At 38.5% G+C, this 72,089-nt stretch overlaps 3 protein-coding genes and 1 long non-coding RNA gene across 4 annotated transcripts; 2 read left to right on the top strand and 2 right to left on the bottom strand.

The window, feature by feature from the left end:
* The first annotated feature begins 1,988 nt into the window (after positions 1–1,988).
* LOC133715796 (protein JINGUBANG) lies at positions 1,989–3,716 on the top strand. The gene has a single exon (XM_062142447.1). The coding sequence runs from the start codon at positions 2,042–2,044 to the stop codon at positions 3,296–3,298; it is 1,257 nt and encodes a 418-aa protein (XP_061998431.1). The 5' UTR covers positions 1,989–2,041; the 3' UTR covers positions 3,299–3,716.
* A 38,399-nt stretch (positions 3,717–42,115) lies between these two features.
* Positions 42,116–43,674, top strand: LOC133716116 (protein FAR1-RELATED SEQUENCE 5-like). The gene is made up of 4 exons (XM_062142851.1): positions 42,116–43,012; positions 43,223–43,303; positions 43,437–43,526; positions 43,606–43,674. Exons 1-4 carry the CDS (start codon positions 42,116–42,118, stop codon positions 43,672–43,674), a joined length of 1,137 nt encoding a protein of 378 aa, XP_061998835.1.
* A 1,924-nt stretch (positions 43,675–45,598) lies between these two features.
* LOC133714154 (uncharacterized) lies at positions 45,599–46,394 on the bottom strand. Its single transcript, XR_009848480.1, has 3 exons — positions 46,248–46,394; positions 46,049–46,151; positions 45,599–45,917 (listed from the first exon to the last, which is right to left on the bottom strand). It is a non-coding gene; the product is annotated as an uncharacterized LOC133714154 (long non-coding RNA).
* Positions 46,395–62,819: 16,425 nt separating this feature from the next.
* On the bottom strand, positions 62,820–68,684 carry LOC133714225 (cysteine-rich receptor-like protein kinase 44). The gene is made up of 7 exons (XM_062140311.1): positions 67,749–68,684; positions 64,614–64,745; positions 64,398–64,522; positions 64,102–64,312; positions 63,741–63,978; positions 63,362–63,512; positions 62,820–63,239 (listed from the first exon to the last, which is right to left on the bottom strand). The coding sequence occupies exons 1-7, from the start codon at positions 68,578–68,580 to the stop codon at positions 62,919–62,921; spliced, it is 2,010 nt and encodes a 669-aa protein (XP_061996295.1). The 5' UTR covers positions 68,581–68,684; the 3' UTR covers positions 62,820–62,918.
* Positions 68,685–72,089: the final 3,405 nt, after the last annotated feature.

The following is a 72,089-nucleotide window of genomic DNA, read 5'->3' as shown; positions in this document are numbered from 1 at the left end:
CTTTTAAGTATTGTACCTAGTTTAAGTTTTTTTTTTTTTTTAAGAGAGAATAGTCAGTTTAGCAAGATTACACATAACGACTTATCTTAATGAGGTTGTCAGAAATAGTCATTACCTAAGTAAACCCACATTTTCAAACCTTTACGCCTGACCAAAAACACTCGCTCTATCAACTCCCAAGAAAAACTACAAATAGGCATGATTATTGAGGGAGAATCTACAACATCTCAAGAGCTCGCAAACCCCTCATCCATTTTGACTGGAAAAAAAGAAAATGGAATAAGCCTAATTCTATTACAACTTAAGATCATGCCCAAAATTAGAAGTTTGAATACCATCCACTAGAGGAGAACCCTAGGGGTTTGCCGCCAACTTGTTATTGCATCATGAAACTAGCGCCATCATCGACAGCACCTACCACCTGCCTCCAATCAAGTAAGCCAGACCAATGATCTACATCAACTGCCGATGCACCAACTGTCACTCTTCAAATCACCAATTCGCCAAGATTGACGAATGAGTCAAATGATTGATTGAAACCCATGAAGATTGGAGGAAGGAAGCCATTGTCACTGCTAGCAACTTTCAGCCTCAGATCTAACAACGCCGTCCTAGTCGGAGCCTCATCGCCATATGCTTGGTGTTAGGGGCTGCACTTGTAATGCTACAAGCAACCTTGCCCAAGGTCATTAGTCAAGCCTTTGGTTGGTTTGCTTGTGTGCTAGGGTTGAATTGGTAATTTACAAATTATGTAATTTATTTTATTTTAGCATTAGTCTCCTCGGCCTTTTTTATGTTTCTCCTGTCATGTTTATGTAAGGCCGATATGCTCTTTGGGGAGGAGTTCCTAGTCGGCATAGTTTGGACTAGTGAACTAGTATAGGTAAGCACATGTACTTTTGCCTCCCTTGCCGTCTTACCATCAATAAAAGAGGAATTATTCAATCATCTGTGTCTCGTGAGATTGCTCTTTGATCTTTCCTTTCGATTATTCATTGTTCTTCGCGGTTGCCCAACGTTTGTATAATTGTGTTCTTGCTTGTTGCTAGCACTATTTTAATATCGTGTGGCTTTCGTTGTTCCTTGCAAGGTACTCACTTGGCTGACTTGCTTGCTAGCAAGTGCCGCACGGTCCGCTTTGCGCATTGCAAAGTTCGGCCCGTGACACTTGGGCAAGAGAAAGCTGCCGCAAAGATCCACTACAACCTCCCTCATCGTGATCAGAGTAAAAGGAAGCTCCCAGACCTTGAACGACACTTGACAACCTCTCTTTCGAGAGTAAATTATCCTGCACTTGCAAGAGCATATTCTTTAGAATTTAATTTTTTTTTTTGTGTTTACCGAGTACTAAATTGTATTTCAGTATTGTACCTAGTTACGAGGCTTTTTTTTATTATTGTAGTTAGTAGCTGAGTAACTTCATCAGTCATGCTCATCTAAGACAAGTGGATCTTAATCACTTATGTGAAATTAAAAAATTAAAATTACAATAATTTAAAATTATACATTTATTTTCAGTCATTATATTCACTTTCCCTTCACATTCTCTCTAAAGTTATTTTTTAAGGAATAACACTCTCTCGTTACTTAAATACTTAAATAGTAGTTATTTATAATTTCTCCGTTTACTCTTGGTGTTCAATCTCCTTTGAGAAAGGAATATAATTCTTAAGAAAAAAATCTGCAGTCAATAGAAAAAGTACACGTAACCCTTGTTCGCGACGTCCAACTGGTCAGCGAACAACCCTCGTAAAATATGCAGAAAAAGCCCTACAGCTCGGTCTCCATCAATAGAATATGAAATGGAGCTTTAGACATTGTGTGGTATAGTGGTCCCTCTAAGCCAACCTACTTTTAGATTCACGACTAATCAAACCTTCCATACATTTTCGTCTTTGCCACACGTCAAAGTAGCCGTTGCACCTCCCCCTCTCCCCCCATTTAAATATGTCCCCTCCTCCATTACTCCCCTACCTCCTCCCAACTCCGCTCCTCTCTCTCTCTCTCTCTCTCTCTTTCTGTTCATTTCTGAGCGTACACTATGTTTCATCCCATGACTCTTTCAGAAAACAAACGCCTCTCAGTAACTCCCTTACTCTCTGCCACAGCAGCAAGCACCAGCAGCATCAGCAGCACAAGCAGCGAGGCCTCCGAAGAAAGCCCGCCGACCTCAGCACGTTTCGAGCTCCAGGATATCAAGTACCATCATTTTCCATGCACGCACTTGTCCGGGTCCTTCTCCTACCGATCACTGGCTGTGCTTGCCGGCCATAAAGGCTCGATTTCGTGCCTGTCCTTATGTGGAGAGTTCATTCTCAGTGCTTCACAAGGCAAAGACATCATCGTGTGGCAGCAGCCTGATTTGAGGCCTTTCACCAAGTTCGGACAAGGCGATGGCTCGGTGAAGGCGGTTGTGACCGTTGGGAACAAGGTTTTTACGGCGCATCAAGACAGCAGGATCAGAGTTTGGAAGGTTTCGCGGAGTTCAGAGAATGTGTTTAAGCTTGTGGACACACTGCCTACAACGAAAGATTATTTGGGGAAGTTCATGAAGCAAAGCAATTATGTGCAAACGAGGAGGCACCACAAGAAGTTGTGGATTGAACATGCTGATAGTATCTCTTGTCTGGCTTTCTATAATGGGTTGATTTACTCTGGATCGTGGGATAAGACCCTTAAGGTGTGGAGGGTTTCGGATTTGAAGTGCGTAGAGTCGATTAAGGCTCATGATGATGCCATTAATGGGTTGGTGGCAAGTAAAGGGATCGTGTATTCTGCTTCTGCCGATGGAAAGATCAAGGCTTGGGGAAAAGAGGGGAAGAGCTCCCATTGCTTGAAGGGTATTTTAGAGGGTCATAAGGATGTTTCTTTCAATTCGGTGATTGTTTCCGAGGATGGGAGATGGGTTTATGGAGGCGGTTCGGATGGGTTTGTGATGGGATGGGAAGTGTGTACTAGTGGTGGTGATCAAGTTGCGAGTTGGAAGTTGGTTTGCGAAACAAAAGCGCATCAAATGGCAGTGTTGTCAATGTGTTTGATGGGGGAGATGTTGTGTAGTGGATCAGCAGATAAGAGTATTGGTATATGGAAGAGAGAGGCTTTTGGGAAGCTTTCCAAAATTGGGGTTATTAGTGGCCATGAAGGGCCAGTCAAGTGCGTGCAAGCATCGCCGAATAGTGTTGGTGGTGGTTTTATGTTGTATAGTGGAGGCCTTGACAAGAGCTTAAGAGTTTGGTGGGTTTCCAAGCCCTCCACAACACAGAAGAGTACAGATGAAAAGTCCATCATCTTGAGCTAGAAATTCTACAAAGTCTCTGTGTTTTGATTTTTGGGCACCTTCTTTTTGGTTTTAGGTGTCTGACATTATAGTTGGGTCTTAGTTCATAGTCGCATACAGATCAAAGAGTTCATTAAGATTCGAAGGCATTGGAAAGGGCAATTTTGAAGCCTGGAATGTCAAATTTTTTAGAGTTGGTTTTGGGTTTGAGTTTTTGTATACTTCACTTCAGAGAATTGTGTGTAAATTATTTCCTAGGAATACAAAAGGGTCATAGGAAAAGTGGTGTGATTCTGTTTTGTTCTCACTATAGATAGTCGATTACATTCCCTATCAATTGTATTGAAGATTTTGGTGGATCATCAATGGAGTTATCAATTGTATTTAGTATTTTAGTGGATTCATCAATGGAGTCAATAATATTCTTTGTAGTGGTTACATGATTGATTATGTTGCAGCTTTAAATTGTTAATGAAGATCTGTCATTTTAATCACAATCTTGACAGGTTTAAAGTTAATTAGATCGATGAACCTGAAGACAAATACACTCTGAAAATGGCAGATATTTGAAAGAATACTAAAAAATTAACTAAATATCTACCAAATAATAGAATAAGAACATGAACAACCAGTTTGCTTAGTATAAGAACTAAAGAATATGTTCTTTTAAATATATATGCTTTTTGGTTGTTTCCAACCTCAGACAAATATTTTTCTCCTAATCAGTGGAGAAGAGCACCTGTCCTATCTACAGGGAAAACCAACAGTTTAAGTCAAGGCTTCTAACTTTCATCTCTCATTTGCAAGAAAAAGTGGTCACTTGAAGCAACGGCTAGCACAAGAGGTGCTGACACTTATTCATATGATGAATATTTCATCTGTTTAAGTATTTGCAGTAACAATCCAGACAATTTTACTAGCAAGTAATGTTCTCTCTTACCAGATAGTCTGACATTTTATATATATCTCGACACTTTTAGTGGATCACATCAAACATAAGCAATTGTGTCACTGTTTAATGAGTAATGTCTTTGAGGATTTGTCAAGATCCTCGTTTCTAGATGTGCATTATATACATAGATTCTTTTTGTCTTCCAGTTGATTATTTCTATGTTAATCACATTTTCTGCTCTTATTAATCAATGATTCTAAGAACTGTTGCAATTATTGTCCCAAATTAACATGACTGAATGTTGTTAGAGGTGGACAAAAAGGAATTTGTGTTGTGTCACTCAGTGGAGCAGAATGCATAAACCAGAGATGGAGTAGCCTAAACAAGAAATAGTAACAAGTAAACTTAATCTTTAAGGGATGAACGGAATGCCTCTATATTAACCCTAAATAGTTTCAACTCATATAACTCTTCGAAATGAAGATACTAAAGTATCTCAGTCCATCTTACAGCAGAAGTAAGCAGTAAAGTACAAAATTTCCTGTTTCAACCATGCACCGACTATTTTTCTTTCTTTGTTGCTACACCATGACCAATTCTTTAAATTAGTTCGTGTGAAAGGAGCTAAAAGCTTACCAAATGGAGCAATAAAATAAATAAACCACTGCTTTAGAGTTCTGGTGGAACTATGTACTACATTTCAATTCTCGATTATACTATATGCTTTTATTTTTTTCACTCAATTATTCTCTTAGACTAATTGAAATAGCAGAAACTAAACTTCAAAGCCATACCAAGGGATCAGAGATCACTATACTCAAATTCAAGTAACTGGTTTGAATGCTTTCGAGCTGTGCTTTCGCGCGGAATGTTTGAATCGCTATAATCCCTTTTGCTTTCAATGGTCTTGTTTAAAATGCGTAAGATCTGGGTGAAGTAAAGAATCATACTATACTACATATAAAGAATATAAATATTTAATTGTATCAAACTGAATTGATATGAAAGTGTGGGAAAAAGTGAGAGGAGAAAGTAATGCTAGAATAAACGACATGCACAATCTATTTGACTGCTTTCTCTAACAACTTACAAGGATACCATTCAAATCAGAATGCCCTATTGCATTTAGTTTAGTGTGAGGATGGAATTAAGTTGGTTAAACTTGAGCAGCATGTATCCCTACATCCGAGGTTATATGTCATTCCTACCTTTTGATCTCTTTTGTAACGAAAAGCAATTTCCTAAGATCTGTATGTTCCCTTCTCTCATTTGTACCATTGAACACCATTGGCATCACCGCATTTTCTCCACCAAAGTGGCTGATTTGTTGCCTGACAATCTTTACAAACACTAACCAGAAGTTTGAAGACCCTTTAGGAAATACCTTGGAATTGATTGAGCCACAACTTGGCTAACCTTTCAAAGGAACATTGCGCGCTGGCTCATTCATTCTTGCAAACATCTCCTTTTTTATTACTTCCATGTTCCTTGTTACGAAGTGAAAGATTTGAGTTGTGCTACCATTCTTCGGTTGCAGTTGGGGTCTTAGTTCATAACTTCGAACTTGCATGCAGATCAAAGAGTTCATTTAAATTTAAGGAAGCACAATATTGAAGCCTCAAATATGTTTTGCTTTTGATTTTGTTGCAATGTAGCTCTTTCGTACTTGAATTTGAAGAATTGGGAGATATAGGGATGCAAGAGGGGCATGGGAAAGTGGTGGGGCTTTGTAGTAGTTACATGATTATGTTGCAGCTTTGAGTTGTTAATAAAGAATGCCATCTCTTATCAGTCTTGGCTTTGCTTAAGACAAGGACACTCGGCATTACATCACCAGCCATTGAAGAATATACTAAAATGTTCATCCAAACACCCACCAAGGAAAAAGAATAAGAACATGAACAATTTTCTTTGTACAAATGCTAAAAAAAATCTTTTCTCTTCCCAGTAATCTTTCAAACCTCAAATGGATATTCTTCTCTTAATTTCGAGCAAGATCGAGCTCGATCATGTCCTATAAAGCAGTAGATGAATTCCAAGTTTTCCAACTGCTCATCTCTCATTTGGAAATGGAGCAGCCAACCTATCATACTATTTTATCACCCAGGTGATTATCTCTACGTTAATTACATTTGCTGCTCACAACGTAATCAATGATTCTAAAAACTAATTGCCATTAAAACTTAAACGTGGTGTTTGAGACAGTAACAGAAGGATAGATGCTGATCATATTTCCTGAGCTAAATTTTACACATACAAAATAGGAAGATGAACTGGACTATTGCTTTCTACAGAAACTAACCATTTGAACCCTCCAGCACCAAACAGCCCATAGAAAATAGAAACTTCAACAAGGACTCTTTCTTAAAATCTATTTTCATGTCAAAATAAAGCTACCAGCCTAACATCTAAAGCAACAACATAAAGAAAGCACTACTTTATAGCTTAGACTTGGGTCAGACAATCTTTATAATTATGGTGGGAACTAGGAGAATTCTATTTCATATTAGCAATTAAGGAGATTCTTCGCCCTTTACTTTTCCTTTACACATTAAAATGCCTTCTCATCTCTGGACCAACCTATCACTTTTTGCGACAGCAAGGAACAGTTCTTCAGAGGTATATCACTTCAAAATTCTAAAATACAATGGAATTCAAGCAGCCAGCAAGACGACAAAACTTCAAAGCAATGCAGGCTATATAAACATTCAGCCGACCGACAACACTATTTTAAGCAAGGCCTGCTGAGGCCTCATGTTGATTACCTTTCTGTTATGAAGCTACCTTGAATGTTTAGAAGATAACCAATCACGGTAAATTGCATGTTTTCAAATCTCGATTTCATCTTCAAGTTTAGGACACTTCAGGAAAACAAGATTTCACCACTAATGATAAAATTTCCAAAATCAGACGGGCACGTCAATATTTTGCTAGTTTGTCGGGATTTGGACTTCATTTCCTCCTAATCTTTTTTTTTTTTAGGGAAGCGAAATAAGGGCAAACTCCTCGCCCTTATTCGAAATTTTATTAATAGAAAAAGAATGTACAGAAGGAAGGAGGGGACTAGGCCAAAACCCCTTCCAAGAGAACAATACAAGGAAAGCTAACAAAGAACAGAACTGAAAGGAAATACATCCAGAATCCATGAGGTTTTACATATAGAATTATATATGGGACCTAGCGCTCTGTTAGGGTTGGGAGAGCGCCGTTCTTGGCCTCTCTGCACCTTACTCTATCAACGATGGAGCAAAATTCCGGCATCGTTCTCGGCGCTGAGACCTTGGCGCACGGATCATTCCATGTCGTCTGATAGATCGTGGCTCGCAATCTTGCCGGCGACGACCTCTTTTTCTCAGATGCTCTCTGATCTTGGCTGTTCTTTTCTGAGGAGGGAAGTCGAGGCGGGGTATACCTGGACTGGGATGGCACCGAGAGTTCGTCGTCTTTGTCCAATCCGGGCTCAACTGAAATCGGAGGACAGTGGGTCAGATCTGGCAGCGCTGACGCCGTGGCAGCAGATGGTGGGTCACTTGTGGCCTGGGGTACTCTCTTCCCTTCGAATCCATTCTGATCGTGCCTCTGTTCAATGGGGAGAAGCAATGGCGACATTGCTTTTGCGGATCAGGATGGCCATGAGAGTCGGGTGCTTTCGGCCGCCTCGGGCACGGTTCCAGTCGACGGTGAGGGGCCGGATTCCGATCCAGTTTTCCAGCGTGTTGGAGCGGCGATCGGGGTGGAGCAGCGCTTGGACTTTGGGCTGGACCTGCGCTACTTCTGGTGGAGGCTGGTGGAGTCACGTTGGTGGGAGCGGGGTGTGCCTGCTCCGACGACGGACGGTGGAGCAGCGGTCAGAGCCGCGTTCAAGGTGGGTGCCCAGAGAGGCTTTGGGTGCCCAAAGTAGATCCTGGTGGGCTTGGGCTTTTCTGCTGGGTTGCCCAACTAGGGCTTTGGGCTGGCTCTGCCTTATTGGGGCTTGGCAGGTGGTGAATGAGCCCGAAGCTGTTAGGGTTCGCATTTGGGATCCGGGAGATTTCTGGTCGGCCCTAAATTTATCTGCATGCTGGAATTACTTCTTCGGTTACTTAGGTAGAAGATTGCTCTCTATTAAGCGCATTATTTTGCGTGGAGTAGGCAAGGTCGGTCACACTACCGGCGGTTCTCTTGATAGAAGGTTACCCTTTATTCGACGTATATCTTTGCGTGGAAGTATGGTTGACCATACTATTGATCCCGTTTTATATAGCCCGGACTCTGTCCGGTGCTTCATCAAATGCTTAATTGCATCCCTTCGTACCCTTGTTAGGTTTTATTTCCGATGCTTTGTTGCATCTAGTATTTCTTTTGTTATTTTATATTTTGATGTAGTTTCTACATCTATCAGTTGTAATTTTTATTCTGTTTATTATTAATAAAATTGAGTTGACAGTTTCTCAAAAAAAAAAAATAATAAAAAAAAAAAAAAAAAACAAAGAACAGAACTGACAATCTTTGAGCAAAAAGAAGGAACTAAAATCAAGAGGCACAAACTAATCTAATTGTTTCTTATCTGACCTCTTTTCCCTCAAAAAAAAAAAAATCTAATTGTTTCTTAGTTTTTTTTGGAATTCTCTTAACAAAGTTTTCTGATAGTGTCTATCGACCCAATAAAAAAACAAAAAGCTCTTGAGATTAGCCCAACTGGTGGGGGGTTGAGAATTAGATTAGGATTAGGCTAGATAAGGTTTCATTCTCCTCCAATATAACTAATAATTTAAAAATGAAAGACATATATCCAATAAGAGATAACTGGGCAACAACCGTTCTCAACTTTTTTCTAAAATTGTGTCCTGACCTTCTTCATTCTTTGGCTCTGTCAATTGTATTATTACATGTGTTAGTTGCAGGTAAACTATTCAAAAATGTATCTAAGATAATATTAAATTTTCACTATGAACATTAGTCGTTGTACGCGGAAAATAATTCTTGAAATATACAACAAATTTGTTGAAAAAATTCATTACTTAGATTATTTTTATTTTTAATTCATTAATTCTTGAAATATACAACAAAGTTGTACATCAAAACCTAGCAGCAAGAATCTGATAAATCGTTGATTCGGCCGAGAACTCTGTCTGATAACTCCGACTATCTCACCAAACCCTTTCCTTCAGGCTCTACTACCAAGCTAATCAAGTGGCACTACTACAAAAAAAAAACGCTTCACACGACGGTTAAAATCCGTTGTCCCACATTGAGCATTTCCGTGGTCTATCAAGGCACTATCTGATGAACTACGTCAGATGACAAATATTATCCGTTGTATATCGATCATACGGTCGACAGATATTATGGTCTGTATCTGGTATCTGTCAACAACAATATGCTGTTGTGGGTTTTTTATTCAAACAACAGGCAACATGAGCTCTCTGTTGTCTCTTTGTAATTAACAAGCCGGTTCTTATTTTCTAGCTATTGTGCGTATTTTATACATATGACAATCATTTTGGCATAAAGTGTGGTGTGGAGACTTTGAAAATTAAATGTATGTGTGATGTGACATGACACACCGAATACTTGTCGTTGTACTGTAGCATTTTGGACAATGTTTTGTACTTATTATTGTTGTCTAATTGTTCTAATATTGTTCACTTAAGGGACAGTTTAAAAGGACTGTGAAGGACAAATACATTTCGACCACATATATTAAATTTAGAAGTTGAAATTATAACAACTTAAAACTGTACATTTATTTTTAGCCGTTAGATTCACTTGTCCCTCACAATCCCTTAAAAAAAAGTCCCTTAAGTGAGCAAGTCTCTGTTGCAATATATATAGCAATGACATCTCAAATTAACTCAAATCTCATCATATATAAAACAAATTTAAGGGAAAAATTCAGGAATAGTACATGAAGTTAGGCTCACTATGAATTTCAATACATGGAGTTCCAAAACATAAACTTTAGTACATCAAATTGCAAGCCTGACCTAATATATGTACACGACATCAATAATAGCGTTAACCCTTATGTCATTATTCATTTGTCAAAGGGTAATTTAGTACTTTTAGTTTCCTCAATCTCTCTCTCTCTCACACACACACACACACACTCTCTCTCTCTATGTACATAGACCTATCCCCTTTCTCTCCTCCATGGCCACGACCACCACATCTCCTCCACCTTCCGAATCCATACCCACCAAACTCAACCCCAATTCTAATCCCAACCCCATCCCCACCACCAATCACTGTTGGTCCACGACCCAAAATCTGCACCCATTTTTGCCGTCCTTCCTCGGGTCCTTCGACTGCAACGAGTATTTGGAATGGGTTGTTCCTTACTACACCGGCGGCGACCTCAACGTCATCTGCTATAGCCCAATCGATTGGGTTTTTTCCCTGATCCAATTCAAAACTAATAGAGAATTGCAACGTCTCGCTACCACTCGCCCTAATTCAAACCCTCCACTCTTCCTCCACTTCTCTGGCAATCGAGGTCAGCTCAATCTCTCGCGCCTGTACAGAAAGCTTGATGTTGTTGTGGAAAAAAGGGGAGGAAGAAGAAGGTGGGGGAGAGTCGAAGGTGTGGTAGAAGAGGTTGAGGTAGAGAGAGCAGCCGCCGAGGAAGGAGCGAGACTAGGTCAAGAAGAAGAAGGCAAAGTCGGTGTGGTAGAGACAGGTGGTGAGGTTGGGGGTGGAGGCGTCGTCGACAGCGGTGGTGGTGGTTATGAGCAGAAGGGCTTGGGATTTAATAGGTAAAATCAATGAAGTTAAGTGAGAGAGGGGAACAGAAAGAGAGAGATCGTTTTACCCCTCAAAATATGACACCTGTCACACAAACTAACCGCCTCATTGATGTCATGTACATATATTAGGTCGGGCTTGCAATTTGATGTACCAAAGTTTATATTTTGGAACTTCATGTACAAAAATTCATAGTGGGCCAAACTTCAGGTTCACTTACCAAAATTTTCCCTAAATTTAATGAACTAATGGCCTATAAAATCTAGACAAAACTGATTTTAAGTCCAAAATTCATCATTAATTTGTATTAGATGCAATCCAGACGAATCTTTTTTTGTTAGTTACGGTCCTATGACTCACCTGCCACATAGGATTTCTTTCCTTTTCAGTTTTATTCAATGAATATATTTTTTTGCATTCCTATTATACAATTTTGTAATAAATTACAATATATTGTCATCATAACTAACATAATTATAGATAGGTCAAACAAGATTTCATTGAATACAAAGTTTAATTTATTTTCTAAACAAGGTTTCCTTAAATTTTATTTTTAATCAAAGTTAATCATTAATGGCTTAATGCATTAACTTTTATGAACTCCTTATATATTGGTTAGCACCTAACAATCATAACGTTTCCTTCTCTTTCCTACCGAAACCGAATCATCTCTTTCTTCCTCTATTTTCTTCCATGGCCATCTTTTTTCCAATACATACGTCTCATTTCTTTGTTTCTTTCTTTTCTCTCATACCTGTCTCTTTTGTGAGCTTCTCCCTTCTTAGCTCATTTTTATGTTTTATTGACGTGACCTCTTCAATTCTTAGCTACCTTTAATATAGGATTGGTAAGAAGTTTTTGCTTGACTTCAATATAGAATCGATTATGGTGTTAGTCAATTTTTGTTTTAAAATTTGATTAGACATTTTCATTTCACATTTATATGCCTTATTTGTAGGTAAGATTTCACAAGTTTCTAAAAATTGAAGTTTATATATATCTCTATATCTAAGGTTCTCTCATTATCTTTTCACTTTCTCCTTCATATTATTTGCCTTTTAGTTAGGTATGGGTTTAATGTTAAAACCACCTTCTGATTAGGAACAATATTAAAACTATCCTACTTTTTTTTTCACTACCTTATGCATAGATATGTTTGCACTTTTGATACCTAGTACAAATGTAATATTCTAGAAATGAAGATGCCTTTTGCATATCTTAAAAGAAGCTCAGTATGTGTGAAAAAAAAAAACCTTTTACTACAGAACGTGCCCCACATGGGAAGTCAAAAAGGAGATCCCGTGTGAGTGCACTCTCTCCTAGCCAACTGTCGTCGGTGCTCCCATTGCTGTGTTCCAGCCCTGGAAAGGATGTTGGTCAAGGCTACAAGAGTGGTTTTATGGTAGAGGCGTGGTCCAGGGAAGAGGGTCGGGGGTTTGATCCTAGGTTGGGGTGATCGATCTCGATCTGATTTTCTTGGATCGTGGGCGAGCACTAGTGAGGATCAGCGTTGGGGTATTGTTGGCCGGCGGGTGGATCTGGTGCCTCTAACGATACTAAATTCTAGTCAATGGTTGGGTTTGTGATCTCATGGCAAAGATGACGAAAGGGGTCGACTTCAGCTTGGGATCCGAATACTAACATCAGCTAGGATTCAGCGGCGTGTGGTTGCTGTGAGGTGGCGCAGTGGTGTGGTGATGCATGGTAACAAGGTTGTCATTGGCGGCCGAGTTGATTGCCTGCAGCGCTAAGATTCCTTGCTTGGGAGGGTGGTGGTTGGCTCGGCCCTTTGGTGTTGGGCCTTCGCTTGTGGTCTTTGGTTAATAGTTGTTTAGGTTATAGTTATTTTTGTACCATTGTTGTTTTGTTGCTAATAAGTTTCTGCCATATTTTGGTAGGATAAGTTGGGCTTTGTCTTGGTCTGTGCGCCTTGTGTGCCTTGTTTGCCCTAGGTTCCTTGCATTTGCAAATAGTCGCAACTTTCTAGTGGCAATAATGTGTTTAATCTAAGTAGGTGGCGAGTTTTTTGCTTGGTCAAATGGTCGCAACCTTCTAGTGGCAGCAAGAAACTATATATATATATATATATATGTGTGTGTGTGTGTGTGTGTGTGGCAACATAGTGGAAAAGCTGTGGTATTTACAATGACTCTTCTTCGTAATAGAGTTATCTTTCTGGTATGTCACCACAATTGTTAAGCGAATGGAGCAGTCACTATAGCACTTTTCGCTAGTTGGTGCTTGTTAGAATACATTGTTTTAGCTGAGACTCTTGTTATTACTTCAGAAAGTTCTATTGTTGCATATTGTAATCCAGAATTTAGGCACCATGTCTCCCCCTCCCTCCCTAAGTATTCTGCGGTTTTATTAATCAAGACTTGAGGGCAGCCGCATGGACCCTTAAAAAAAATAAAAATAAACTAAGTAGTAGTGGTTTGTTTTTCACTACCTATTAATTAGGAATAATGTTAAAACTCGATTATAGACTAGTCTGCTACTACACTTCTAAGTATTGTTGTTTCAACTTTCATTAGTTGCTACTTAGTTTGTCTGATTTTTTTTTTCACACTCTGATAAAGTTACATTCTGGAGAAGTTTTAAATACACACCCCCTACTAAATACATCATTCATTTAATGTCTCAATCTAATATTTTGCTAAATACACAGCCCAAAGTACCTAAAATAACCTTAATCTCTTTATTCAAAAAAAAAAAATATCCTTAATCTCAAAAATCATGAAATATCCTATTACTCGACTAGATTAATGCTACTATTTTAATATTATTAGTGTATATTTTTTTTGAAATGATATTATTAGTGTATATTAGTATATTGACGTTTTGTGAATGACCATATTGATTCCTTGACTTAGTTATTGATTGGGAAATCCATACAGATTTATTATTGTTCCCTTGCGTAGAGATAGGTTTTGTATTATTTGAGTTCTCATCCACCAAACATCGTGTTGATCAAGTATAAAATTTTGAGTTGAGCATTCAACCAAAACTATATCAGGAGTTTCCATAGTTGTGGAACTATGAATTTGTCACTAGAGGAGATAAAAGAATTACAATTACAAAGTTTTCTATATATATGTGATGTTTTATATTACATATTAATTGACTAATCATAACTTTTAGAACAAAAAAAGGAAATTAACTAAAACATTTAATGACATTGATTCCGAAATTATAAATTATATAATTTCTCACCCAATTTAATTAATATTTATTTTAAAAAAAAATTAATTAGATGGTTTCTAACTTTATTCTTGTATTAAATGGGGAGGCCATGTATAGAAATTTATTGTGTTTATCTAATTATTTGTAAATAATTATAAAATAATATAAGGAAAATTAGACTATTTTTTATTTCTTTTAATACATAAATGTATGTTTTATCCATCATGCTCAATTTCGACACAGAAAGTAGAGCTATTCTAATTGGAAAAAGGAAAATGCTTGAGACACCAAATATTTATACCAAAATTGAGTACCAAATGATGTGGCATACAACACTTCATCAATATCATTCCATAAATTTCAATGACATGGATTTATTTATTTTCAATTTAAAAACAGAATGTTTTTGAGAAAATATTTTGTATATTATCAAAACCCTAATGTTTTACAAAAATCAAAGCAATTTACAAATATAATTACACTGCTTCTCATGAAGAGCAGCCAATGTTATTTGTTAATTGGCTTCATCTTGCTTAAATGGGGAAAAGGATGAAGAATAAAACAGATAGAGAGACAAGAATCCAATTCTTTATTTGAAGTCTATTATCCATCAGCATTCTCAATTTATGGACAAGCTAGTTGATCTCATCCCTGCTCAGTTCTATTTATCCAATAACTACCGGAATAAGCCATGGTTTCAAGGCCTCATTAACCTGCAAAAACTTTAGGTAAGAAAGAAATAAAGAAAGACATTAAGAAAAGAACAATTCTTAATTGGGTTCACCCCCTGTGTGAACCTGCAGGTTCACCTCTCTCCCAACCTACCAATCAGAAATAGCCACATATCTTTTGAGTGAAAAAAAATAAAACTCTAACTTAACTATTAATAAAAGAAATAATAAAAAATAAAAAATGAGTTCTAACTCAATTAGGAACGACGTTAGTTAACGCCGTTCCCAAATCCATATGGTTTTTTTGGCGAGGACGAAGAACAGAGAAAGTCTTGAAACTGAGACGTCGCTAGGTCAATCCATACTGATTGAGCTCCACCTATGGATACCATCTCTGACGAACAGACGCTTGGACAGGAGGTAATATTAATATCAGCATATGGTTTTGATCAATTTATATGGTTCGATGAATTCATGATTGAGTTTTGATATTTGCTTATATCAACATATGGTTTCGATTAATTCATCTTTTTTTTTTTTTTTGATATGTTTGGTCAATTGAATATGGTTTTGTTGATTATACATATATAGCTATATGATCGAAACCATTGAGTATAGAACGTAGTGGCAGAACAGTGCTATAGCTTAGCTCTTTGATTACGCTTATATAGTTAGAAGCTTGCCCGAACTGCTGTCTTCTTCTCTAAAGAGATAGTTAATTCAAGTCTCTGTTGCAGTAACTTTTTGTTCCTGGTCAATTGGAATATAGCTTGATCAATTCTTCTTCTTCGGTAATAGTTGATATCGTGGTCAAAATTTAAGGTTGTTGTAGGAAACAAATAAAATTTAGAATTAATATGCATTAATATTGCAGGTTACAAAGAATACAGAATGTATAAGTAATGAGTTATTAAGTGGTAGTGAAGTTGCTTTTCCAGATGAGAATGAATTCAGTTTGCAATGTAATGATGAGTTCAGTTTGCTGGGTGAGAGTGAAATCGATTTGCAAGGTGAGGAAGAAGATGATTTAGTAAGTGAAGATGAAGTTGATGTGCAACCTGAGGAGACTTTTCAATCAAGAAGTAATGATTCTTTTTTAAACTCAAATGAAGACAAAGAGAAGAAAGAAGAACTATATATCGGAATGGAGTTTAGTTCCGATGAGAGTGCATATAGAGCTTGTGCTAAATATGGAGGAAAATCTGGTTTCAATGTGAGGAAACAACGCAGGACAAGAAACAAGAAGGGTTTGGTTGTTAGGTTAGTTTATTGTTGCTCAAAAGAAGGTTACCGAAAGACCAAAACAAAGGGGGAAACATCTTATTCAGTACCAGTTACAAGGGTCGGTTGTAAAGCCCATATGAGTTGCTATCGTCAAAACAACGGAAAATTAAAGATTGTGTCGTTTGAGAGGAATCATAATCATAAGTTGATTAAAACACCTATGAAGCATATGTTAAAGATCAATAGAAGTTTCTCTAAAGCTCAAAAAGAGCATGCTGATGATGCTGAGATGTCAGGAATTTCAGCAAAAGCAACAGTTGAATTGATGAGTAGAGAAGTTGGAGGACGAGAGAATCTTGGTTTTATGGAAAAGGACTATCGAAATTACATACATCGAAAGCGAAGGGTGAAGATGGAAAAGGGAGATGCTGGATCTATATTGCAATACTTCCAAAAAATGAAAGAGGATAATTCATCTTCTTTTTATTCAATGCAGCTTGATGAGGATGATATGATCACAAATATTTTTTGGGCAGATGAGCGTTCAATAAGTGATTATGGTCTTTTTGGGGATGTCGTTTGTTTTGACACAACTTATCAAACTAATGAATATGGTAGACCATTTGCTCCATTTGTTGGGGTCAATCATCATAAGCAAACAGTGGTGTTTGGTGCAGCTCTATTATATGACGAAACCATTGAGTCCTTTAAGTGGCTTTTTGAGACTTTTCTTGGAGCGATGTCTGGAAAGCAACCAAAGACCATACTTACAGACCAATCTGCAGCAATTGCTAGTGCAATAGCAGAAGTATTTCCTGTCACTTTGTAAACACGAAAATCTGAAAGCAAACAAGATACAGACACGTGTACAAAAATAATAATTTTATTAATTTAAGTGCGGGTTACAATCTTTGGTAATCCTCTGATTCAATCTCCGACGATGAATTTCGCTCAAGGGCTTGACGCTTGATCTTGAGTGGTATGATGATCACGAGAGTTGACACGTGACGAACGCTTTGACTTGAGGTTGGTGAGGAACCGGCTATTTGGCAGCTTGAGGGTTCTTCACACGTGCTTGGGAGGCTTCAGAGATTCTGAGAGTATTTTCTTCTCTATTTTGGCTGAAGTCCTTCTCTTGATTTGAGAAGGGGTATTTATAGTATCGGCGTCTCGATGACATAGCATTAATCACATTCCGTAATTGTGTAATTAAATCAATCAGTTTTAATTGATTGATTTAATTATCTTTTATTTAAGGAATATGTCAATCAATTTCGATTTGATTTAATGCCCGATTTCAATCAGAATTTAAATAATCTAATCTGATTGATATTTGAATTTAATACTTGATTTCAATCAGAATTAAATAATTTAATCTGATCGATATTTGTATTTAATACTTGATTTTCGTCAAGATCAATCAGTTTAATACGATTAATCCGCTTTAAATGCTTTACTCGAGCAACAATCAATCAACGATAATTTGAAGATGCTTCCACGTCATTCAATCAATGGATCACTTGTGTTTAGACATGTGTCATCCTCGAAGCTCACATAATTTTGATGACATATGAGCCACGTGTGTCTTTTGTAGGACCCATGTGCCAACTAAGCTTGTTTAGTCAAAATTTCAAACATTGACCGATTTATTTAATGAATTTTATTTTCATTAAATTTCTTGTGTCTACAAATGCCCCCCACTTCAAGATGCGCCGTAAACATGTGGTTGTCACGTGCTTGAGGTGTGACTTGAAGTTGCTTTTTTTTTTATGGCACATTTCGCGTGCTTTGTAATCAGCTTACTTGGATGAATTAGCTAGCCAGCTTGATTTTTGCTTTGTGCCTTTGACATCGATAATTTTAGTCATTGCCTTGATGCTTTTTTTTTTCTTCTTGATTTGACTTGAGACCTTTAATAACCATGCATGGCCACTTTCCATGAGTCCCAAATAAATGGGTAATCTGCGAATGGATTTCTTCTTTTCATTCATATAGCTTCCATATGTGGCTTTGAAATTTCCCGTTTTACAGCCCTACTCATTTTTTTGAATTGGTAGGTAGTGAATTAGAGATGAAAGCCTCTGTTTTTGTTCTCAATTGATGCATGGCTGACATTCCCATAATTGATATAAGTAATTACGACCTACCAAACTCATTTGGACTTCTATAGGTTAGAAATCTTCAATGGCTTGATAATTTCTTAAAACGAAGTAGAAAAGTAAATAGGTAAAACTTCCATCTCACGTTATAAAATGCACAATAAGGTTTTGCCCTAATCACCATTCACTTCCCTAGCCACCAGCACTTTATATATATATATATTTTGCTGCGCAATATGAAGACCTAGCCATGAATGAAGCAAGCTTGTAGAACTCCAAAGCTATAGAGATTCCCTTGGAATCTTGATTTAATTTCGTAGAGATTCTCCCAAAATCTTGATTTAATTTTTATTTTTTTTTGTAGAAATTCCCTCACAATCAGAATTTAATTTCGTAAATATGGCAAGGACCCCAAATGGGCAGGTGACAAACCCAATGATATAAGAATATTTTTTTTGCTTAAATATTTATGGCATAAATCCTTGATTTTTCTGAATAAAATATTTATTCACAAAATTTCTGCACTCAAAATATTATTGCCATATATAGCAGAAAATTTAGAATTTCTGCCATATTTTCCTAGTCTCAACTAGGAAATTAATGAAGTGAGAAACCCTAGCTTTTTAAGATAAAACGACGGCCTCCTCACACTTGCTTGTCCAACCTGTCTTCTTCTTCAATAACAGTAACTCTAGAATCGGCTGTGGCTCTCAATTTCCTGCTTGGTTGACTTTTGTCCTTGGTGTTGCATAAGATCATCAAGCAAAGGTTATTTGTCTCTACACGTTTCTTTATTATTAATTGAGATGGCTGTGACACTGTGCTGACTTTGCTTATGTTTTTTTTTTTTTTTTTTTTTACTGACAGAGCTTGCTGCTTCCGCTGGGATCTTGAATTGAGATGAATCGTTGGTAGTGGCAGAAGCAAATCTGTGGTATTAATTCATTGCCTTCCTTTGCTGCTTAGCCATCTCTCCGTCATTATCATTGTTTTTTTTATATACATGCCATGCCTTTATGCCATCATGAATTACCATGATTCCGTCTTCTGACAACGGTAGAGACATATATGAATCTATGATTATGATTATGCACGTGCAGCCCATAGAAACACATATACATATATATATATATATATTTTCAATCACAACAGAAAGCATGACCTTAATCATTCTTTTTTTTTTTTTTTTTTTTTTGATGTCTGAGTTCAGAGCATGTCTCTGTTTTTCTTTGTTTTGCTGACGTCATTGTTTCCTTTATTTTTTTTGCCGGTAAAGCTTTGAGACTCCACCATAATTCCATATACCTTTCAGACATAATTCCATGATTCATCTTTATATATATATATATATATATATATATAATATGTATATGCACACATATATGCACTGGATTCCAAGCATGATTAATCTTTTCCTTTAATCCCTGATGCTGCAGCCACTTTTTTATTTGACAATATATGCACGTTGTTCACATGGACCCCTCACCCTTCTTTTCTCATGATACCGCTTTTTCTGTCTTTTTTTTTTTTTTTTTGCGTACTTCCCTTTGAGAAATCACACTCCTTTCTGGTCTGACAAAATATATATATATATATATATATATATATAAATAAGCATGCACGTACAGATCCAAAGTGAAAGCATGATTCATTTCTGCACTTAATCACACACTCAGACATATATGCATGTGCAGCACTGCAGCCCCTGGAATTTCTCTTCACATCGTACATGTAAACTTGCAGAGGCATGATTAATTGCTCATTCATGTTCACAGAATGAATTTTTTTTCATATCACACAGTATATGTGTACTCTAACAATTGCTTTAAATATTTTTTTTCTTTGTTCAGAATTTGAAGAACGCCAGCTTGCTTCTTTATTCGCGGCTTGTTGTTGCTAATTTCTTGTCTTGGGCTCCGCAAATCATTAAGACTAAGGTATGGCTTTCTGTCCCTTTTTATTATTATTGTTATAACCTGTCTTAATCGATCCTTGTTCAATTGCATGTCCATATGTTCTGACAATATATATAAGAGAAAAATTCAGTTACCCTCCCCAAACTATTCTGCCAAGGCCAATTTGATACCCGAACTCTCAAAAGTATCAATGTGATACCCAAAGACCTAAATTGGCATCAACGTGATACTTCTGTCCAAAATTTCTGACGGCGCCGTTTGTTTGCTGATGTGGCAAGCACGTTGGCCTAAAAAAAAAAATGAAATGACTAATTTATCCTTCTTTTTTAGTTAATTCATTTTTTTTTTCTTTTCATTTCTTTTTATTCTTCTTCTTCTGGGATTTTGTTCTACCCAAACGGCTGCAACCTCCGCCGCAAGCTCCGCCACACATTTCCTTACTTACCTGACAACGTCATCAGCCACCAGCCACCAACCACCGACAGCCTACGCCTGCACCAAATTCTCCTCCCTCATTCGCAACGTCTGCTGGAAGACCAAGTGCCGCAACGTCCTCCTCTCCTATCAGCAGAAGCAAACGAAAGTTGGGTGAAATGATAAAAAAAAATAAAAAAAATTCAAATATTTTTGCACCCAGAAAACTGCTCTGGACACCCGGCGGATGCCCATGTCTTCTTCTCCACCAAAACCATCTCTTTCTTCTCCGCCCAGCAGCTCTCCTCTTCTGACGCAACCAACTGGGAAACCCGTTTGCTGCACACCAAATTCCGGCGAATCAGATTCAGAGTCTGGCTTTGCCAGAGGCTTCAAGAACTTGTTCCAGAGGAATTCAGCATCCAACGCCATTCCTATCCTTCCAATTTTGTGGACCGATGGAGTTTTGAAGAAAGCTCGACTTTGGGCACTCGATCTAAAGTCAAACTTGTATCAGGCTCACCGTCGTTGGTAGCAGGTGGCGGTTCTGGTGGAGCACGGTGGAACTTCGAGGTTGGTAGAATTGACCGAGTTAGGAGCTAAGAAGGAGTCATTTAGAATTGGGTTCTTCTGGGTTAAAGTTGATATTCATTTTTGTGTGTTTCTGGATTCTTCCACACCAAACCCAGCCAATGGCAATCCGTTTCATCTTCTTCATCTTCTTGTAAATATCTTCCAAAACCCCCACCTCTTCAAACTCTACTCAAACGTGGCTGCACTCCCACTCTCAATTCCATCATCCGATTCCTTCTCTTTCTTTCACATACTCGCATATTCAACATAGTCAACATACTCGAAAATTGAAAAGGGGAACCCCGAATAGAACAATAGAATTCACCTTTTTCTTATGGGAATTGAACAAGTAGCAGCTGGGATATGAAAATCCAAGATTAGGGAAAATCCGAACAGGACAACCTAATTGAGAAACTGAGGTCCAGATAGAGATAGAGATGGAATAAATTGGAAGATAGAATGGAAAAAAAATGGAAATGGGAGTTTTTGTTCAATTAGGTCTATTTTGGATAAAAAGTCCATTCTGCCCTTTTTTTTTTGCCCACGTGCTTGCCACGTCACTAAACAAACAGAGCCGTCAGAAATTTTGAACGAAAGTATCACGTTAATGCCAATTTAGGTCTTTGGGTATCACATTGATACTTTTGAGAGTTCAGGTATCAAATTGGCCTTGGCAGAACAATTTGGGGAGGGTACCTGAATTTTTCTCTATATATAAATATATGCCCCCATGTGCAGACTCAAGGCATGATTGCATGATTCATGCTTACCTTTTGACATACGTATATATAGATTACATGCACGTGTAAGTTTTTTTTTTTGTCTGGTTCCAAAGCATGATTCTCTTTTTTTTTTTACATGCGTTCTGAAAGTGATTTGAAATATATATATTTTCCTCTTTATTTTTCAGGACTTGGGTGATAATTGAAGAACGCAGACGTCCTAAACGCTTGGATTCTTCCATATTTGTGTGTGGTAGGGTCCACTGAAAGCGGTTAGGCTTTGCGTATTTGGCGGCTCACGGAGAGAAGAACGCGGACGTCCTAAACGCTTGGATTCCTCCACATTTGTGCGTGGTAGGGTCCACCAAAAGCGGTTAGGCTTCGCGTATTTGGCGGCCCACGGAGAGAAGAACGCGGACGTCCTAAACGCTTGGATTCCTCCACATTTGTGCGTGGTAAGGTCCACCAAAAGCGGTTAGGCTTCGCGTACATCGTCAGGCACTTGCGATCGCGCTTTCCGTCCTTTCGTGGCCATGACCTTCTTCAAGTGCTTCAAGAAAGGGACAATCACAATCCTCGAGGATCCGGAGGACGCTCAAAGTGACGGCACTACTCTGCAAGTGCACCCATCGTTGACTGGGCCTCAAGCAATCGATGTCCCTCCTTATGACCCTTCAGCACACATCCTCCAGTGGACTCATGTGGTACCTCGCCAGCTGGCTATGTTTCGACAACCGAGATCTGGAAGATGTTTGGACCCAAAATGAGCATTTTGGTTTGACAAAGCGTGTCTTGGAGAAATTGAGCCAATATCAGTGGCTCACATATATATTTTCGATAAGTTCAAAAATATATTATTAAGAGGCTAAATAAGGCCTACCAAACATGGAAATGAAAAATCAACTTTAGCACATTTTCCTACTTCGGCTAGGAGAAAGCGAGCTAGACAAGAAATGAGGGATGGCGGACTAACCATCCGAACTCCAAATGAGTTGAAACTTTCCAGATTAATTCTAGACATCCCATTGATCATTTCTTATGAAGAGTGCCAAAGCCCGTTCGGAGTGGAAAACCTTCAAACAAACAGTCCAATTTTCTGCAGAAGCAAAACTTGGAAACTGGACCTGTAAGAGGTCCAGCAGCATTTCCGGCCCAACCACATGGAAATAAATTCTGAAATTTTACCACAATAATCTACATTCATGGTGGATCATTTCATATGAAGAAATCGAAGGTTGAATCTGAGTTCTTAGTGGAGATAAAAATTGAGGGATAAGGGAGCAGAAAATGACTTAAACCTAACAAATTCCATTAAGTGTTTAAGTATTCAAAACCTAACATTCCATTAATGTTTAAGTGCTAAAACCTAACCCATTATGAGTTGTTTACGGCCAAATAGTGTTGCTTGGTAGCCTATAAATAGAGGCTACAACATAGAACAATTCACTCATTCATACATCAAAACATCTCTAAGATGATCTAAGTTCTCTCTAGAGCAAACCTCTCTAAGAGCAACTCCTCTCCTTCTCTTTCTCTTACCGGTGATCACACTCCTAGTCCTAGTCTTCTCAGAAGCCGACTATTAGTGCCACCAAACCCTCTGTCAACGTACTTCGGTCCTAGTCTCCTTGGGAGCCGATTGTAGTACCACGACCAAAAACACCACAAGAGACTCATTCATACATCAAAACATCTCTAAGATGATCTAAGTTCTCTCTAGAGCAAACCTCTCTAAGAGCAACTCATTTCCTTCTCTTTCTCTTATAGGTGATCACACTCTAAGTCCTAGTCTCCTCAGGAGCCGACTATCAGTGCCACCAAACCCTCTGTCAAAATGCTTCGGTCCTAGTCTCCTCGGGAGCTGACTGTAGTACCGCGACCACAACGGTTACGGAACCAGCCAAGCAAGGGTAACGCCCTAGCAACCCAGCCAAGCTAAAGTCACGCTTTAGCAAGTACTTCTCTCTACTTCCCGGTGATTTCGCTCTGCTTAACCTACAACGTTAAGTATCGACTTGGTGACACAAGACAAAGTCCTCCAGCACGAGGCACAAAGAATCCTGCGACGAGGTTGGTGCTCTCCTCGTCTACAGTCGCTCAAAAGAAGTCAGGTCAAGGGACACCCCCAACGACCGCACCCAAACGGTGCTGGCACGCCCGCGCAGAAAAGAGACTGTTGAACAGCTGCAACAAAATTGGAGCCAAACATTTTGGCACGCCCAGTGGGACTACATCAGAAGTTTTTCTCTTGAAGCACATTCAACCACCGGGCTTCAAAACAAACATTTTGGCACGCCCAGTGGGACTACATCAGAAGTTTTTCTCTTGAAGCACATTCAACCACCGGGCTTCAAAACAAACATTTTGGCACGCCCAGTGGGACAACACTAGAGTCTTTTTGTGTTCGCCATCATTGGGATGCCAGGGGAAAATCTTTACCAAAAGAAATTCCTAAAGTGACAAGATGGCCAATGTTGCCACCATTGGCAATATTGACATTGATGACGAGTTCGAACCACTCATCATTCCACCAGATGCTAGCCTGGATGAGAGGCTTCGCATCCTCACAGTGCATAGTGAAAATTATGGGAAGCATCTGGCAGCTTCGATCGCGAAAAGGGAACAACGAATTCGCGAGTTGGAGCAGCGAATGAATCAGAATGCTCAGAAAGCTAAAGAGCAGTCACAAAAGCTTTTCTCGAGCAGAGACAAACAGACTGCCCAACCTGCCGCAAACATAACATCTGAGTTCACAACCTTGCGCAAGGAGGGTTCCATCTTGGCTACCCAAGTCGGTTCACAAACACAAGGCGAATTGGAACGTCAAGAACCTGCTCGCGAAGAGGTCGTTTATGAGACTAACTTGCCTATAGGTGGCAATCAACCTAAGGGTCTCACTGGTGAGTCACAGCCTTACACAGAGGCTGTGCATAGAAAAGGTCATCAACAAGATTGTTCTTCAGACAATACAATTGTCTCTGAACAAATATCTGATTTCTCCACTGATCAAGCCAAATACGTGGCTACTGATCAGATGCATGGGGGGCAAGATATGGCCCATGATCATCCCTTTGATCAAAAGAAGCAAGTTCATGATCATTTTAATTGTGACTCTGCTACACGTCACACCATGTTCTGTGGCCAGCAAGTAGTCGTCTATAATGGCCAATCTGTGGCTAATCCTGAAGACACCATGTTCTATGACATGGTAGTTGGCGACAAAGCCGATCTTGGACCATCTTCATCTCCAAAAGTGCAATTGAAGATCATGTTTCGCCAACCAACAAAGATACTTGGGGGGCAAGATTACTCCTCCTACAAGCTAAATTTCTTCCAATTTTGGCACGCGAAGTATCTTTGTTGCTTTCCTTCAAGCTCTCACAAGGGGGGTTTTCATGCTATAAATTTTTACGCATCTGAGCTTGGAGTGAAGCATAGATGGCCTCCCCCGTGGCCTTCTGGAGGTTAGCTAAACATAGTGCTGCTAACTTCTTTCTTTGTTTTTAATTTCCTGTCAATTTTCAGTTTTCACTTTTATTTTCGTCATTTATAAAAAAAAAAAATAATAATAATAATAAATAAATAAATAAATAAAAGTTGAATTTGGTAAGGGGTTGTGAATCATAACGGAATAGGTGAAGTCTCTTTTGTTAATATTGGCCTAAACTCCTTATTGATGCCTAGTTCAGGTCTCTTAAGGTTAAGGGCGGCTTTTATTAACACTTGTTGAACTGTCTTCACACTTATGACATTTCTCATCTTAGTAAGTATAGCCTATGTGAAATGGTGTCTAGAAAGGGGACAACGTTCATGACAGGTTCTTGAATCCAGAAGTGCGTGCAAATGGGCCTAAACCACTATGTGGGAGTAGCTCATGCCAAAATAAATTCTGCCTCTCTTGTTCGCCCTCCCCCACCTGGCCATTTCAGTAAGGTTGCCCAAAGGATTTGAAAGAAAATTTGTGTCTAGGTGACTATACTTGGGCCGTATGTCTAAACATTGATTCACCTTGTCTTATTGAATTCAGCTACTATATTAAAAAAAAAAAAAAAAAAAAAAATAAATAAATAAACATAAATACAACTCTTAGGGGACAATTCTAAGTGTTCCTACAAAGCTACTAAGCCGAGTCAGCGGCTCCGGAAACTTTTTCCAGCTTTGCCCTCGCAGGAAAGGCTGAGCTCAAGGGAAATGTGAGAGCCACCACCGTGACCGCCACCTCCATCGGAAGTAGTCTTCATGTTGCCAAAGATGTCCTCACCATGCATGGGGAACAGAGGAAGGGTTTCAATCTCCATGTTCATAGATCCATAACCACCATAGTTCCCCATCTGCCCGTTAACAGCAATCATCACACCAGCAGAAGAAGCAGAAGCAGGTGCAGATGAATTGGCAACATTGTCATCACCAACAAGTCCTGATCTTTGCATGGGCACATGAACATCCGAAGTGGACTTCTTCTTCTGCTTCTCCCGAGCCCTTTGGTTCACGAACCAAAAATAGACGTTCTTGAACTCGATCTCGCCGTACCATTTCAGCTGGAGATAGATCCTCTCAACCTGCTCTACAGTTGGGGACCTAACTCCCTTATTGTAGAAAAGCTCCTTGAGGATTCTTATCTGATCTGTAGTGGGAGTCCACCTACTGCGCTTATAAAACATGTTAGCACTACTCCCGGCTGCTTTGTTGCTTCCTCCATCCTCGGTTGGTTGCTGGGTTTGTGGTTCCATTGGTGATGGGTTGAGAGAATGCAAGAATTGAAGAGTGATGATGATGAGTAATTAAGAAAGATTGCTGTTAGAAATATTCGAGTTGATGAAATGATTTCGGGATTGGAAATTTGGGTTTATAATGTGGAGGAAGATATAGGCATGCAAATATCCACCCTTGGATGGAAGATCAAAGAGGAGTCAAATCGATGTCAGTAAATCGAGATTAGTGATTCCAAATCTCGGGAAAAAAGGGACAAGCAGCATGGGAGGAGCGGTTTTTGAGGAGTTAGCTATTATTAAAGGATTAATAGCATGTGGGGAAACCGAACAGTTTTCAAGGAGGTAACTTTTCTTTTCACGAGATTATTTTTCACGACTGTTGTTTTTCAACGAGTGATTAGTGCCTTAAATCTCGGAAAAGAAGGAATTATTGGCGCTAAGAGTTTTGAGTTGGGAGCCAGCAAGTGGATCCAAAAGATACATATTTTCTCAAAAGCCTCACCACGAGTCTCTTTTTGACGCGGAGCATATTTTAAAAAAAGTTCATATTATTTTCAATATACAACTATAGGGGCCTATATTTGGGGCCTTGCGAGACACAATTATTGGCTTCTCACGAATATTTGGATATCAGGATAAGAAAATATTATTGTATTCATAAAGTGGCTTTGCGGCCAAAAGTAGTACATTCATTACAAAGCCAAAAGTGGCTAGAATACAAGACAGGAATCTTCGGATTATCTTCTGAATCTTTTCTCAAGTGGAAGCAGCTATGGAATCCAACGTCGGGTTGAGCCGCGCCCCTTTACATGGAAGCGGCAAAGGAATACAACATAGGCTTGGCCAACGCCATTATCCATGAGAAGGGGAAACTCCAGTGAAAGAAAATGGAGCCTCCAAGCCCCCTCAATTGAAAGCAGCTATGGAATCCAACGCCGGGTTGAGCCGCGCCATTATCTCCTGGAGGGGCAGAGAGTGAAGGAACCGAATATCAGCTTGAGTCTCTGCACCCCCTCTAGCCTTGGTAACCACCATTAGCTGGACGTGAAGTACAGGAACAGCCATTCTGTAGCTTGAACCCATTCCTTCAAAGAGTCCATCCCTTTTCATCCCTCCAAGATTCTATCAAGAAGAGAAATGGGGAGAAGGAGGTGAGAACCAAAGCCCCTTCCATCTGGAGGGCACAACACGGGCTAGGTCCAGAAGGAAGAAAACAGAGGAGGAAAGACGAACCTCAGAGTGGCCGTCCTCCCTCTCCCTGTTTCGCTCCGCGTATGGGATTTTCTCAAAAAATGATCTTACATGACCGGAGATCCCACACTTGGAGCCCCCTCGCGTTTCTAAACCAATCTGAAGCCTGGCATTTTTGTTGCAGAACTCCAGAAGGACGAAACAAGGGGTTGCCTAAGATTACGCCATGAGGCCTAACTCAGGCTTAAGATTACGCCATAAAGCCTAAAATTTAGAGGCTAAAGGTCATTTCATGAGGGGAAGATTTGTGAAGAAGGAGAAAAAGAAGCAAGGATTGAAAGGCCATTTCTCGAATATTTCAGAAAAGTTGTTGTGAGTATTCCCTTCCTGAAATACAACTATTTATAGGGACTTCAGGCAAATCCCCACCCTTGGATGAAGCTCAATTTCAAAACCGATGTCAGTAAATCGAGCTTAGTGATTCCAAATCTCGGGAAAAAAGGGACTAAGCAGCATGTGAGGAGCGGTTTTTGAGGAGTTAGCTATTATTAAAGGATTAATAGCATGTGGGGAAACCGAACGGTTTTCGAGGAGGTAACTGTTCTTTTCACGAGATTATTTTTTAGTGCCACGACCGTTGTTTTTCAACGAGTGATTAATGCCTTAAATCTCGGAAAAGAAGAGATTAACAGCATGTGAGGAGACCGAACGGTTTTCGAGGGGGCCTACAGAGATTGGCCCGCAAAGCTCAATTTCAAGCAAAGTTCCTCCACGCGGAGGTTCGCCGCAATAGCACTAGCTTCGGCTTGAGTGGCCCGTTCTCTGACACGGGCCAGGTTGCGGCCCATTTCTTCAGAAGCAGCCAAAGGTTCATCGAGTTGGGCTTTTTCTGCAGCAGTCGCATTCTCAACAGAGAGCTAGCGAACAAGGCAGATACTTGCTGCTATACACATGGCGAAACTACCACCAAGGAAGAGAAGGATCCTCATTCGCGATCAAAAGCAGTCTCCTTCGCATGGGGGGCACGCTAAAGTTCTGATCTCCTACAACCTGCCCAAGTTTCGCCAGATCCATGGGGGGCAATAAAGTTGGCAAAGGAAGCATCAGTTCATAACAAAGGCAATCCAGATTGTGGCATTCAAGCTTTATGGCCTATTTAGAGGCCTATATGGAATCAGTCAAGTATTATCAGTCAAGCCAATACAAGTGGCTTTGGAGCAACGATGTTATAAGAGCAGTGCTGATTCAAGACCTCTTCAGTCAAGACGAAGACCTTTGACTTCGAGGTCTGGGGGGCAATGTTTGGACCCAAAATGAGCATTTTGGTTTGACAAAGCGTGTCTTGGAGAAATTGAGCCAATATCAGTGGCTCACATATATATTTTCGATAAGTTCAAAAATATATTATTAAGAGGCTAAATAAGGCCTACCAAACATGGAAATGAAAAATCAACTTTAACACATTTTCCTACTTAGGCTAGGAGAAAGCGAGCTAGACAAGAAATGAGAGATGGCGGACTAACCATCCGAACTCCAAATGAGTTGAAACTTTCCAGATTAATTCTAGACATCCCATTGATCATTTCTTATGAAGAGTGCCAAAGCCCGTTCGGAGTGGAAAACCTTCAAACAAACAGTCCAATTTTCTGCAGAAGCAAAACTTGGAAACTGGACCTGTAAGAGGTCCAGCAGCATTTCCGGCCCAACCACATGGAAATAAATTCTGAAAGTTTACCACAATAATCTACATTCATGGTGGATCATTTCATATGAAGAAATCGAAGGTTGAATCTGAGTTCTTAGTGGAGATAAAAATTGAGGGATAAGGGAGCAGAAAATGACTTAAACCTAACAAATTCCATTAAGTGTTTAAGTATTCAAAACCTAACATTCCATTAATGTTTAAGTGCTAAAACCTAACCCATTATGAGTTGTTTACGGCCAAATAGTGTTGCTTGGTAGCCTATAAATAGAGGCTACAACATAGAACAATTCACTCATTCATACATCAAAACATCTCTAAGATGATCTAAGTTCTCTCTAGAGCAAACCTCTCTAAGAGCAACTCCTCTCCTTCTCTTTCTCTTACCGGTGATCACACTCCTAGTCCTAGTCTTCTCAGAAGCCGACTATTAGTGCCACCAAACCCTCTGTCAACGTACTTCGGTCCTAGTCTCCTTGGGAGCCGATTGTAGTACCACGACCAAAAACACCACAAGAGACTCATTCATACATCAAAACATCTCTAAGATGATCTAAGTTCTCTCTAGAGCAAACCTCTCTAAGAGCAACTCCTTTCCTTCTCTTTCTCTTATAGGTGATCACACTCTAAGTCCTAGTCTCCTCAGGAGCCGACTATCAGTGCCACCAAACCCTCTGTCAAAATGCTTCGGTCCTAGTCTCCTCGGGAGCCGACTGTAGTACCGCAACCACAACGGTTACGGAACCAGCCAAGCAAGGGTAACGCCCTAGCAACCCAGCCAAGCTAAAGTCACGCTTTAGCAAGTACTTCTCTCTACTTCCCGGTGATTTCGCTCTGCTTAACCTACAACGTTAAGTATCGACTTGGTGACACAAGACAAAGTCCTCCAGCACGAGGCACAAAGAATCCTGCGACGAGGTTGGTGCTCTCCTCGTCTACAGTCGCTCAAAAGAAGTCAGGTCAATGGACACCCCCAACGACCGGACCCAAACGGTGCTGGCACGCCCGCGCAGAAAAGAGACTGTTGACCAGCTGCAACAAAATTGGATCCAAACAGAAGAGACCAACAAAACTCGCATGTACTGTTGCTGAAGTCCTCGCATCATGATCAGAACACTCCTCAGACCCCATTCACATTTCTCAACGATCGCATATGCAATAGTTCAATGCAGTGAAGCAATGCATTTCGAGCAAATGGCGGGTTTTCTTACACAGAGTTCTACTGGGAATGGGTAGAAGATATTTTAAGCAGAAATGGCAAGCTTATCCGGGAGACTGGCCTCTATCGAGCTATATTCGCCTCACTGTTCAGCTATGACCGTGTTGCACCTGTCATACGGGCCTTCTGCGCATACTGGTGCCCTGCGACGAATACCCTCCACACATCTAGAGGAGAAATGTCCATCTCCCTCTGGGATTTGGACCAACTCGGAGGTTTGCCCATTGTTGGACGGTTTTATGATGAGGTGGTTCCAACTGCTGAAGAGCTTTCTGCAACGAGCAAAGGGAGTCAACAAAGCTGTCGCTATTTGTTTCTCGCCTACCATAAGCTTTGCAAGGAAGGTCAAGGGCAGAAAGTGAAGATAACCTCATGGATACGATATTGGTATAGAGGAGCTTTGCGCTATAAGAGGCCTCCGAACAAAAGCCAAAGGAACAAAAGAGATCCGCCCCAGGATGCATTTAATCCATCTGGCAAGATCCCCGAGATCCGACAACGAACTTCTGCAGACCGCGCAGCATTTGATGACTTAGGCATGGATGGTGAAGACATAGAGCCCACCTATTTGGCTGCCTTTCTTGCTTGTTGGTTGTGCCTGTTTGTTTTACCTAGAGACGACACTGGTTTGATTCGTCCGGGAGTTTTCAAAGTTGCAAGCAAAATGTCACAGGGTGTACAGTTTTGCCTAGCGGTACCAGTACTGGCCAGCATCTATCAAGGTTTGAACGAGATTTCTGTTTCCAGCGATCCAGGTAATTGCTCGGCTGCTCTTCCTTTTCATTATATTTATGCATGGATAGCAGAGTACTTCGGCACCCACTTTCAATCTCCACTTCCCAACGACCTAAGGCCCCGTATGGTCCGCTTCTCCGGTTCCTTTTCAGCTAAGAATTTTGGAGACTCACAAGCTCTTTCTTTGTTCAACTCATGTGACACTGTGAGGATGGGTGCATTTGCCAGGGTATTTTCGGAGAGTAGGGTGATTATCAACCGCGATAGCATCTCCCATTTAGACCTCATATATCTCATCAGCCTTCGTTCTGGGTATCTTTCTCTCAGACAAGATAACCGACGGGTTATTCAGCCATACAGTCCACATTGATTCAGTCGACAGTTTGGTTATGTCCAAGATATTCCTGGCAGCCTTAAGAATGACATTCGCACCAGCGTATTGGCTTTGATTTATAAGCATTGGGATTCTTGCACCAGAAGGAACACCAAGTGCGTGGTAACATTGCCTACCCAAAGTGCTGTCACAGAGTATATGGTTACCCGAGACTACGTTGATTGGTGGTCTAAAGTGTACCGTTCTACACCAGTGAAGACAACGAAAGTAGCGCCTACTAGTGGACCACCGCACAGGACTTTGAAAGCTAAAGAAGACAAGAATGTCTCCCGTGCAACACCGCCTCATCACAAAAATGTGAGTCCTTGTGAAGTTGAATGTAGCACCAACGTCCCTGTGCCTCCTAATAGGGCTTTGCCCCCAGATAGCGACCGTCAGGCTCACCCGGTCGACTTTCTAGAAGATGATGTAGACTCTTTGGATTCTCACGTCTCTTTGGTCCGTCAACTTAAACTGAAAAGACCAGCAATCCAAGAAAGAAGGTGTAGTGGGAGCAGTAGTAGCAATAATAGTGAGGTGCACTTTAAGCGTCGGAAAACTGACACCAGTCTTGGCCCTACCTATTGCGATCCCAATGCTGAGTTTACACTGAATTCTGACTTTCTTGGTGACGTTCCAATTTCTTCACAACCGATGTTGCCATATAATGAGGTAACCCCTTTTTTGGACTTGCGTCGGATTTTTTTGTATGGTCTTTTTTGGAACTTGAATTGTTCTTTTCCCATCTTTTCAGGGTGCAGAGATTGATGGTCATTCACTTTGGGGGAACGATGACGCCTCTTCAGACCCTATACGTGTTCCTTCTGCAGCGGAACTTGAGGCTTACACTTTACCCACGAAAGGAAAATCCAATGCAAAGAATGACTCACAGCAAATTGACCCTACAGGTACAATTCTTAACTCTTGTGTATTTTCATTGCACTTTAAGCCCTTTTTTTTTTACTAATGATACATGTACAGGTCCACTTACCAAGGTGCATCCTCCCAAGCCTCTGAACACCATAGCCTTTTCTGAGGCCTCTCTTGGTGGAGCTGCTATTATAGATGCTAATCAAAGACTTCGTGATATTCGTCAACAAGCTGCTACAGCAGTTTGTGAGCAAATTGAAGATATGATAATGAAGCACTCCTCAAAGACCATTCTTTCCAGCAAGGGGGAACTTGACAAGCTGATAGCTGAGCTTAGCCATTATGGGATTGATCCTTCATCCGTAAGGGGCAAAGTTGAGAGATTGTTGACCAGTGCGGACCAATACAACTTGGCACGACTTGCTTGTTCACGCAAGGCTACTCTAGGCACACGTAACCAACGTCTGGCTGACACAGAGTCAGAAATTGCAAAGGTTACTTCAATTCGTCAAGCTGACTCTGATCATCGCCAATCTGCCCTCAAGTCTTTGGAGAAGCTCAAGGAGGAACAGCAAAAATTGGAGCAAACAGTGACTCTACTAGACGAGAGACTTCTACTACAGGAGAAGAAGCTTGTTGACCTAGAAAAAGAGAAGTCTCAAATCCAGGAGACCCCCGAGGTGACCACTGCGGAGCTTGAGACGACAAAATCATTGCGAGACACTTTTGAGAATCACCGCAATAGCATCAAGGGTTTGACTTGGGTGTGAAGAGCTGTTCTCCATTCGTAACTTATGATGATTTTTTTTTCATTTTCCTTTATCACTTGTAATAAATCAAATTTTGACAGTTATAACTTATTATGAAAATAGATTACTTTTCTATTCATTTACTTTATGAATGGTAAACAAACCCTTTATTTTTATTTGATTTGACTGAACTTGAGATTGTTATTCCCAAGCTGCCTACGTATCCTTCTAATGAAGGAATCAAGTCATCACGTAGTTCAAGGGTTTATGGATGAAGTGAATTTTTTTTTTTTATTTATTATATTTTTTTTTATGCCATGTGCAGTTTAGGCTCGTGCTGGCTAGGAGCGTCTTCTTATGCGTTTCAAGCATAGTACCTCTTCAAGAACTTTCCATTTATGGGGCCAATCCTCAGGCCATCTTCAGCCACAATTTTGTAGGCTCCATTGGTGTAGACTTCGCGGACTACATAAGGTCCATCCCACTTTGACTGAAACTTTGGACCAGTCTTGTGTGTCATGATGATAGATCTGCGCACGGCAAGCACTAGGTCACCAACTTGAAAGGATCGAGGTCGAACCCCTTTGTTGAAAGCTCGTGACATTCGAGCTTGATAGCATTCCAAGTGTTGTTGCACATCAAGTCTCTTTTCATCTAAGGCTTCCAACTCTTGAAGGCGCAACTTGGCATTCTCTTCATCAGTCAGTCCGTCTTGCAAAGCAATCCTCAGAGATGGAATTTGTTTCTCCAAGGGTAAGACCGCTTCAACACCATATACAAGGGAGTAAGGTGTAGCTTTTGTGGGAGTTCTATATGTCGTTCTATAGGCCCAGAGCGCTTCGCCCATTCTTTCATGCCAATCCCTTTTTGTTTTGCTGACAACCTTCTTCAAAATATTACACAATGTCTTGTTGAATGCCTCAGCCAATCCGTTAGCGGGGGCATTGTACATAGAAGAAAAGTGCAGCTTGAAGTGATATTTCTCACAGAGTTTCTCCATGGCACTATTGGAAAAGTACTTGGCATTGTCTGTGATGATGCAGCGCGGAACACCATATCGTTGAATGATATTCCCTTTGATAAAGTCTACAACATTTTCTTTCTTTATTTCCCTAAGCGGCACCGCCTCTGCCCACTTTGAAAAGGAATCCGTAGCTGCTAGAATGTATGAGTGACCAGAGGAGGATTTTGGAGTTATTGGCCCAACAGCATCAAGTCCCCACACATCGAAGGGGTAGGAAGCAATTGTTGGATGCAACGGCTCTGGTGGTTGATGGATGAAGTTTGCATGAAACTGGCAAGCTTGACACCTTTGTGCATACTCCATGCAATCTTTAACCATGGTGGGCCAATAGTAACCCATCCTTTTTACTTGAAAATGGAGCTTAGGACCTGACTGGTGAGCTCCGCATACTCCTGAATGAGCTTCCTCCATAGCCTTAGCAGCTTCCTCTTTCCCCAGACATCTAAGGAGCAATCCATCGAATGATCGTCGATAAAGAGTCTCCTTGTAGTAGAAGAAGCGTGGTACTCTTCGTCTTATGTCCGAGCGTTGCTTTGGGTCATCAGAAAGCTTATTTCGCTTGAGGTAATCAACCAACGGGTATCTCCAGTCATCAACATCGATCAAGTAAACAGAGACAACATTGGAGTCTTCATGCCAAAGCTCAGAGATTGTCGGTACGACCCACCGTTGGCAGACTGGAAGGTGTATGACTTCATCTTCTGACAATGCCAAAGCCGCTGCTAAGTTGGCCAAAGCGTCTGCCACTTGATTTTCTTTTCTTGGCACATGCATTAGTGTGACAGCATCAAAACCCTTTAAGAGTTGCGTGGCAAGCTGAAAATATGGAACTAAATCCTCTTTCTTCACTTCATAGATAGTTAGTAATTGATCAACTACTAACTTCGAATCTCCATACACCTCTAGATTTGAGATTTTCATTTCAGCTGCGGCTTGTAGTCCCATAATTAGCGCTTGGTACTCAGCAACATTATTGGAACATAGTTTACTAAGAGTAAAGGCATAAGGCAATATTTGCTTTTCCGGAGAAATGAAGACCACACCAGCTCCTGCCCCATCTGCCCTAGAAGACCCATCAAAGAACATTTGCCAAGCAGGGAAAACCTCTGTGTTAAAGACCTTTTCATCTGGCAAGTCATCTGAAATCTCCCAATCCGCGGGGATAGGATGGTCTGCTAGGAAATCAGCTAATGCTTGTCCTTTAACCGCTTTGGCCGGTATGTAGATGATCTCATACTGATTGAGGAGTAGCGCCCATTTTGCCATTCTCCCTGTCAAGACTGGTTGCGACATAACAAACTTGACTGGGTCAGCTCGTGCCACTAGATGCACTGTGTACGCTTGCATGTAATGTCTTAACTTTTGGATGGCGAAGACGAGAGCGAGACAAATTTTCTCTATCGGTGGATAGTTCAATTCTGGCCCTATGAGAGTTCGACTCAAGTAATACAACGCTTTCTCCTTCCTTTCTTCATTTTCTTGGGCTAGGAGTGCTCCGAGTGATCGCTCTTGAGCAGCCATGTAGAGGATAAGCGGCTTCCCAAGGATGGGTGCACCTAACACTGGAGGGCTTGCCAAGTACTTCTTTATGCTTTCAAAGGCGTTATGGCAAGCTTCATCCCATACGAAAGGCACATCCTTCTTCAGCAGTCGACTAAAAGGCTGACAACGGCCTGCAAGGTTCGATATGAATCGTCTAATAAAGGCGAGTCGTCCTTGGAGACTTTTTAACTCGCGTAGATTTCTTGGCTCAGGCATGTCCTGAATGGCCTTAATCTTTGACTGGTCCACTTCAATGCCACGATGTTTCACAATGAATCCAAGAAACTTGCCTGAACTGACGCCAAAAGCACATTTGAGAGGATTCATCTTGAGTTGGTACTTGCGGAGTCTATCGAACACCCTTCTTAGGTCTTGTAAGTGATCTGTCCTCCTTTTTGACTTGACCACTAAATCGTCGACATAACATTCCACGTATCTGTGAAGCATGTCTCCGAAGATTTTCTGCATGGCACGTTGATATGTTGCACCAGCATTTTTCAACCCGAATGGCATAACTTTGTAGCAATAAATGCCTTTGGGAGTGCGGAATGCAGTAAGCTCTTCATCTTCTAAGGCCATCCTTATTTGATTGTATCCTGACGACCCATCCATGAATGATAAAGCTTCATGCCCTGTTGTTGCATCCACCTTGAGTTCAATGATGGGCAAAGGGAAGTCGTCTTTTGGACACGCGTCATTTAAGTCGCGAAAGTCCACACATACACGGAGTTGTCCGTTCTTCTTCTTGACAGGAACAATGTTTACAATCCACTTAGGATATTGAACCTCTCTGATGAAACCGGCAGCAATCAACTTATCAACTTCAGCTTCAATTTGAGGAAGAAGTTCTGTCCGAAAGCGTCGTTGGGTTTGCTTGATCGGTCGAGCCTCAGGTTTAACTGCGAGACGATGAACCGCTACCTTTGGGTCAAGGCCAGGCATTTCTTTGTACGTCCATGCAAAGACGTCTTTATATTCAAGCAGCAGATCATGGTATTCCTTTTCTTCTTCAGGACTCAAGGAAGCGCTCACGAAGACAGGTCTTGGATCCTCCTCAGTTCCTAAATTGAGCTCTTTAAGCTCATCGACAGTAGCTTGCCCCCCGTCTTCAGGTTCTGGAGGAGCTTCATCTACTTCATCCTCGGAATGATCATGGTCATCTTCTTCAAAAGCCTCTGCTTCTGCTATCGTGATATGATAGGCAAACTGAACAATCTCATCCTCGCTATTGCCATCAACATTACTCGTTCCAACTTGACCAGTGAGTACGATGGTGTGCTCCTTCACTTTGAGTTGTTCACTTGAGCTCACCTCTAACACAGAGCGTCGCTTCATGCGTGATGGGATGAGACTTCGGATCTCTTTGTCGTTTCCTTGGTCATCGATCATCTTTCTCTTTTGCTTTTGTTGCTCTTTGGGTGCTTGTATCCTCTCAAGTGCCGACTTTCGAGGGACTGACTCAGATTTCTTATTTCCTTCATCGGAAGATGACAACCTATTGAACACGGAAGCTCGAGTGGTCGTTTGGGTAATGCGGTTGAAAACTGAGACTCGGCTTGTTGACGTATCAACACGATCAAATACAGAAACTCGGGGCGCCAACTCATCAACTTGTTCAGGCACCGCAGCTTGAGAATTAGGACGAATACGATCAAGTGCAGAAACGCGAGAGGTAGATTTAGATTCCTGAGTCTCTTCTTCTATTACTTCGACACTAATGTGTTGAGTGCTTGCCTTTGCAACTTTTCTTCTTCCAAATATCTTGACTAGTTTGCCTGGTACAAAACCAAGACCTGCTTTAGTAGGGTCAGCTGCACATCCTTGCTCTCTCAACCTCCTTTGAGATTCATTAAGCTCATGCACCTTCTTACCAGGGATGACTTGATCACCTTCTTTGTTTGACGATCCGAAGTCATATCCAGCCTTTGCCAGCAACTTGTAAGCGTTAGGGTCAAATCCTTCCTTTGTCCTTTTGTCAGGAAGGGTACCATGTTCTGTCTTACCTTGAATCGGTTTGACAAATCCCTTTAGCGACTGCTTGGTAGGTGTTGCGTTGCTCAACTTTGTCAACGGTATGGTTGATGTTTCTTTTAGCAACTCTACGTCCTTCTCATCTAGTTTTCGCGGAGTTCTTGCTCATTTGCCTCCACAAAAGGAGATTCCCCTTCTTTTCGCCTATACCTTGGCACGTAACGAAGGACTGGAGCAGAGGAATTGACTTTGTTCTTTGCAGCTGTCACTTTAGTTTCTGACGAAACTTTATGTGGTTCCTCGTTGCAATTTCTTGCCATGCTGGGTTCCACTTCTTTATTACGCACTTCTACAGTCTTCCCTGTAGAGGGTACCCCAACTGGGAGAACTTCCCTTACTATTTCATCATCCATGTAAAACTTGGAATCCGCAAAGTAAGATTCAGCTTCCGTGAATGGTTTAGTATCACCTGCTACTGTTTTTACTCCGCCATCGTAGAACTTGAAGCATTGATGAAGAGTGGAGGGGACGACACCATTTTCGTGAACCCACGGTCGTCCTAACAATAAATTGTAGGAGGTCTTCGCATCGATCACGTGGAACAAAGTGTTCGACTTCAATTCTCCAATTGTCATGTCTACTCTGATCATGCTTATGGCTCTTTGCCCCCCTTGGTTGAAGCCTTGAATCATGAGACGGCTTCGAGACAACTCTTCCACATTAATGCCCAGCTGCTTCATAGTCGACCTAGGCATGATGTTTACAGCGGACCCTCCGTCTACAAGCATGCGGTTTAGCTTTTGATCTCGCACGTACCCTGTCACAAAGAGAGGTCTATTGTGCGGTTTAGAGCCTAACTGAAGGTCTTCATCCGCAAAGTGGATGGCGTCACAATCTGCAATACACGTGACGCATTCCTTCTGTTTCACCTTGTTAATCTCTACGGAGTTCTTGCCTATGTCGATCAACAACTGTACCAAAGCACATCTTGTCGATTTTGGCAATTGTAGTAGATCAGAGATGCTAAAGTGCAAGGGTAGGTCTTCTAGCTGCTTCAACACCTCGTTCTCTTCTGACTTTTGGCTCGCATTGACCGTGCTTGACTCAGCCTTGGCAGAATCCTTCGAACTAATTTCATAGCTTGTTGTCATGTGGGCAGCTCTCACCTTTTCTTCTTCGTCGCCTCTTTTGGGAAAGACTCTTGTTGGTGAAACCACACCATGGGGTTTTTGAAAGGAATGACTGCCCTTCCCTTTGACAAATCTCGTCCCACCTTTCTCGAGATGCTGACGACTTTCTTGTGATTGCTTGCATTTTGCTTGCGTGATAGGTAAATTTGGTGATGGGCTCTTGCGTGCCTTCCTTCGAGTGACAAGTATCCATCCCTCGTCATCGACAACTGAATCAACTTTAGGAGTAACAACAGGTGCGAGACTTGCTTTCTGGATTGGCTTCACTTTCTCTAACTTTGAATTCATGCATGGCCTCCTCGAGAGCTGATATGGTGCTTTCATTGGAAGAGAAGGCAACGGGGCAGGCTCGAATGAACCAAACACGATGGTAGTGCAGTTTACCTCAGCAACATCGTCGACATCTAGCTCAATCCTTCCTTGCTTGGCGAGATTCATTATTAAATCTTTCAGAACAAAGCATTTCTCCACTGGATGACTGACGAGCCGGTGGTACTTGCAGTATTTCGGATCCTTAACACGATGCATTTCCTCAGGCCGCTTGCATTCTGGGAGTTCTATCACCTTCTTCTCAAGTAAATCTTCCAACATGCCTGCCACGTCAGAATCTGGGAAGGGATATGTCTTTTGTTGCCATTCCTTCAACGAACGCTTTGTTCTGTCATAGGAGCGAGTTGGCTCTGCTTTCTTAACCTCCTTATCTCGTGTAGAGATTTTGATTGGGGCAATGTTGACGGCCATCGATTCTTTTGTAGATTTCCTCGGTGCCTTGTCAAACTTGCTTCCGAAGACCTTGTCTTTCCTTTGGTCAACAATCGACTCTTTCTTCCCTTTGTGGCTAGCTATACTCAACTCCATGTCGTGTGCTCGCGTAGCCAGCTCTTCAAACGTACGGGGCTTGATTCCCTGTAAAATATATAGCAAATCAAAGTGCATACCTTGGATGCACATTTCCACTGCAGATACTTCTGACAGTCGATCTTTACAATCGAGACTCAACGAACGCCACCTATTGATGTAATCAACTGCGCGTTCATCCTTCCATTGCTTGGCGCTAGTAAGTTCCATCATGCTCACTGTGCGTCTTGTGCTATAGAAACGATTCAGGAACTCACGCTCCATCTGATCCCAACTGTCGACTGACTCAGGTTCGAGATCCGTGTACCATTCAAAGGCATTGCCTTTTAACGAACGTACAAACTGCTTAACGAGATGACCTCCCTCCGTTCCAGCATTGTTGCAAGTCTCGACGAAATGAGCAATATGTTGTTTTGGATTGCCCTTCCCTTGAATTGCTGAAACTTGGGCGGCTGGTACCCATAGGGCATCCTCAGGCTATCCACCCTTTTTGTGTATGGCTTGGAATATGTGAGGGAATCACGAGAGGTACCTCCATATTGAGCTCTAATTGAGTTGTTGATCATGTCTTGCAGCTGTTGGACGGACAAAGAACCAAGTTGGCCATCACTGTCCTTGTCATCTGCCTTTGAAGTTTCTTCTTGTTTGTCTTTGTCATTCTTGAACGGGATCCTAGCAGAATCCTCTTCATTTTGCTTCTCGAGCCTGCTCCAAAGTTGAGCAATCTGCATATCTTTTTCTTCGACGGTATTGGTGAGCTTTTGAACCGCCTCCATCAGATTAGCTACCTGCTCTTCGAGCGTGGTTGCCCCAGTCATCATGACTTGCATTGCTGAGAGGTGAGACGCACTGTCTGACGGCATCCCAGAAGTGTCATTTCCTTCAGCATTAGGACTTCCATGGTATGATCCGGTGCTTGAGTGATCATCTGAGACAGGAGAGAACGACCGTTCCCTTGGTTTTATGTTTGGAGCTTGTCTCTCTTCACTTCGAGGGACATGCTTCCCCGCCCCTAGACTTTCTAGGGTGATGATTGGTTGGCGAGGCTTAGATGGCAAAGCCACAAATGTTGTAGGCTGAATCTTTGCCATGCTTCGAGTGATGTGACCAGATGAGCTGCTGCTCGATTTCGAGGTCGTTGTCTTGGATTTGTTCTTCGGGATGACTTGAATGTTCTTGGAAGCCATTGCTCGAACGGATTTGTTTGGAATCGTCTTACGGAGAAGGAGATGAGAGGCAAAGAAGGTCCCACTGGGCGTGCCAATTTGTAAACACGAAAATCTGAAAGCAAACAAGATACAGACACGTGTACAAAAATAATAATTTTATTAATTTAAGTGCGGGTTACAATCTTTGGTAATCCTCTGATTCAATCTCTGACGATGAATTTCGCTCAAGGGCTTGACGCTTGATCTTGAGTGGTATGATGATCACGAGAGTTGACACGTGACGAACGCTTTGACTTGAGGTTGGTGAGGAACCGGCTATTTGGCAGCTTGAGGGTTCTTCACACGTGCTTGGGAGGCTTCAGAGATTCTGAGAGTATTTTCTTCTCTATTTTGGCTGAAGTCCTTCTCTTGATTTGAGAAGGGGTATTTATAGTATCGGCGTCTCGATGACATAGCATTAATCACATTCCGTAATTGTGTAATTAAATCAATCAGTTTTAATTGATTGATTTAATTATCTTTTATTTAAGGAATATGTCAATCAATTTCGATTTGATTTAATGCCCGATTTCAATCAGAATTTAAATAATCTAATCTGATTGATATTTGAATTTAATACTTGATTTCAATCAGAATTAAATAATTTAATCTGATCGATATTTGTATTTAATACTTGATTTTCGTCAAGATCAATCAGTTTAATACGATTAATCCGCTTTAAATGCTTTACTCGAGCAACAATCAATCAACGATAATTTGAAGATGCTTCCACGTCATTCAATCAATGGATCACTTGTGTTTAGACATGTGTCATCCTCGAAGCTCACATAATTTTGATGACATATGAGCCACGTGTGTCTTTTGTAGGACCCATGTGCCAACTAAGCTTGTTTAGTCAAAATTTCAAACATTGACCGATTTATTTAATGAATTTTATTTTCATTAAATTTCTTGTGTCTACACACTTATCATAGACTATGTATTTGGCATATTTACCAAAATGCTGCAAAGAGATTGAGTCATGTGTTTCACGGATCACAACAATTTGCTCATGATTTTGGAAAGTGTGTATATGACTATGAGGATGAAGATGATTGGTTATTAGCATGGAATAATATGCTCGAGAAGCACAATTTGAAGGAGGATAAATGGTTAAAGAATTTGTTTGATGTGAGAGAAAAATGGGCATTGGTATACGGGCGACATACTTTTACTGCAGATATGATGAGTACACAACGTAGTGAGAGTATGAATAATATTTTGAAAAAATACTTGAAGCCTAGTTATGACCTGTTGTGCTTCTTTGAACACTATGAGAGAGTTTTGGCTGATCGAAGATATGAAGAATTAATTGCTGACTTTAAGATGATGCAAACTTCTCCTGTGTTATCTGCTAACGTAGAGATGTTGCAACATGCAGAGGAGGTGTATACCCCAGAAGCTTTTATACTCTTCCAGCAACAATACACAAGTATTGGTGATTATGTTGCTAATAAAGTTAGCAAGTCTGAGATGCAATATGAATACAAAGTATCTTATCGTGGTGTTGCTCGAGAGCATTTGGTAAAATTTGATGCTTCAATGCAAACAATAACTTGTAGTTGCATGAAGTTTAATTTTGTTGGGATTTTATGCCGTCATGCAATGAAAGTGTTGGATAGGAAGAATGTGAGAAGAATCCCTCCTACTTGCATATTAAATCGATGGAGTAAAGAAGCTAAGGCAAGGAGCATCACTAGTTATCATGGACCAAAGACTAATGAAAATCTGAAGCAGTCGATTGGAAAGCGATACAGCCATTTGTGTCGTAATTATCGTGAGATTGCATCCTTTGCCTCAGAACATGAGGAACTAACAAGGTATGCAAATGAATATGCCATTGAGTTGCTTAAAAATTTGGAAGAAAAGAAGAAGAAACTGTTGAAAGAAGATGCATGGGTGATTCAAACATCAGATGTTGGAGCTTTAGAAGGTGAAGTATCAAATGCACGTGGAGTTAAAAGAAAAGCTACTGTTGGATGACCACGCGGTCGTCATGGTAGATTTAAAGGTGTTCTTGAAGGGAAGAGTTGTAAAGCCACATCTAAAGCATCAACATCTCTAGCAAGTAAAGCCACAACAAAGAAACAACTATCCTTCCAGGTATTTATTTAAAAATTTCATGAACAAACTAAGCAAATTTATCTATTAGATTTGTAACTCATTACTGTTGAGATAATACAGGACTTTATTCCTACTAGTGACAATTGCGAGCAACAAGAAGTCAATGAATATGAAGTTCTAATGCTTGATTCAGCAACTCAAGTAAGAAATTATTTCTAATCGCAACTAATATTGGCATTTCGGTCTTATTGGGTTTCGTCTTCTTCTTCTTTTTTTATCCTTGTTAAGTGGGATATACTAGTTGGATAATTTTTTTCCTATATGCTTTTGATAGGAGTCCAATCTTAGTGCTGGTACCCAAGTATCAGTTTATGGCACAGGTCTAACTTTGCAGAACGACTTTTCTTTCACTCAAATGCTCCAGGTAAATTGCCTAATTCAGTTACTATTAATTATTTTTAATCTATTTCAATCACTTAGATATTTTGAACTATATTTTGTAGGAAATTTCAATGAATCATATTTGCTCTTCACAAAGCAATGAAGGAGGCAAAGAGCAGTCTGGAAGTTGAAGATATGTAGAAACTCACTGCTTTTTTTTTTGTTCAATATGTACCGGATTTTATTTGTAATTCCAAGATATCCATGGATTTGCTTTTGAATTGAGAAAGGAGAATCTTAAAGACCTATTACAGAATTGATAGTGGGGTCTGTACGAAACTACCATAGTATTGTGTTTGTACCATTTATATTGTGTTGGTGCCATTGATATTGGGTCGGAATGGATCAAGTGATCCATTCATAAAGTACCTAAGGTTGGCAAAAGGTATTTATTCTTGCTGTCAGTATTAGTGGTTATCAAAATATAATGATCTACTGCAAACTAATATTGGTGTATCCAAGTAGACAAACTGAAATTTCTTTCTAATGCTTCCAAAACTTTCAGTGTGCTTATAAACTCAATCTTACTAAACCACAACAAAAACTTCATAGAATTGTTGGTTTTGGTTATAGCAAACAACTTCTCAGTGACTTGACAAAATATTGGTAAGCTTCTTATTCGACAGTTCATATCTAAGATGATGAGCACTGCTAGATCCCTCATCATTTCTACATGTCTTGTTCTTTGACATACTGGTCTCCTCTGCTAGCTTTTCTGCCTATTTCTCTGTTTCAATACTTGATCAAAGCAAATGTATCTACCACATGCCAACTTGTTCATCGCCTCATACACACATGTGCTTCTGCCATTCTCATCACATTCATGGTTGCTAGCACGCCACTTTGATACATCTCTTGGGCTCCAGCATAATAATACATTCACAAGAAAGTGATTTGAATTTGGTTCAAGTCTATTAAAACAAAAGGGTGTTGGTGAATAATGAAAAAAATTAGTCTATTGTCATCCATCAATGAAAAAATGGCCGGTATAAGAGCTCGAAATAATGATTACCTTTTGGGAGAATTTTGGAACTTTTTTATCTGTGCAGAGTAACTCATTGCTCCAGCAGTCATGGTTAAAAGAATCATGATCAAACTAGCTTCTTTACTGAGAGCATTCATATTCCAAGTTTCCAACTCCAGACAGCACCAAAATTAAAAGATCGTTTAAAAGAAACATATACAAAGAGCTAAGCTATAGCACTGTTCTGCCACTACGTTCTATACTCAATGGTTTCGATCATATAGCTATATATGTATAATCAACAAAACCATATTCAATTGACCAAACATATCAAAAAAAAAAAAAGATGAATTAATCGAAACCATATGTTGATATAAGCAAATATCAAAACTCAATCATGAATTCATCGAACCATATAAATTGATCAAAACCATATGCTGATATTAATATTACCTCCTGTCCAAGCGTCTGTTCGTCAGAGATGGTATCCATAGGTGGAGCTCAATCAGTATGGATTGACCTAGCGACGTCTCAGTTTCAAGACTTTCTCTGTTCTTCGTCCTCGCCAAAAAAACCATATGGATTTGGGAACGGCGTTAACTAACGTCGTTCCTAATTGAGTTAGAACTCATTTTTTATTTTTTATTATTTATTTTATTAATAGTTAAGTTAGAGTTTTATTTTTTTCCACTCAAAAGATATGTGGCTATTTCTGATTGGTAGGTTGGGAGAGAGGTGAACCTGCAGGTTCACACAGGGGGTGAACCCAAGAATTGTTCTTAAGAAAACTCGCAGAGATCGATTCAAAACTCAAACATCAAAGACCCAGTTATAATCTTTCATGTGGGAATTGTTTTTTTTTTTTTTTTTTCTAATATATATTTTGATATGGGTATCAAGGTTACAGAGAGCCAGATTGCTATAACAACTCCATCTATTCATTTTCTAAATTAATTTGGTATTTTGTTTAATTGTGAATTTATTTAATATAAGTTTTCTTAATTCTTAAAAAAAAACATGAAATTTATTTTATATCCAACAAGGAAATCCATGTCAACATTTAAATTGATGATATGGCATGTGCCATGTCATTTGGTAAGTAATTTTGGTACAAAGTTTTGGGATCCCTAGCACTACTTATTCTAATTTTAGTCTCTAGGTAGTTAATTCCGTTATAGAACTTTACAAAGAAATAAAATTGACGGTTCTGAAATCAGAGTTACAGTTCAAAAAGTACTAATAGGTGTCAAGTGCACAAGGAGCCAGAGCGATTCTAAGGCAAAAGGAAATTCCAGGCCAACCCCAAAAGTAGCTCATTTCAGGCACAAAAAACTCAACAACAGCTTCAGCTCGCTGACATGGTTAGGATGATATATTGGTAATGTCAAGCCAATATATGTACAAAATGTCCTGAAAATGGCATAAAACAAACATTGTCATTAGAAGAGGTGGACTTGTAATATGTTTATTTATTGTTACCTAGTTTTGCAGCATTCTATAAATTAATGAAAGATAAAAACAGTAAGAAGATAGTTATGCACCTTCGCACTTTCCAAGTTTGGAAGTACCACAAGATTCACACTTTCCAAACTCAAGAGGAAGGCCAAGGCTTGGAAAGCATGTCCTATGCTGAGGGAGTTGTGACTGAATAAAATATAGAGAAACAATCAATATCACACCAAGAAAACAAAATAATAATTAAACTGGGACCAAAGCAATGAACTTAGAGAAAGATTATACATCTGGTAAATCATTGATTCGATAAGTAGTTTATAGCCATTTTAGGCTCTCCTGCCCTATAATCATCTTCTTTCTCTTCATCATAACCTTAAGCATGCCTAAAGAAACTTTACTATTCTCTCTATTAGAACCTAAAGATCGATGTCGGTGAATGTAGAACTTGGGATGAAGACTGAATCAGAGTCTTGGTCATTTTTATAGGAGAAGATAGAGGCTGTTTTGAGAGAAAACAACGGCTGAGTTCCAGAAACTCCATGGGCAACAAAACAATGGGCTGATTCTGGGGGTAAAACAGTGGCTGAAATTTTTCCCATTATGATTTTCCCCTCTATACTTATTGTATTTTTCCATTTTCTCCTGGGAAAATTCAATGTCTATGCCAAAAGAGAGGTTTATGTTATAAAAGGCAACTTCTTTATTTCCTGACTATAACAATTATATTGTATTTTCAAAAAACAATGGTAACATTCATGCATCATAAATTAACTATGCTCCCCTTTAAAAAAAAAAAATTAACTATGCTAATTTCTTGACAACAAAAGTTATAATAATGAGCAAAAATATTTTATAGCTATAGCGAATGCATATGATTTTGTTATAAAAATAAATTCCAAACAAGCACAACCATTTGTTTTTTTTTTCTTCTTCTTTGAATGTGTATGAACACTACAAACACAAAATAACCCCAATCTACAATGGACAAGGAGAGCGACCAACTAGTACTAAGGCTATGTTTGTGAGCTTTTAAAATGGGTAAAAGTGCTTCCAAACTATGTGCGTTTGGCAAAAGAAGTTATAAATAATTTTTAAGTTATAAAATCGTATTTTTGGTGGTGTTTTAACGACATTAAGCATTGCTTCCTAAAAGCATTTGGACATATTTTAAATATCCATGCGTGTTTATAACAAAGCTGCTTTAGGCAAAAACACTTTTGAGAGAAATAGTCTTAAAAAAGTCTAAATCTAATAACAAGATACTTTCAAAGGTTTGAAGACCACATCCACAATTAATAATAATATGGATTTCTTCTTTGAATAAGCATAACATGATCTCCGCTAAAAGCAAAAATCTAATTAGGAAAAAGCATTTATCTTTATCGAAAGAAACTTAATATAATAAAGTGCAATTACAAACTTACCGCAATCTCAATACCTATTACAACCAATGACAAGAGACTGATATGTCAACCGACCAAAACATTCAGCAATAACTGGGACAAGTGACCAAATCTAGGCACCCACTGAAATCTATGATGATAACCTTAACTTGAAAAAGCATGGACTTATTTGAGATCTTATTAAACATATCCAAGCTAGAAACCACTAAAAACTTCACATAAATAATAATTATAATTTGAAAAGAAACCACCATCGCGGATGGAGAAAACTATGTTGAAAAGGGCTTTTAGACAAAAACAATGATAACTTCAAGCAAAATCATGATTAACAAGTGTGCAAAAAAAAAAAAAACCAGATAATGATTGACAAGTTATTGGTTCATGATATTATACCTCTGGTAAATCATTGATTCAATAATGCAGAACCACAGTTGGGCTCTTTAGTAATAGGATTGTCTTCCTCTACCTCGTGTCCTTCATATGTGTCTAAAGATTTCATCACTCTTGTCATGAAACAAAATGTATCTAGTAGAGAGAGAATATTTGATGATAGAAGATTGGTGTACAATTCAATTACGCAAGCTTAAAGAATCTTCATAACCCAATGGGGAAGATTAAGAAAATGTGGTTTTGGAAAATACATTTTCTTTATTTGTTGTATGAAAAGATTGGGCAATTGACAAAAAAGTAAGCAATAACTGAGACATATGATGACAATAGAAAACTATTGGGTGAGCTATCCAGGATCTTCTGATCACATCACGTAGATCGATATTAAAACTCATGGCCTTGAGCGGATAAAAAAACTAGGTCTTATTGATGATGTACCAACTACCCAAATCTAGGCACACACTGGAATCATTGATGACAACCTTAACTCAAAACATAATAGACTTATTTGAGATTTGATCACACATCTAAAAACTAGAAACAACTAAAAACTTCAAACAAACAATAACTATAAATTGAGAAGTGACCATTCTTGATAGACAAAACTATGTCGAATTTTTTTTTAAAAATAAAATAATGACAACTTGAAGCAAAATCAAGATTAACAAGTGCATAAAAAAAAATTATACTTGACAAGTTATTGATTGGTAATATTATACATGTGGTAAATCATTGATTCAATGATGCAGAACCACAATGGGGCTCATCAGTAAGAGGATCGTCTTCCTCTACACCATGTCCTTTAAGTGTGTTAAAAGGTTTCATCACTCCTTCATGAATTAGAACCATATCCAATAAAGAGAGAATAATATTTGATTGCAGAAGATTGATGTACAATTCAATTAAGCAATCTTAAGGAAATCTTCATAACCTAATGGAGAAGATGAAGAAAATTCGGTTTTGGAAAATACATGGTTTTTATTTGCCGTCTGAATGGTTGATAGAGATTCACGCATTTAAATCAAATATCTATGGTTTGTGAGAAAACAATGGGCTCAGAATATAACGTGTAGACCCTAGTTACATAAAGAGAAAAAGAAACTCTCTCAAAGCGAATCCCTAACAAAAACTAGGTTTTTTTCCGATTCCATCTCATTGCTCGTCCAACGGCTCCCGCTCGTGGCAAGCCTCCGGCTTCGTCGCTGTGTGGTGAGTGAGCCGGACGGGAATGTCTTGAGGCTATTGCTTAGTTGGTCTGGAGAGGTGTCGCCGCTTGATACTCCGGCAGGTTTGTTGGGGCAGCGGAGTTCTGATTTGAAGCTTTCGATGCGCGGCGGTGGTGATGTACAGAAATGGAGCTTTGGCAGTTGATGGTCGTGGCAGCGTGGTCATGGCGTTGATGGCCATGGCGGCGTGGTGCTGGCATCGTAGGCGTGGCAATGGTCAAGGCGGCGTGGTGCAGGCGACGTGGTCGTGGCGATGATCATGGCGACATGATGCAGGCGACATGGTCGTGGCCGCAGGGTGCCGGCGACGTGGGGCGACGTGATGCAGGCGACATGGTCTTGGCGATGTTCGTGGCCGCAAGGTGCCGGCGACGTGGTCTTGGCGCTGATGGTCGTGGCGGCGTGCTCGACCAGCGACAGGGAGGCCTGCTGTACGTGCTGCAAGAGCGTGAAAGAGGGGGAGAATGGGACCAGGTGCTCATCAACTTGCTGGGCTTTGGGTTGTGACTTCTCTTTAGGTTGCTCTTTGGGCTTTCTATTGTGCTAGGGTTTTGCTCTCAGCCCATTGCTATGTTTTTAGTTTAGTCTAATTACAATAAAGATCCTTGTATTAGGAACACTCTATGTACTTTGCCTACAGAATGATCGGTGATTCTACACATCTAGGTGTAAAGTTTCTTTGGTGTACCGCAATTGAGCGCATTGACACTGGGAACTTTCTCTGCTATTAATCTTAGTTTAGAATTATGTTATTCTGCTAGGCTCCTGCAAAAGGAACGGAATTGTTTCAAGTGTAATGGCACCTGTTCCCCTGGTGGGAACTATGTATTGGGCCATTCTAGCCTGTGTTTGCTATGAATGAAATCTTTACTTTCAAAAAAAAAAAAAAAAAAAGGGCTCAAAATCAAATTTGTTTAAGTGTTCGATTCAATAAAGGGTTCACATTTTTAGAAAGAAAGAAAAAATCTATTTGGTATTCGTTTTGTGACACGCTTAAAGTAGCACGCAATTTAACCCTGTAAAATGTCATCGTTAGTATATGGTAAATAGGGATCGTTCTATCTGGGGATTGAGGGTACACCTGTAATTGTGTAAACAAATAAATAATTAAAATAATAAAGTATTATTTACAAAAATAATATAAAGAATATAAATATATACAAGTAAATACAAATAAATACAACACAAACACAATGTCTAAACAAAAACTAATTCTAACACGAAACTAACTAGGAAAACTCACATGAACTAACTTAAAAGCTAAACAAGGTTAACGTATTCTTTTAAGGTATTTTCATATTATATTTGAAATATTTACATGTACGAAAAACTAAAAACGTAAACTTATATACAAGAACACATATCATGAAATCAAAGAAAGGTTTTAGGGGGGGGGGGCGGCTTTGGAATGAAAATTTCAGAAAACAAAAACAAAAGAAAATGTTGAAGATGAATGGAATCATGAACGGAAACTTTTGGTAACAATTCATCCACTACAATTCAAGATCAATTTGTTACATGCATCCTTAATCCTTTACTAATGCCATGAAAAGTTATCAACCAAGAAACAAAGTTAAAAGCAAACAAGCACCTAACCAATATATTTCAAAAACAGGTTTCACACTATCAAAGCTAATGCCATGAAAAGTTATCAACCAAGAAACAAAGTTAAAAGCAAACAAGCACCTAACCAATATATTTCAAAAACAGGTTTCACACTATCAAAGCAATCATGCAAACTCAAGTTTCAAATCATTAAGTTCATGTGAAAGTTTGGTTAATAATTATGCAAATCCAAGTACACAAAGCATGTCAATTCAATGCATAAACAATCTGATTTCAACTTATGTCCTAAGCCTTTACTACTTATTTGAATTAGGATTACAAAGCATAAACCTAATTACTAGCTCCAATTACATGCAATCACTCTATGTTTCGAACCAAAGAACAAAAACATGTAAACGTTTTCTTTAAAACAAAATTAGATTATCTTTTCATATAAATGAAGCACACAAAGATCAAAAACACATAAAATAATATTACATTGAAAAGAGCATCAAAATTGTTCCAAAAATAAGATTATGAACTCATAATTTCAGTTTACACAAAGAAAATAAAAAGCAGAATTTTCTATCTACAATTACACATAACCGTGAAGATATGATGATAAGATGGTATGAACAACCCTTGATTACGTCCCAAAGATCCAAAGCAGCTCCAAGGTGGTTGATACGCTCAAAGCAAGCGCATAATTTAACCCTGAAAAGATCGTTAGTAGTATAAGCAAATAGGGATCGTTCTATTCCGGGGATTGAGGGTACACCTGTCATTGTCAAACAATTAAACAATTAAAATTAAAACAAAGTATAATATTCACAAATGTATTCACAAAATATAAACATTTTACACGAAAAGGGGGGATTTTGTTTTTGGTTTTTTCGAAAATGAAACTAAGTTAACAAAAACAATTAAAATGAAAAAACATAAAAATACGAATGGAATGAAGGAACAAAGATCAAAACCGAAACTTATGATTAAAATTGATTCAAACCCTAATATTGTTCATCTAAGTCATGAGAAAGGAGTTGATCATGTGAAACATTCGAAAGCAAATGAATTCCCATTTTTTACTTTTCAATGCTAATTAACCTAAGCGAAAGCACCTAGATTAATCCTATCAAACATGCAATCAAACCCTAGAAAGCTAGTCAATCATGTCATGTTTAACGCATTACACATAGAGAAAGGCTATCAACTCAAGTGTACAACTTAGTATGGAAAAGTCCACCTAATTGCAATTCTCTTTAATTAAATTCGATCTTTGTACAAAACCTTTACTACTTTGATTCAAGTTTACACAAAACGAAAAGTCGATTTCATGTTCTTAAACCTAGCACCATTCATATCGAAACCTTAAGTGTTTGCAACCACATAAGATTAAAATACAAAAGTTATCTATAACGCAAATTTAATTAAACAAACCCACATAAGCAACTCTCGAATCACAATATATGAATCTGAAAATTCTCAATTAATCATAAAAATTCCAGAAATAATACTTTGTTCAAACATATATGTCAACTAGTTCATAACCAACGAAATTCAAAGCAAAGGTTACAAAGGAGAATAGGATTACACCGTGGATGAAGATGAGATGGATGATTCACGTTGTGGATTCTTGAAACTCGAAAGCAAGCTTCAAGGATGGCTATGGATGGAAGTGCTCACGGCTTCTCTTCTTCTTCTTTGGCCTTGCTTGAACTCGTGGAGATGACTAAACTTGAAACTAGAGGATGGAAAGGAAAATGGAAAGGAAATGGAGAGACAAAGAAAATGGAATGGATGAAGGAATGTCCTTTCTTCTTTGTTGTAGCCTCTATTTATAGGCTACCAAGCAAAACTATTTGGATTTAAACAAATGATGATATGTTAGGTTTGAGCATTTAAACATTAATGGAATTTATTAGGTTTGAATATTTAAACACTAATGGAATTTGTTAGGTTTGAATATTTAAACACTAATGGAATTTGTTAGGTTTGAGTCACTTTCTACTCATTTTTCCTTCAATTAATTCTCCACCAAGACTTCAGATTTTGCCCGTGACTTCTTCATATGAAATGATCCATCATGAGTGTAGATCATTCTGTAAAATTTTCAGAATTTATCTCCATGTGTTTGGGCCGGAATTTCTGCTGGACTCCTTACAGGTCCAGTTTTCCAGTTTTGCTTCTGCAGAAAATTGGGCTGACTGTTTGAAGGCCTTCCACTTCTTTTTGGCTCTTGCACTCTTCATAAGAAATGTTTCTTAGGATGTCTAGAATGGATCTGGAAGGTTTCAGCTCATTTGAAGTTCATTTGGTCAGGTGGTCGCTCCTTCTTCCTTGCTTGGATTGGTTTCTCCTAGCCGGAGTAGGAAAATGTGTAAAGTTGACCTTTTTAGTGCATTTCCATTTTTCTCCATCATTTTATGGACCTAACACTTATTTCATCATCATCTACTCCAATGTACCTAAAAATAAAAATTGAATTAAAAATCGATTCGTTAAGGAATTAACTAAGCAAAATGTGAGGAATTAACTATTAAAATACCACATTAAAATGCTCCTATCAAATTCCCCCACACTTAGCTTTTGCTAGTCCCTTAGCAAAATCAAAAACTAACAAACCAAAAAGACTATGACACAAAACAAAGAAACCAACGAAAAAATTGACTAAGTATGGAAACAAAAACACAAAGACTCAAAGAAACCAAAAACGTAAAACACAAAGCAAAACACAAAGAAAAAAAAAAAAAAAAAAAAAAAAAAAAAAAAAAAAAAAACGTCACACATAAAAGAGTAAATTCAAAGACAAAGACCATGATGTTGACATCACAAAGACCTCTATTGCCCTTTAACATATTGTCTCAGAAATCTCATACTTTCAAGACACCAAGATTAGCACTTAACCAAGAATCACATCATCAAGATATTCAAGAGGTAATTACAAAATATTATCCACATATAAGCATGTAAGACTTGGGAGTAAACAATGGTGGTGAGTGGAGCTCAACATATTTCAAACAAGTCATGATTCAAACCTCACATGGATATATCACTCTTTCTTCTCTAAGATTCAAGGCTCATGCTTAAAAGCTTATAATCACTCAATTATATGTGAGAGAAAATATTTTGAGGCAATCAAATAGCTCACATATATAAGAAACAAAAAGCACTTTGTGAATATAATTTTTTTTTTTTTTTTAAAAGATCTCATGAAAGATATCAACTACTTGCACGAATGGACCCAAGCCATATGTTCAACTCTTGTAACTCATCTCCACATCAAAGGCTGTCCCATCTTAAGGATCAAGAAGGTCTTCTCAAAGGTTGTAATGGGGCTAAGGCTCAAGGTTTTAAGAAATGAAAGGGTAAGGAATTTTAACAAAGTATCCTAAAAACCTAGCAGAGCTCATGTTGATGTAGAGAGACTTCTAGAAATCCACCAAGGCATAACGTCATACTCATGAGGCTTTATAAAAGGGCTTAATGTCTTCATCTTCATTCTAAACTCCCTTTGATTCTAGTGAATTGGACAAAGACCAAATTTTTCGATAGTGGGCCTTCAATTCAAAACAATCTCCAAACTCACCAAGTATGGGGGACTAAAATCCATAAACATTCTTTTTTTTTTATATTTTTTTATTTTTATTTTTTTTAATTTTTTTATGGACAAGTCTACCCCCACACTTGAATTTTCACCTCTTCTTAATCCTTGTCACCATCATGTAGTAAGTCTCAAAAGATAGCTCCACTAAGTTTTTAGAACAAAGGGTAGGATTATAACTATACTAAGGTTCAGGGGTTAAGGATTTTTAGGGTGATGAAAGAAAAGGCTTAATGTAGGCTCAAAGGGGTTTATCTAAGGGGGTCCCACGACGGGCACAAATAGGGACACAGGCTTATTTGGCAATGGTGGTAGTTCCTAGGTGCCTCTATCCTTTCCAGAATCAGGGCCATGTATTGACAAAACGTCTTAACAAGCACAAGAGCGAATTCTAGCATTCTCTAGTCCATTAAACTCAATCTATGGCATGTAATCAATCAAGATGAAAGAATAATGAGATCAACAGAATCATCGCCAAGAAAATAAGAGTATAATTCATTTTTTTTTTTCATTAATCACTCAACAAAGAAAGGGCACATGGCTCAAATTCTCACAAGGGTTATTATGAATCATAACTTATCATCCACATGTTCATATTCTGTACCAAAGTTATGCATGCACCATATCTACTACACATTCATATGCTTTTCATAAATCATAATTAACCAAAGAATATCATCAAATATTATCCCAATCTTGTGATCCTCTTTTAGCCTTAATTTCAGAGATATAAGCTCATCCTAGACAGTTAAAAGGGCATCCTATGACTCAAAAATAAAAACAAAGGACTAAGACTCAATAAATAAAATCAACGAAATTTTTTTAATTTTTGACATTTTTCGATTTTTTTGTATTTTCCAATATATCTGACTCAAAATAAAAGACTCAAATATAAATCCCTTCCCCCACACTTAAATATTGCATTGTCCTCAATGTAATCAATCATAAGCATGCAATGAAACAAATAAGCATAGATAGAAGACATTTATGAAAATAAATCCTAAAATAAAAACAAAAGAGAAAAAAATAAAAAATAAAAAGAGATAGGGAAAGAGAAAGCAAATCTGTGTAGGTAGACTCCTTCACAGCTACTTCTGAATTGGGTTGCCTCCCAAGCAGCGCTTGAGTTTAACGTCTTTCAGCCAGACAGAATAGAAATTAGAAAGTTAGTAACTATAATTAACTAAGAAATACAAAATATACAATTTGGGAGATATTTTTTTTTTTATTTTTTTTATTATTATTTTTTTTATTTATTTATTTTTGTTTTTTTTTTTTTTTGTAAAAAGCTGAATTTAATAAGACTGAATGAATGCATTTTATTTTATTATTTTATTATTTTTTATTTTTTATTTTTTTTATTTTTTATTTATTATTATTATTATTTTTTTTTTTTAAAATATAGGACTCAAAATGAAAGACAAAAATATTTATAGGATTCAAAATGAAAGACAAAAATATAAATCCCTTCCCCCACACTTAAATATTGCATTATCCTCAATGTAATCAATTAAAAGCATGCAATGAAATAAGTAAGCATATAGGGATGGAATTTACGAAAATAACTACTAAAACAAAAAGAAAATGGAGGAGTAAAAGGGGAAGAGAAAGCAAATCTGATTATATTCTGAATTGGGTTGCCTCCCAAGCAGCGCTTGTATTTTACGTCTTGCAGCCAGACGGTACCTACATTAAATAAAGTTAGTAACTTAATATTAACAAAGAAATACAAAAAAAAAAAAAAAATAATAAACAAGTAACTATGAATTACAAACTACAAGTATAATTAACAAGTATTTTGTACATAAGACACAAGTTAAGTACACAAGTGAGTATAAAACGTAAAAAGTATTTTTACAAGTATAAAGTGTGAAACAACAAAATAATTTACACGTAAAGAGTATGCACAAGTATTTCTTTTGTTATAAACATTATTGATATCAAATCTAATTCCAAGCGGTAAATCAAGTGGACGTGCGGCCCAAGTATAGTCGTCTAGACACAAAGTCCCTCCTACATCCGTTGGGCAACCTTACTGAAATGGCCAGGTAGGGGAGGGTGAACACGAGAGGAAAAATCCATTTTGGCATGAGCTAAGCCCATTTATAAGCACTTCTGGATTCAAAAACCCGTCATGAACGTTGTCCCCTTCCTAGACACCATCTCACATAGGATATTCTTACTAGGATGTAAAAGGTCCTAAGTGTGTTAGACAGTTCAATGAATGTTAATAAAGGCCGCCCTCAACCATAAGGGACCTGAACTAGGTACCAATAAGGGGTTTAGGCCAATATTAATAAACACGACTTCACCTATTCCTTCTTTAATTTACAACTCACAATTAAACTCGTATTCAACAATAAAAAAAAACAACCTAGTTAATTTAAACTAAGTATCAAACAGTTTATATACAACAATTATAAACAAAAACAAGTGATTTTTCAATTCCCCGGCAACGGCGCCAAAAATTGATACGCTCAAAGCAAGCGCATAATTTAACCCTGAAAAGATCGTTAGTAGTATAAGCAAATAGGGATCGTTCTATTCCGGGGATTGAGGGTACACCTGTCATTGTCAAACAATTAAACAATTAAAATTAAAACAAAGTATAATATTCACAAATGTATTCACAAAATATAAACATTTTACACGAAAAGGGGGGATTTTGTTTTTGGTTTTTTCGAAAATGAAACTAAGTTAACAAAAACAATTAAAATGAAAAAACATAAAAATACGAATGGAATGAAGGAACAAAGATCAAAACCGAAACTTATGATTAAAATTGATTCAAACCCTAATATTGTTCATCTAAGTCATGAGAAAGGAGTTGATCATGTGAAACATTCGAAAGCAAATGAATTCCCATTTTTTACTTTTCAATGCTAATTAACCTAAGCGAAAGCACCTAGATTAATCCTATCAAACATGCAATCAAACCCTAGAAAGCTAGTCAATCATGTCATGTTTAACGCATTACACATAGAGAAAGGCTATCAACTCAAGTGTACAACTTAGTATGGAAAAGTCCACCTAATTGCAATTCTCTTTAATTAAATTCGATCTTTGTACAAAACCTTTACTACTTTGATTCAAGTTTACACAAAACGAAAAGTCGATTTCATGTTCTTAAACCTAGCACCATTCATATCGAAACCTTAAGTGTTTGCAACCACATAAGATTAAAATACAAAAGTTATCTATAACGCAAATTTAATTAAACAAACCCACATAAGCAACTCTCGAATCACAATATATGAATCTGAAAATTCTCAATTAATCATAAAAATTCCAGAAATAATACTTTGTTCAAACATATATGTCAACTAGTTCATAACCAACGAAATTCAAAGCAAAGGTTACAAAGGAGAATAGGATTACACCGTGGATGAAGATGAGATGGATGATTCACGTTGTGGATTCTTGAAACTCGAAAGCAAGCTTCAAGGATGGCTATGGATGGAAGTGCTCACGGCTTCTCTTCTTCTTCTTTGGCCTTGCTTGAACTCGTGGAGATGACTAAACTTGAAACTAGAGGATGGAAAGGAAAATGGAAAGGAAATGGAGAGACAAAGAAAATGGAATGGATGAAGGAATGTCCTTTCTTCTTTGTTGTAGCCTCTATTTATAGGCTACCAAGCAAAACTATTTGGATTTAAACAAATGATGATATGTTAGGTTTGAGCATTTAAACATTAATGGAATTTATTAGGTTTGAATATTTAAACACTAATGGAATTTGTTAGGTTTGAATATTTAAACACTAATGGAATTTGTTAGGTTTGAGTCACTTTCTACTCATTTTTCCTTCAATTAATTCTCCACCAAGACTTCAGATTTTGCCCGTGACTTCTTCATATGAAATGATCCATCATGAGTGTAGATCATTCTGTAAAATTTTCAGAATTTATCTCCATGTGTTTGGGCCGGAATTTCTGCTGGACTCCTTACAGGTCCAGTTTTCCAGTTTTGCTTCTGCAGAAAATTGGGCTGACTGTTTGAAGGCCTTCCACTTCTTTTTGGCTCTTGCACTCTTCATAAGAAATGTTTCTTAGGATGTCTAGAATGGATCTGGAAGGTTTCAGCTCATTTGAAGTTCATTTGGTCAGGTGGTCGCTCCTTCTTCCTTGCTTGGATTGGTTTCTCCTAGCCGGAGTAGGAAAATGTGTAAAGTTGACCTTTTTAGTGCATTTCCATTTTTCTCCATCATTTTATGGACCTAACACTTATTTCATCATCATCTACTCCAATGTACCTAAAAATAAAAATTGAATTAAAAATCGATTCGTTAAGGAATTAACTAAGCAAAATGTGAGGAATTAACTATTAAAATACCACATTAAAATGCTCCTATCAGTGGTGGCACAAGCTCGTGATCACAGCTAGGAAGGTGGATGGCACGGCTAAGCTCCTTGAAGATATGAAACCTGCTATGCAAGAAGACTAGAGAATGGGAAGAAAAATGGAGAAAGGAAGAAGATGAAATGGATGAAGGAATGTGTTGTTACTTCTTTGTAGCCTCTATATATAGGCTACCAAGCCATAGTGGTTGGACTTAAACAAATCATGATGGGTTAGGTTTGAGCACTTAAACACTAATGGAATTGTTAGGTTTAAGCACTTAAACACTAATGAAATTTGTTAGGTTTGAGTCACTTTCTGCTCCTTTATTCCTTCAGTTATATCTCCACCAAGAAATCAGAATGGGCCTTCGACTTCTTCATATCAAATGATCCATAATGAGTGTAGATCATTGTGGTGGAATTTCAGAGCTTAATTCCATGTGGTTGGGCCGGAAACGCTGCTGGAATCCTTACAGGTCCAGTTTTCCAGTTTTGCTTCTGCAGAAAATTGGACTGATTTTTTGAAGGCTTTTCCACTCAAAACTAGCTCTGTCACTCTTCATAATAAATGATCCTTGGGATGTCTAGAATGAAACTGGAAAGTTTCAACTCATTCGGAGTTCTTTTGATCAGGCGGATACCCCTCCTTTCTTGTCTAGCTCACTTTCTCCTAGTCGGAGTAGGAAAATGTGCTAAAGTTGACTTTTCATTTCCATGCTTCCATCATTTCTAGGTAATTATGGAACTAACACTCATTTCTTCTTCATCTACTCCAATGTACCTAAAAATAGAAATTCAGTTAAAAATCGATTCGGTTAAGGAATTAACTAAGCAAAATATGAGGAATTAACTACTAAAATATCACATTAAAATGCTCCTATCATTTTGGCAGAATTTCATATATCTCTCATGGACGAATCTTATTTATTTGGAAATTATGTTATCTTGGTTATACGACATCGTCGTCTCACTTTCATGGTGCTTATACGACGTCGTCGTCTCACTTTGGATGGGCGCCAATGGTCACGAGATCCAGGTCCAAATAGTTGGATCTCCATCTTCAAGCATAACAACTTCATCTCCATCAACCCCTCGTTGTTGTCCACCTCATCGTACTCGTCATCGGAGCAGGCTCGCTTGAGGACCTTGAGCACGACCTTCTTGGTCTCCTCGACCTTGACGAGTGCGATCTCGACGCTCAGGTTGATGGTGATCTCTCACTGGTCGAGGCTCTCTTTGGTCTCGTGCTCTAGGGTCTGGATTTTACACTTGATGGCCTCCAATTTCTGGAGAAGGTTATGCTCAAGCGATAGGAAATGCTCCTCCGATTTCTTGTTATTTTTTCAATAAAATCCTTTTTTTTTTTGTTACAAGGGGTTCACGGCAGAGATACACTTATGATATCTGTTTTTAGCTTTTTCCAGCCAATTAAATACTTTCTCTACCATTCTTTCTTCTGATATCTGTTGATTAGGAGGTACCCTTTGTCTGGTTTTCAATAATTTGATTGTTGTAATGAGTATTGAGGTTCAACTCGTGGATTTTAGATTAGTTGGGAGGCACACATTCATTTTGGGGGTAAATTCTTTTAGTTATGGGATTTTGTGTTTTTCTGAACTTTAAGCTTCAATTTGTTTATTGTGGCCTGATTATGGAGACATCAAGTTAATATGCCTACTTTAGCTCTTCTCTGGCTGATTGTATAGACAATCAATGCATTAAATAAGTCTGGTTCTTGTTAGGGTTTTAAATATTACATAGTATCTTCGTTCACTGCAGAGATGCATTTCTGATATCTTTTGTTAGCTTTTTCTAGCCAATTAGGTTTATGGTCAATAAAAGAGCAAAAGAAACAAATTAACTAGAAGACCTATAAGCAGGTGTATTCGTGGACAATGAAATCCTTTTATTGAGGGTCAATAAAAAATTTATTCCCCTAATAAAATGTTTTGAATTGATGTAATTTCCTCATCTTCTTCCTCAATCAAAGGCTTTTTTTTTTTTTTTTTTTGAATAAGGGCCAGTGCGGCTGCCCTTAAGCCTTGATTAATGAAACCATAGAATACAAGAGAACATCTTGGAATAATACCAGGAGTCTCTACCAAAGCTAAGTATTCTAACATGCACTAATTAGCAAAGAGTGCATGACTGGCAACTCTATTTGCTTTGACAAAGCAGTGACATAACGAAAAAATAACTCTACTAAGGAAAAGCATCATAACAAGCAACACAGCTTTCCTACTACGTTGATGCACAGAATCATATCTGGCAACATTTCGTTTCATCCTGCCACTAAGAGGTTGCTTTCATTTTAAAACAGATAGCCGTCTCACTAGGCCAGACAAGGCACACAGAGTGTGCAGACCAAGACAAAGCCCACATTCGCCTACCATGCTTAGATGGGGACTTATTGAAAACACAAAAGAAGCTAATACTATGGAAATAAACAACTTAAGAATAATGCCAACAAAAGCCCAAACAAGGCCCACAAGCAAAGTGCAGGCTCAGAAGCCCAAATCTGCAAAGAAAGCGTTCAGTCCATCCATCTTGGCCCAAGTCAGCAGCTGCACCACCACTTCGCCACCATACCCACCGCGCCGCCACCAATGTTGGAACTCCACCATCATCGCACCACCACCGCAGTCGGGCCATTCGCCTGCAACACCCATCTTCATCATTGTCTCTACACCGTACTGCCAGAGTCCAGATCTAGAAACCACATCATCCCTCTCCCACTCCACCAGTCTATGATCCAACCAAGCACAGATTCACCACGGATCGACAACGACCTCCAGCACAAAAGTTGAAACATCGCCACCTACCAACCTAGCGAACCAACAATCTCAGCCCACCATAAACTGTCGGTAGTAAGTCCCTGACCTGACTCGACTATAAACTTCAATCCCATCCCACCACCCTAACTCACTCTTCGAAGCAGCCACATCCTCTAACTAAGAGAAACGGAGAAAGACTTCTCTCGACCTCAGCCTCCGAGCATCAGACCCGCCCAGGAAACAAAGATCCTGTCCGGTCGCACACATCGTACGCCTTCAAGAACCCAGCGCCGCGGCGCAGCCGGACAGGTTCGACACCAGTGAAAAGTTTTCCAAGGGTTCTAAAGCGCGGAGCGCCTATTAGTCTATCTCTAATCTCTAATATAATAGAGTTCCTCAATCAAAGTTTTATTTGTCTAAGTTTAAGAAGATTAGTCATCATTCCAAATGCCTAAATTTTATTGGTTTTATTGCCCCCTAATAGACCTTTATTGCCTCCTATAAAACAATTTGAATTGATATAATCTCCTCATCTTCGATCTCAATCAATGTTTTATGTGTCTAATTTTAAGGAAATTAGTCCCCATTCTCCCTATTAAACTTTTATTGCCCCCCAATAAACTAAACTTTTATTGGGGGACAATAAAAGTTAATTGAGTTTTATTGAGGGGCAATAAAAGTCTCCAGTGACCTATGAGATCTCCGACGTCCTCTTTGGGGACCTCAAGCGAGGTTTTCAGAGAAGTCCGATGGCCGATCACTGGATTCACCGAATTCCTGAGATGGGTAACCGGAGTCTGGTGACTGGTGACAGGATTCCATCGATGGGTGACCGGAGTCCCGTGAAGTCTCCTATGGCTTCTCTCTCTATGTGACAAAGGGGTGAGAACAAAATAATTTCAAAAATAAATTTAAAAAAAAAACTTAATTAGGTATTATATAGGGAACAACTTATAAGAGTTACTATGGGCAAGTGGAAAGAAAAATAAGTGAGTGGTGTAAGGGAGAGGAAAAAAATCCCTAGAATTAATGTAAAGGGACAAAACCCCAAAAAAAAAAAAATTGCTCACCACCATTTTATATATATAGCTTTCACGTGTTATCACTTATGTATAACTATGTTGCAGGAAACCCAGATTTAGTGTGACTAGTCTAAATAAGAATGTGATACCTTATATAATAGAGAGAGTAGAATTAATCATAGATTTCCTATCTCTTTTCAAAATAGAATTCTTTGTAATATTATGTAATCTTTGTACTCTTGCCCCTCTATATAAATGGCCATATTATTTATAAACAAGCACACAAATTTCTCTCTCAAATACTCTCATTCTACAACAAACTATTTAATGTTGGCTGTATAAGACAGGGCAGCTGCTAAAAGAGTGTTTGTATGACTTGTAGCATCCCTTACACTTACGTGAACAAATTCGTTCCGCTAGCCTTCAATTGTAAGCATATACTGCAAGAAATATGTCATTACCCTTCGATTGGTAAACTATGTTTGCCTCAGCCATACCGGCAAATACTGGGGACATATATCTCTTCCATCGAAAACAAATTCGTTGCTAGCTAGAATGTGGTGGTTGCATACCTGTACCACGTACCAATGGTTCATTTACATCACTCAGATATTGATCAGAACCCTATCTTAAAAATTAGGAATCTCTTTGTACATTAGCGAGCAGATAGTTCAGTAATTGAAGCCTCATTAACAGATTTTTGGACTGAACTGCTGCTTTGAGCTTGATCCAATTCTACAACCTTTGAAAAGTCGGATGCACCCATAAAAAATGCTGGCTGTGAGGGTACTGGAAGAGAGAGAGAGTTGCCAGTGAGCATGAGAATAACAGAAGTCATAGTTGGCCTATCAGCTATATTTTGTTGCACACATAACAATCCAATATTGATGCATCTCATCATCTCAGTTCTTGAACCAGAACTCAAGATGGGATCTATTATATTTGAAGCCGTATCTGCTCTCCAATTTTTCCATGCCTGAATGAATTGGAAATGTGCATAAACAAAATTAGACTCTGAATTTTTCTTTCTTTAGCTGCATCTAATACAGTTATTAGTTCGTAGAAAAACATAGAAGTACAAGTTTCTATTATACTTACATAGCTCAGAAGATCCTCCACATTTCCTCTATTACGAAAAGAACTATTCTTTTGTCCACTTACTATCTCCAAAACTAAGACACCAAAGCTGAAGACGTCAGACTTAACTGAAAATTGTCCACGCATCACATACTCTGGAGCCATATATCCGCTGCATTGATACCAACAAAAAAAAGTCAATACTGCCTCCATGTAAATCTTGTATGGTTATGCTCATCCCAACTTGTTAATTACTTGTCCTTTACATGTATTAGTGGTATTAGCAGGATCTTATTTCTATCAATATATATTCAATGCACACTTGAGTTTGGAGTATCATTAGTGTTGCACAAATACCATTACATATATACTGTAAACATTTCTTGGTGGTAGTACTTACTAAGTTCCCACAACTCGTCTGGTTTCGCCTTGTGATTGATCAAGATCAAACAATCTCGCCATACCAAAATCTGCAATTTTGGGGTTCATGTCTGCATCTAACAGAATGTTGCTAGCTTTGAGATCACGGTGAATGATTTTAAGACGAGAATCTTCATGAAGGTAAAGGAGCCCTCTCGCAATGCCTACTATGATTTTGTAGCGAATAGCCCAATCCAAATGTGCGCGCTTGACTTCACCTACATGTTCAAGCAAATGCGAATTTCATAATGAAGTTTGTTGCAATGTTGTACTATTTTGTAAACATAACATACATGAAAATGGACTTAATCGAAACACTCTGATAAGAAGACAAACCCTACCAAATATGAATTGATCAAGACTTCCGTTAGGGACAAACTCATAAACAAGAATCTTTTCATTTTTTCCCAGGCAAAAACCAAGAAGCCTAACCAAATTCCTATGTTGAAGCCTGGCCACTAGCGAGACCTCAGTTTTGAATTCTAAATCTCCTTGTGCAGAATCCCTCGAAAGCCTTTTAACCGCTATGTCCTTATCATCGGGAAGTATACCCTGCATAAAAAGGGAATTTGATCATTATCTAATTTTTGAGGCACATAATTGATATCATTTTCACAAATGATGTTGGATTACATACCCTGTAAACAATACCAAATCCTCCCCGTCCAAGTTTATTTGCTTCCGAAAAGTTATTTGTGGCAGCTCTAATGGAGCGAAAGTCGAATTGCAAAGCTTCCGCAGATTTGATTTCTTCTGCTCTTTCTTAATGGGAAGAAAAATAAGAGAAAATATTAAGTCCGTTGCATGTTTAGGAGTTCTAACCATATACCTCACATACAGTTATCTCAATTACCTTCAATTCTTTTCCTTTTATACTTCACTCTCAGATAGATGCAGATGGACATAATTAGAATCAAGAAGGAAACAACCGTTGCCATAGCAATAATGATGACGGTCCCTGCAGATGTGCTGCTCTTCTTATTTCCTGCAATAATCAAAAATCGATGTTCTGATCTGCTCAAAGCATTCTGGGGCTGACTTTAGTTGATACTTGTTCAATATCTACTCGCTATGTATAAAAGAAAGGACTGGATATGCATGACCATGTATTACCCGTGCAAAAGTCACCAATGTTATCAGGGCCGGTCCTGAGACTCTAACAGTCTGAGGCGAAGAAATAAAATGTGGCCCTTCATGTGTGTGTGCGTGTGTATATATCGCCAAAATGCAGTACAAAATTTTGTGTAGAATTAATAACAAAACAAAAATATATGAATGTTGATTCGTATATAAATTTCTGAAATACAAAAAGTAGTTAAAATAATTAATATATAGGCTAGGATTTTTGGTCAAAATCTTTATATGGAGAAGGAAATGAATTGGTTATTTATATGAAAAAGGAAAAGGAAATGAATTAATTGTCTGACTGTCTGTTTTCATATGAAAAAGGATAAAAAAAAAATCAGTTTTCATAAGGAAAAGATTTTTATATGGAGAAAGAAATGAATTATTGATATGAAAAAGGAAAACACAATTATTAATTGTCTGTTTTTATATGGAAAAGGTCAAAAAAAAAAAGTGAATAGAGAATACGCCTACGAGGTTTGAACCTTGGTTGGTTCAGAAAGAGACACACAGCTTGCCGTTGGAGCTACAAATCAATTTGTGTCCATGATAGCAAAGAACATATATATACTATATATAATATATATACATAATTAAATTTCTCCGAGGCCCCCGGAAACCGGTGGCCTGAGACGGCTGCCTTAGGCAGAAGCCCTCAGGGCCGGCTCTGAATGTTATCAAAGCTGAATCTAAATTTTCAGTTAATGAGTTAGTCTGCGCGGTATTCATCCTTTGAGAGTTGGGAATCTAACAAGTAACAACATGGTCTCCAAAAGTAGCCCCAACGTGCCCCTTTTTTTTTTTTTTTGAAATGAACGTGCCCTTTGTTATTCACATTAACATGTTTACTTACTTGGAGTGGAAAATAATCATGAATCGGAGACAACTGGAATGGGAGAAGAAAGGAATCGGTATTGATTCCGGATGAGTTGATTCCTAAACCCATCTCCCTCCTTCGTAATCGAATTCCTGAGTATTCAGGAATCGATTCCTTATAAGGAGGTGGGACCTACACCAATTCTGATTCCTTCATGTTTTAGTAAACGCAGTAATACTTTTACCCAGAATCATTCTGATTCCTTTATGTGTTAGTAAATGTAGGAATAGTTTTACCCCGTAATCATTTCCCCCTATTCCAAGTAAGTAAATGTGCCTACTTCCTGTACAAATTAAGTTCTGGTGATATTAGGGTAGGGTCTGCACTTTTTCATCTTGTGGTTGAGCCACTAAGCAGGGTCGTTGCGCAAGAGACCTTCCAGTGTTAAAAATTTTTCTGGTAGTTTCGAGAGCACCGCAAATAAAGGAAACAGCGAAAGGCAGTTAACACTTTGGTTTTTCTTTTCTTTTCCGATGGTTCCTCTACTCCGGCATTGGTTTCCGCCCTCGTCGGGGTGGCTTGGGTGCAGTCGGAAAAGGCTGATACGTTTCTCCAGTCATTTAGGTAGCTTGGTGGCCCATGTTGGTCTTCTTCTTCTTCTTCTTCTCGGATTATAGCTGGTCGCGGCGCGGCAGTGATATCAAGATCTAGTTCTCTGATGGATTGGGTTGTGAGGGTTCTCCGGCGGAGTTCTTCATTGTCTGATTTTCTTTAGTTTCTGGCCAGTGGTTAAAGGCGGATATTCTTCTTTTTTCCTCGGGCTGGGAGCAGTGGTGCACAGTCAGTGGGTCGCTCTTGTGGCAGTGGAATGGGTGTTATATGATATTGGTGGTTCTGGAAGAACGGCGAGTCAAAGTCAGATTATTGTTGTTTTTCTGGGTCTAGCCTGATCTCCAGCATTCACCGTCGGCTGTCGGCTCCTTCGGGAAGAGTGGTGGTTCACGACGGCTTGTTTTGGTTTCTATATTAAGTTTTTTGTTTTGGTTTTTAGGCAAGTCCCTACTCTTTTGAGTTAGGGTTGTGGTCTAGTTTAGTGGTTGTGCCATTGATATGGTGTTATTTTCAAGGACTAGTTGCTTTTAATTTCGATGTTTTCTTGTTGTCAATGTAATGGGGAGACACCTCTACACATCAAAACCGCCGGTATGTGTATGGTGTTGGAAGGTGTTAGTATCTTCTTGAGGTTGGCTGCAAGGTTGTATCGACACTCCCGAGATATGTATAGGCTATAGTTGAGACCCTATCGACTCATGGTCTTTGTAATCGTTGGTTCTATATCAGGGATATGAGTAGATGAGATTTACAGTGTCGTTGTTTTCCAACATTTACATCACATGAACGTACGTGATTGGACAGCCGAACAATCCTAATTATTGGCCAAGAATACATATATTGACCAAGAATATTAGGAAATTAAGAAGAGTTTTCCTAATCCAACACGCTTCCTTTCCGAGGGCAAGGTACTACAGTCAAGTGAGTCAACTATAAACTAGTCTCTAAAGTCTAAAACCGACAATTTCTCTAAAAAAAAATCAAAATAATTATCTCTTTCGATAAAAAAAAAATAATTTATCTCATCCTAAATTAAAGTAAATACTACATACAAATCTTTAGTAGCACTTTTAGAGCATTTTTAGCAGACTCTCTATTTTGACTCCTTTAGCTATTTTGGAGAGCATGTTCAGCTTTTTATCTATTTTAGCAGCTGCACCAGACTCCTAAGTGATTCTATATTATAATTTTTAGCTATCTTGCTCCTAAATATAGAGAGCAAGATGAGACTTTCTAAAATTTAAAATGTTTTATGTAATTTATAAATACATTTAAACTATTTAATTTTAATTTAAAAAATAATATAAATTCAAAATTAGCTCAAATGGAGAGTATTGATGAAATAACTCAAAAATGGCTAGCTGAAATAACTTTTTAGCTACTTTAGCTAAAATTTGACTCAAAAATGACTAACATTGCTGAAGATGCTCTTACCTCCTAAATTTTTAGCTGATGGCGGAGTAGGATGAGATAGTGTTCGTGGTTCACCATATTCAGCTGGATCACTGGAGGTGAAAACTTCATACATCAAATTACAGCTCGGATTACCAAATGTCGCAGAATCCATCCCATAACAACATTTCTGAAGCTGTCTCAGACCCTCATCCAAGCAGACACCGCACTCTTCCTCCGACAAGTCCGGAATGCACTGTACTTTTCCAAATATTGATTGATTGTTGGAATACATAACCCTTCTCGTTTCCGTTGCAAACTTTTTCTGAAGACCACCTGCAGCTGCTTGATATTTCATTCCTCTGATTAACCCCTCCAGCTCAGAATTGAATGAATCGACATTGAATGAATCGACATCCGACGACGATAGGTTTCTCGTGGTCGATTGATTGTAACTAGGAGAAAGCTCAAGATGAAAGGAGCGGTTGGAGTAGCGTACCATGCAATACCCATTCCATATGATTGCCTCCTTCTGATTTGGACAAGCCCTTGTGAGATTGTATGCCGAGTCGTTGAAGATACTGAGGGAAGCATCCGGTATAAGATCCGGTCTACAAAGCCCGATGGCATGAACCTTGTCGACGACATCATCGTCTTGGCCAAAAGAGGATTTGTAGAAGCCATAGCCGTTGCTGCTCTTATTAGTGACGAGGGAGGAGAGAAAGTCGTCGAGGTTTTTCTGATAGACACTACCGTTAGTGTAGTTACCCCTGTTGTTTGAACAAACGAAGTGTAGATCAACGGCTTCAATGATAACGAGTACCAGAAGTTGTACAGAAAGGAAAATTCCAAATCCAAAACTTGAGAAAACCATGCCGATATCCCTGGATTTTTATGTGGCCCGGACCTTTACTATGTAAGTTGGATAACATCATCATCTCTCATTTTTCCACTGGTGTGTGGGATTTAGGACTTTAGGTCCTTTAGGACCGTAATCTTGTCTCCTCCTTTGTTGTTTATATTTAACGAAATCTCAATGTTATTATATTGTTGTTAATCGTCATCTGAGTTGGACCGGTAAACTTTGTCATACGTACGAAACTTCTGGTTACATTTTTAACCATATAATTCAAACCCGAAAACGTGATGAATTTTTCCATAAGAAATATTTTCATGGCGAGATTCGATAAGCCGACCAGTCTGATCTGGAGTTGATCCCACACTACTACAAAACTAAGCACGTGATACTATTGTTTCCCCAAGATTTAGAGAATGGTGAGAAACATCTCATTGCCACTATAATCGCAGTGGGCCTGGGTGTGTGTTTTGGTGAGTTAGTAAGGCTTTGGTCTCTCAACTGAGAGGTAAGGAGTTCGAGCCCCATTATGAGTGAGTGGGAGTTGGGTGGGGTTTAAAAAAATAAAAAAAATAATAGCAGTGGGCTTAGACAATTTTTTAATACTAAAAGTTGTCACCAATACTAAAAAACTAAAATAATTCGTTTCAAACGAAAGGAGAAACAATTATCAACTTTGAAAAGTTTAACTTGATTGGTGGGTTGTTCACATTGGCAGACACCATGCATTAATTGTAATGGTGAGTACATAGGTGTTTGTCATGGTATTTAAATATTCAAATTAATTAAATTTTTATTGCTATATGTGTGTGTGTATACATATATTTAAATTGGAATACATGTAGTCACCAAAGACTTGATCGGTGGGTTGTTCACATTGGCAAACACCATGCATTGTAATGGTGAGTACATAGGAATTTGTCACGGCAGAAATAGAAACCATCAGCAAGTTCGCTAACTAGATCGTTGCTAACTGGCTATTGGTTGTACCCACCAATCATTGGTGCCCAATAGCCCAACTCACACTATTAGTAATGGTGTCTAAAGCCAACATTTGTGGTAGTGATCGAGTAGAGATTAAATCGAGATCAGACGTATCTTTAAAGGCTTAAAAGATTTATGTCAAAATGATTCCTTCATGAGAAATATTTTTTTGCTTAAAGAGTCATGTCAAAATGATTCATTCCCCAGCTATCAAGAATAGATTCGACGGCTGGGAATCGAACCTGAGTGTGGGAGTTCCACACTTGGAGCCTCTTACCAACTCGATCACCTGTGATGATTAACTTTTCAACTTGTTGCTTATGCTTTAATTAGTTTTATTAAAAAATAAAATAAAAACTCTGAAATCATGAATTCTATCAAAATTGTGGGGACTATAACATACGATTTTTAGCCAAAATTGTATTTTCTTATTTCCTTACCAACATTTTTTTCACTCTCAAATATTAACTTTTAAACTTCTGGAATTGAATGGACTCAAATCACGAAACAATTTTTTTTATTTATGAATTTCTAAGTTAGAAAACAAGAAAATTAACAAAAAAAATAATCGTTTGAGGTTTTTGTGTTCCGTCAATTGGAACACGTCTTCAAGAAAAGGTGGAGTTATCGTTTTTTTTTTTTTTAGACAATGTACTTCTAATAATCACCCAATTATCGAAACATGTTAACCTTATTAACACTATTTTTTCTTAAAATTCTCATATACCATAAGTTCACTACTCATTGAGCATGGTTTTTAGAACATGTTCCAATTGAAGACACATTGAAACCTGGAACAAATTATTATTATTTTTTTGTGAATTTCATTGTTTTATGATTTTGAAAAATCATAACAAAATACTCATCTTGGTTTTTGAGTTTATCAGTTCCAAAAGTATTTAAAATTCATTATTTCAGGGTGAAAATATTTATTAAGAAAATAAGTCAACAGTTTTAGATAGAATGAAGTCTGAGAATTTTTTTTTCATACTTTATTTTCAGGAAATTAGGAAACTCTAGAAAATTATTTTTAGAATTCATGTCTATAATAAAAATTTTATTGCCTTCCAATAAAATTTGTTATTGCCTCCCAATAAAAGTTTATTGCCCCACAATAAAATTTTGGAAGATATATTGACCCCCAATAAAATTTACCGCCCCTCCAGTAAAAGTTTATCCCTGCCACAAAAAAAAAAATTTATTGAGAGTAAATGATCAGTGAAAAATGAAGATGTTCTTAATTTTAAAAATTTTAGAAGATTTATCAACCCATAATAAAATTTTATTATCCCCTAATAAAATATTTATTTAATCCTTATTATTCAATTGACCTTATACCATACATGTTCCATATTATTCAATTGCCAAAAGAAACACTGAAAGATCGAGAAAAAAGAGAAGCCAAATACACATATAGTATATGTGTATGTTCCCCAAAAAATAAAAATTATGTTTTTGAGGTGTTTGGCAGTAGTCTTTTACCTAGATGCAAATTACGTTAAACAAGAAAAAAGTAAACCCCCATTGTTCTCCATCTCTGCCAATACATTGTAGAACAACTCCACATCTCAAGGAAGCATTCCTACTGTACCCATATTTAGTGGCGGATCCAAGATCCAAATGGGGTGGGCTAATTTTAAGTACATAATTTGCAAACATCTGTATTTTTTTTTTTTTTTTTTAAGGTTTGGAACCCAGTTAAAAGCTCATCCTCACGCTCTTTTTTTTATCATTCAAAACATACAATGGAAGAACATAAAACCAAAATCCCATAAATTAAAAATTACAAGCATAAATTTATTGTAGAACAACAATAAAACCGTAATTTAAAACCAACTGAATTGTACCCTCAGAGGCCCACTCACTTTAAACTCAACAATCACATAATCATTCTCAATACTATTAGCAAACTCCTTTTCAATATAGAGAACCATCAAATCATCGAGAAACTCATCTTCCATCTTATTTCAAAGTTTGTTTTTTATGATGTTGATAGATAAAAATGCTCTTTCTGTTGTTGTTGTAGAAACTGGCAGAGTCAACACAAGACATATCAACTTATAAAATCATAGGAAAGAATGATGACTTTGTTGATTCAACTGACCGCCTACACAAATTAGACATAGAAATTTTCTTGAGGATCCTTCTTCATATCTGTTAGAAAATACCCACACTCCATATCTAGAGCAAGCATATCATGTGATGTAAAATCTTGAGGATAAAACTTCAAAGCAAGAATGCAAACATCTTCATATTTGAATGATAAAAAATTATCACGTGGATCAAATGTAGCACTAAGAATAAGGAGCCCCAACTAATTATCTGTAAATCTACCATATATCTAGCTCTGCCAACTGAAAATCTTTTACAGCATTAAGTATATTGACCCGATAATAATGCTCATTTGTAATATTTTTATTCACAAGCTCTTGTACCTTTGCAGCATCCTCTAACAATACCTTGAACAACGGATGGTTAGCAAACTCAACCTTTACCACAAATCATTGCTTCTCTGGACCCCATACAACTTGCCTGAATTGAAG

Source organism: Rosa rugosa, chromosome 6 (genome assembly GCF_958449725.1).
Source record: "Rosa rugosa chromosome 6, drRosRugo1.1, whole genome shotgun sequence".
Classification (NCBI taxonomy): Eukaryota; Viridiplantae; Streptophyta; class Magnoliopsida; order Rosales; family Rosaceae; genus Rosa; species Rosa rugosa.
The sequence above is the reverse complement of the archived record's forward strand: the minus strand, read 5'-3'. Positions and strand labels throughout refer to the sequence as shown.

Bases quoted from the DNA above. Each gene is read 5' to 3' on its own strand.
- LOC133716116 (XM_062142851.1), top strand. From the start codon at position 42,116: ATGCTCGAGAAGCACAATTTGAAGGAGGATAAATGGTTAAAGAATTTG. The intron at 43,013-43,222 runs GTTGGATGACCA...GAGATAATACAG, and splicing joins GAGTTAAAAGAAAAGCTACT to GACTTTATTCCTACTAGTGA. The intron at 43,304-43,436 runs GTAAGAAATTAT...TGCTTTTGATAG, and splicing joins TGCTTGATTCAGCAACTCAA to GAGTCCAATCTTAGTGCTGG.
- LOC133714225 (XM_062140311.1), bottom strand. From the start codon at position 68,580: ATGGTTTTCTCAAGTTTTGGATTTGGAATTTTCCTTTCTGTACAACTT. The intron at 64,523-64,613 runs GTAATTGAGATA...CTTCCCATTAAG, and splicing joins TAAAAGGAAAAGAATTGAAG to AAAGAGCAGAAGAAATCAAA. The intron at 63,979-64,101 runs GTAGGGTTTGTC...TTGAACATGTAG, and splicing joins TCTTGATCAATTCATATTTG to GTGAAGTCAAGCGCGCACAT.
- LOC133715796 (XM_062142447.1), top strand. From the start codon at position 2,042: ATGTTTCATCCCATGACTCTTTCAGAAAACAAACGCCTCTCAGTAACT.